Consider the following 59568-nt stretch of genomic DNA (forward strand, 5'->3'; position numbering starts at 1 on the left):
ACACGCATACGTCAACATCTCACCAAACAACCAATGCATCAAACAGAGCTAGCGCATTGTCAACAGAAAATAGTCTGAAGCCAGTCGGGGTGTCGCAAGCCACGAACATGAGTCATTTTAATACATCTTCGCTAAAGCCCACGGCTGCGCTGACCTCTAAGGCGGTCTCGAAAATTTCCACGAATACTGCCAATACTGCCATCACAAATGTCACTGTGACGTCGTCGTTGAACACTATGGAGAAATATCCCATAATAAACATAACAATTCTTTCAGCGAAGTCTGCTACCAATAATTTCACGAGTACTCCCAAGAGCACTTTTACGGAGATTTTCACAAACACTAACGAACCCACCACCCCAAAAACTGCCAGAACGAATACCTCGAACACTTAAACGCAAATACCAACATGCACTACCAGAACAGCTCTCACTAGTACTGTCATGATGAGTACAACCAAATGGTCCACAAACATATCTACGAATGCTGCCATGAAACCCTCAAAGAAGATTCCCAAGGCAGCTACCACGGAGATGACTGCCTCAATTGTATCCTCGATGAATTTCACAAATACGATTCCGAAAACTCCAGCAAAGACCTTAATGACTTCCACAATGACTTCAGTAGAAACCGCTAAGGAAACCTTATGGAAAACGTCCACGAGCCCTGGTAAGAATCCTTTCACAGTAACTGTAGTTAATCCTTTCATGAACACCTCCATAAAGGCTGCCGCTGAAGCTTCCACGGTGAATTCGTCCAAAGCGTTCATGAAGAGCTCGATGAATGCTACCACAAAGGCTACAGTGAAGTCTTCCATGAAGTATTCCACGAAGGCTTCTCCGAGGATGTCAACCAAAGTTGCCACAAATCCTAGATCACAGACTTCTACTACGACCACCATGTTTATTGAAAAAGAGACTGCAACAACGGATGCCACTAATATTTCAACAAAGAATCCTCTGAACACATCCAGAAAGATATCCAGAAAGTTTTCCACAGACGATTCTACAAACTCCACCACGAAGACAGCCACGAAGACCACGAAGACCACGAAGACCACCATTACGAATGTGCCGACACAGAGTGAGTTTTTTCATACGTAATTTTTAATAGATAATAGGCATAGATAATAGAGCCCCTTGTAGTCCTCACTTCTTGGTCCTTTGTCTCTTTAGCGGTTTTACACAATATGAACTACTTCCAACTCGCCCAATACAGCGTACTGTTAAAAATGCATCATAAGAGCGCTCCTATTATAAAAATATGACATCATCAGTGCTAGAGGATGTTCTAGGCCTCTTGGTAACCTATTGTCATAACCCAACAGAGACTGTTGTTGGCAATGCCTAGTAAGTACAACCCAATAGTGAAAGCAATCGGATTGTCTATGATTGCTGCATTATTCCAGCCATTCTCACATCATGTTACATCTCGTCATTATTATACTACATTACATTTTCTTGTTTACAGAGCCAGTTGAGCGTCACCTTGTTTCCACACTGAATATATTCTTATAATATATATAGCGGAAAAACGACTTCGTCTGATTTTTAATATCAGTGAAGTTCATGGTCGCAGTAGGATGCAAAAGTTGAAGACATCAGCGCAGAATCCAGTGGACTTGATAGTATCTGCAGGCACACCTGGATTAAACTATAGCTGTAGCGGACTCGTAATTTCGCAGTATTCTTGCCATTCTCTAGGATTTTAGTTTTCCTCTAACAGAAAAAAAAAAACAGGATCTGGATATCAGCTCAGAGAACCATCATGGTTTGTTGTAGCTTGGATTACTGTCATGTCTACACGTTATAACGAATTATAAGTCCTTGCGTGCACACCTTTTTGTATTTTTGGCTGTCAATAGTCACCAGAGTAAAACGAAAAAAAGTGCAAAAAGCAGCATGTAGGCCCCAGTTGTAAAAAACTGTCGCGTAGTTTTCTCGCTAACAACTGCACGGGAAATTCAAGAGTTTAAGTGCCCCTATAACTTTGTGAGGCTATTTTCTGCTTTGTGTTATGTACTACATGAAACCTCCAGCAACAACTAATTTTCGCTGTCACGCAGGTGGCCCCGAGCTTGGACAGACCCTACTTTGTACAGTGAACCACTTCGTCAAGCCCATTATGGTGCCTCCGGAGGATGGGCTGTGTGACTTTACACTCTACGACTCGTTCTTCAAAAATGGCACCTATAATCTTGGCGCCCCATACGAGGAGAGCTTCCGCTACTTCCTCGAGATTGCCGCTCAGCACGTTAAGACCCAGTACGGAGTGGCATTTGCCTACGCTTACTCAGAGTAAGGCATATTTCGTTCATCTTGCCGGAGCAATACGAGCTAAGCGCGGTTGCTATCGATTCTAAGATTTTGAGATTTAATTGCCACATTAGTAAAAGACGGAAATATTACGAATCCTAATGAGCCAAAATGGCCAGTTGTGCCATGCCATTTTATCGACTATCTACTGTAGGCAACAGCCTTGTAATAGTTTACAACGAATATCATCGATCGCCTTGATTAGGGAAACATTTAACAAATTGTCAATCCCAAAATTTGCTTACCTCCACGTGTAAGATACCTTCTATTGTGGTTCGCCTCCATGACCTATATCAACAACAACGCAGACGCAGCCAGTAATTGTAAGCAGTAATTACGCATCAGCGTTTCTCTTATCACCATCGTATTTTGCAGGTGAACTCAGTGTTTGAACAAGACCTGAGGAACAGAGATGCCTGTATCTTATTTCTTCGACAAAATACCAAATAAAAAATCCAGTGCCATAATAGAATACCTCAAAAGGTTTTCAGCGCTTAAAAGCTAGCATATAAAATTTGCACAGTTGCCTATGCCTGAAATTGATTCTCTGGAAGCACCTAGCATCAAATCATAGGTAGTGCGTATAATTTTATTAAGAGGGAAAAAATCTTTTCAAAATCTGACTGAATTCATTTCGATCACTTTCTGGCCGCAGGCTCAGAGATATCCCTATTATGTAGAGTCTTCTTATCTGAGACTGCTCTGAAAAAGCCTGGATAATAAAGTGTCAGTTCTCTTTAAAAAAAAAAAAAATAGATGGAATTTAAATAGTACAGTAGTGATGCCGGATTCAATATAGATAAATACGCTGAGGCCCAAACAAAATGCAGATGAAATGATGATATAAGGAAATAATTTATGAACGGAGTAGGTTTCGGTTAATCGACATCTGTGCGGATATTCTACAAAGGAAATCGTGTGAATTAACTAAGCGCTGGCGGTGGTGCTGCGGTATGGTGAAAAAGCCATAGCTACAGGTCGTTGATAGGCAGATTTAGTCTGCGCTAGGGGCTGATCCATAGTGACATAGTTTTCTTTTTCTTCTGATCGGCTTTCTTTAAATTTTCTCTAGGAAGTTTTCCATTTTATTTTATTTTTGATTAATTTTTTTCCTGCGATAACCTCAGGTTCGGTGCGGGCTTTCTCTCACATTTATTTCGATTTTTTTTTTCATTTTGAGAGTTTACAATAAAGGGGCTGCTCAAAACGAGATCAGAATGCTGCCCTGTCCAGCTCCAGACTCGAAGTCCAAAGAGCTCTTGTGACAGGCGCACGAATAGCAGCGACGGTAGCTGGAGTCTCGGGCTTGAAAGTCCTGACACCAGCATTTTCGCCCACCGTTCGCGTCGCTAATGGCAGCCCTGCTGCCGTGCTTGGCATGTGTACCGCTCGAGTAACCAGTGCTGGTCGTCACACACCAGTGTTATTCACTGTACTGCAAGAATGTCCTGGTGACCTGATGTTGGCGTTGACTTCTTGACCGCTTACTCAGCCCTTATTGACTGCCCAACCGGCAGTCTTCGCTTGCACTTTCCCCTCTGTTCTGAGGACATCAGCACCTCACCTCGCCTTCGCTAATCAAAATTTTCCTGCCTCTGTCTTGAATGTGTTGTTTACATTCCTATGTACCCTCTCCCGCCTATGTCTGATGGAGATTACCTGGTATGCCCCATTACAGACGGCGTCCGTCATCCTCCTTCACCTCAGCGTAGACGTATCTCAGAATCACACCACTGTCCAAGTCGTCAATTTTACTTTTGTTGAGCCAAGCTTTCCCCAACCAATTTTCACTGATAGTAGCTAGGTAAAGTGGCAGCTAAGAACTGTGTTATAATAAGAATGAGTGAAATATTAGATGCATAAATTAATAAATTGGTTATTAAGCGAGCAGACACTACGTTTACACGAAAGAGAAAACCTCAAGAAGAGCTGCTGGCGGCAGCCATTAACACCGTGGCGTCCTGCCCTTAAAGACTGAGCTAAATGTTCCGGAAAATACTTTCACAGATATTTTTCGCAACCTTTGAAACTGCCATCACCGTTATAAGTTTGGCTCCTAAGCATGCCAAATATTTTTTTTTTACTGTTAGGCGCTGTCAGCATAGTCACGCATGTTTATTAAGCATTGGATACTGCAGCGGTGTCTGGAATATTCGAATTTCTCAACGTTAGCTGTAGTGTCAATGCATTAGTTCGTATGTCATTCTTGCTACACACAGACCTATCTCCAGAATAAGCATGTGGAATAAAGCGTACATAGGGTGACATACAGCCTGCGGAACTGCTACTGTGAGAGATTTCGGGTGGATGGATGGAAACAACTTTATTTAAAAACAAAAAGTCTTCCAGGGTGGTCCTCTACTAGTCCAGGAGTCCACGGGCTTTTGCCTACCAGCTATTTCTGACCGGCGGGTTGAGCTGTCCGCAAAGCAGCCTCCCGGGAAGAAAAGGTGGGATGGGGATGGGGGGCACTGCCTGGGGGGAAGGACATTCCCACAGGTAGTGGAAAAGTGAGGATTTTGGCTCACCACAGGTGTCGCAGTGAGGGGGCAAGCCAGGGTGAAGGCATGAGAGACGGTAGGGGGAAATGAAACAATCCGTCTGCAATTGTCGCCATGTAGCACTGGATAATGGTGACAAGGTGCTGTAGGGTGGTGGCAGTGTCATGCGCTTGTGTTTGTACAATGTGGTGATTTGGTGGTACGTAGAAAGGACCGATGCGGCCTCCTGCGCGGAGTTGGGTGCCTGATCATCCGGGGCTCGGGTAGAGAGTTCTCGAGCCAGCGCATGAACGCGCTCATTACCGGGGATCGAGGCATGCCCTGGGATCCACGTTAGATTAACCGTTCGGTCGAGAGAGGTGGCGGTGGTAAGAATATGATGCGCGGCCGGTGTCGCCACGCCGTTTAGGTAGTGGCGGTATGCCGCCTGAGAATCTGTAGAAATTTCGGTAATGTCTTCGTCAATGGCTGAATGGGCAAGTGCGAGTGCGATGGCGGCTTCTTCCGCTTCTGCAGGCGAATTAGTTCGGATAAGGTGTATCCACACGACGGACCACGGACCTGTTTTGGTCCGCGGACCAAGCGTCACGTGACGTTCTACTTCCGGTTTATGAGGTCCGCGCCAGGTCCGCGGACCGGAGCGGGCGAAAATGGCTGGGCATTTTTCTTGGACCGCGGACCACGGACCTGGCGGCGTCTGTGAACGGAGGAGGTGCGTTTGCGCCCGATTAAAGCGCATGAGCTCGCCCACATCAACAAAGTGCACTTCGAGCATGTTTTTAAGAGCACCAAGTAACATAGGCAGTGTCTAGAGTGGCCTACGACGGTGTTTTTATGCAGCCTTCGAGTACCGCGTACCACGGTACGTTCAGCACTACGTACTGCTGCCTCGTCACGTCCCGGACAAGTGTTTTACAGCGGCGTGTTTAGTGAGGTGTCAAAAAACATCGGGCCCCATGATACATCATGAAAAAGAAGTTCCCAAGTGAACACGTGCGACGACAAATGCCGCGAGTTTGCCGGAGTAGTGCGCCGCTAGCGCGGTGGACGACGGCGCACTGGCCCTAGTCGTCACTAGGCCTAGATTGTTTCGCATCGAAGCCACCGCGAACAGTGCTTTCGATTTGATCAGCACTGCTGTAAATGGCCTGCCCAGTGTAAAAAATAAAAAAAAAAGGTCTACCTAGTGTCTTGTAAAAAAAAAAAAAAAAAGGATATGGCCATATATGAGCCAGGCCTTAGCAGCGGAGATAGCGTACAAGAAGGCCGGGTGAGCCAGCGCTGCACATGCGCGGCAGCTGTTATGCAGAAACTTGCTTGTTATCACTGTGATTCTCACGAAGTGGTCAGTTCGGATACGCCTTTATGTCAGGCTTGTTATTCTAAGAAAGACTATTTCACTACGAACGCTGGCGCAAGAGATATCCGCCGCTGCTGTAGCACGCCTCGACGCGGCGGTAGGACGATGCTTGAGCTTGACGCCCGAGTCGGAAGCAGCTCCACGCACGGTGTTATAAATAATTAGGATATTTGTAACCGCAGCTTCGTTATGCAACGGTTGCGCGCTGTGCAGTAGTGGTGAGCTTTAACTGTGGCTAAGTTCGGTCCTCAGTTAAGGTGTCCGCGTATAGCCGTCCTTATTGATCATCTTCATCTTTGCGTCTGGAATAAAACGGATTAAGTGGAAAGCTGTCAACTCAGGTACGTTCTTAGGGCTGCACACATGCGTTCATCCATGTTTATATGAAGCCCCTATAGATGAAGGCCGTACCTGAATATTTCCAAAATGCACGCCAAATTCGGCATTGTGAAATAATGTAAAAAAAAAAAAAAAACTGAGGCAGTGTCCAACGAGCGCATCGCGAAACGGCGAAGTAAATAGCGTATACCTTTGGCCGGCCTCGTGGTCCGGCTTGTCGGCTGCTATTTTGGCCCGCCGTGTGGATGCTGTCGCGGGCCGGACCTAGCCGGACCATGCGCAATCGACACCACGTGACCGGTCCGCGGCCCAGTCCGTGGTCCGTCGTGTGGATACACGTATAGTGGCGGCGGCCCCCCCTCTGCCATCTTCGTAGGCAGCAACTGCAGTGAAAAATCCTACTTTAGAATTCCCTGCCGCGTCGACATAGAGGATATCAGAGCGGTTGCGGTATCTTTTGGTGTAATAGCTGGCTCTAACTTTCCGCCTTCCCTGATAAAGGCAAGCGCCCATGTTGCGTGGTAGGGGCTTGTGGTATATGTGATCCTGCGTGCCCGGAGAGATCATGAAAGGTGTAGCACTTGCTGGGGTGGCGATGGGTGGATTGAGATGGAGTTGTCGCAGTAGGCATTCTCCTGTTTCCGTGCGACTCAGGCGGACTAATTGGTTGGCGCGTTGAGCTTCTATTAATTCGTTCACGGTATTGTGAGTACCAGTGGCCAGCAGACATTCTGTGCTAACCGTCCGTGGAAGACGTAGAGCGGAGGTTACGGCCATGCGTATTAGGATGTCCGCCTGCTCTGTTTGGCGCTGAGTGAGTATGTGATATGGGAGGAGGTATGTGATTAGGCTAATGATTAATGCATTGTTCATATTGAGAGCTTCGCGTTCCGACAGCCCATGGTTGCGCGCAGCCACACGCCTGATTAGTCCAGCAACCTGCTTGGTCTGTCTTTGCAAGAGTTGAAGGGTGGCGGTTGCATCAAGTGCGTTGTTAATGAGAAGGCCGAGAATCTTCATCTGAGACACAATGGGCACTGGGTTTCCGTACATGTGAAGTTCAATGGGGGGATCTCCGGTTATGGGTTTAAGCTGCATTAGTTCCGATTTAGTTGGGGAGCATCGGAGGCCTGTGTTTTCTAGATAGGTGGTGGTGATGTCTATGGCAGACTGCAAGATATCCTGGGCTGTTCCAAGGGATCCGCCTGTTGTCCAGAGGGTTATATCATCAGCATATAAGGCTTTGTGGAGCTCTGGGATAGCAGCAAGGGCCTTTGCTAATGGCGCTAGGGCCACGTTAAAAAGTAGCGGTGGTAGGACCGCCCCTTGAGGTGTTCCGCGATTAGGCAGGGGGAAAGGTTGGGAGGCAATATCCCCAAGGTAAAGGTGTGCCGTGCGTCCCTGAAGAATCTAAGCAGGGGACAAGGCTGCTACGTGCAATTTGGCGTTCCCTTTGTTGTCAGGCTCAGGATCGGGATCTATGACTGATACAAAAAAAAAGGGTGTGCTTCATTATACAGTAGTTTACTTCCGGCTGCTAGCTCCACAGGAGCCAAAAATTCCGATGTTCAAATCTACGCCATTTTTGTTATACTTTTCTTCTATGAAACCAAAAGGTAGCGCACAGTGTGACTCTCCTCGGCGGAATGAAAAACAACTTCTCATCTTCGAGTCGAATTATCTCAGCGATAAATACGTCTTCTGCTTCAGGAGAACTACAACAAAGTCTAAAAGTACCTTACTATTGGAATTTATCTAACATGAACATTTTGACAGATCTGTCGTCAGTGAACTTTCGGGCGAAGCGTAAGTGTCCGCCTAATCTTTTGTAACGTCGTTTGAGAAAGCTACACCTCAGAATGTCCTGCCTATGATTCAAAAGGTACACGAACTCAGTTCGTTTTAATGTATATTCAAAGTGCACGCACTACCTGACTCGTTCAAACTATGTTATAGTTGGAGGTCCTATTTATTCTAAAAGCATTAACAGTTCGTACTGCTTTCTTTGATCTTAGGAAGATCATTCTAGTTGCGGTCTGCCACCGTCAGATTGATGACGTTAGTTACTGTACACCAAGCGTTTACACTTCCTAGCGGTGCCGAAAGCAACGAATAAGAACTCGAAAAGCTGAACGGCTGCTGCGCCAACGTGCTTATTTCGCTTGCTGCTTGCGTTTCAGGAACAAAGATCCCATGGCAAATGCGCTCAAGAAGAACCCTTCCAAAGTAGAAACGGATGTGATAAATCTGTGGCAGCAGAACATCTCACATTTCGGATACGTCGACATCGGTCACGTCTACGTTAACATGAATAGCATGGAACACGTGCTGAACGTCTTGAAGGTAAAAGTCTTCGATATAAGCGTCAGGCGTAAATCAAAAAGAACTAAAACGTATTTTTTCGTGGTAACATTTTATCTTTTCCTGAATAGAATTTAATGCCTCATTTACATGTAAGTTTTCGTTAACATGTAAAATAATGTTTCGAAAACACTGCTAGGTTAAACAAAACAAGAAAATGGGTGGATTAATTTTTTGTTAGGTTTAAAAGGAGAGCGCACCTGGTAAGGAGAAGCGCCTGCAAGTTTTTTTTTTATTTGTAGCCAGGTTTAGCTCCCGCCAATAGGCATTTTTCTTGAAGCACAATCTTTCCTCTTGTACTGGCCAAGTGTAATTTTTAGAAAACAAATCTATTTACTCTGGGGATCGTGGACCCTTAAGTCAATGCAGCCGAATAAGTGGTTTCGGATGAACCAATGTTGATCATCATGGTGCAAATATCTGGCAACGCTTTATTTCACATAAGGGCTATGCCTATATATTGCATGGGTAGCGTTTTGCTATTAAGTTCTATTCTTCGAATTTTTCGCTGTTGGCAGCGCACACGACCAGAATAAATGTAACATGCGGATCGCGTGCCTACACACGCCTAGACAGATGATGAGAGGCTTTCACAGGAAGGCACAATAAGGGCTAATCGATTTCGTGCGTGAGCGCAGGACAAAATATGTACTTGAGATATCTATATCTAGAATATGATATCTAGCTGCCGAAGATACGCAGAATTAAAGTTGTATTTACTGTTACCGATAACAGCACAAAACCAGCATTTTGATCTCCTTTAGGGCTTAACAATGATGCAACGATACAATGGCTCTAAAGACTGCCCTGTGAGGCCTTTATTTGGCAGAGAGCAGTGCACAACTGACCATTCAAGTGGGCTGAAAAGCAACACAACCAATAAAACAGAAATAGCCAATGTGGAAATGACTATCCAGTTAGTAACTATGTTGTAATCCTGTACCGATGTTAGCTTACTGAGAAATAATTTGTAATGCAGCTCACTTTCATATTTGAAGCTGCTAATTTGAAAACATCAACTTTCGCAAAATTAGAATGTTTCTCTGGGAACCCGCAAATGGTAGAAAACCCAATTTCGGGCCTCTACCAAAAACGCACACGTGGAGCATACTGAACAAGAAATTTGGAAAATAATGAAAGGGAGTTTGAGAAAATCTTCATTGGCCATTTTTATTTACAGATTGCAAAGATGAAAAGAATATAAAACTAAAAATTCTATGCCAGATAATAGGTTCGTCAAGAAGGTTATGGAGAACTAACAAAAGTAATATTAGTATCATTTCTCTAACACTAGATTATCCTGAGATAATGGGGTATATAAATGGTATGGTGTATCAGGCTCGACGTCTTAAAGCGACATTAAATAATATGGAGCGCTAGCGGAGGGCTCCGAATGGATTCTGACGACATAGTAGTTTTATGTCTACTGACAGAATTCATAATACGGGTGCATTGCGTTTCGTCCACAGTCAAAATAGGCCGCTGCAGCGAGGTCACACTGTTGTAATCGGATTAAGCTACCAATAGAGACCATCGCAAGGCGTTCGTGGAGATCAGCAATAGGCACTATAGGATAAGGCCAACACCGTCCCCTGGAATGAAAAGCTAATTCTTTTCTGAGGTCTTTTCTGCATAACATTTTTTATGAACAGCAGTAATAGAAGCTTGAATTCTGCGCTTCTGATGAACACAGTTTAAAATTCTTGTAGCATCTTTTCATACTTCAGAAAGTGTGTCGAAAAAAAAAAAGCCCCACCAAATATTGCCAAGATGGAGGTTGACCGTTATTACGGGAAGATAGGCTTCGGTATACCGAAATGGTTGACTGGAGGGTCGGTGCTTCTGACCCTACGGGGCTGGGACTGATAGACCCCCGCGGTTTGCGATGGGGACTCGTCAGCCACCGGTGGTTGCACCTTTTGTAGGCGGTCATTGCACCCGCAACAACATGGTGGCGGACAACGGCTGTTGCGACGCGCGTCTTTTTCTCTTCCTCTTCTTTGTTCTCTGTCTCCTGCTCTGTCCGCACGAGGCAGCGGAGGTAGCTCAGCTACAGAGCCAGCAGCAGGCTCGTGCATTATATTTTTCTTCTTCCTACAATCGTAACAACAATAGAACCGAAAATTCACTTTTTGTGCTTGCAGCAAGCTTGTCGTTTGGCTTTCCTTCCCCATTACTTCTTAAAAATTCCCTGGTACAAGCTTTAATGTGAAAATCACCGGTTCATCCTTAAAACGTTGCCTGTAAACGGGCAACGACCCGAACTCCAAGCAAGAATTATCTGTTATTTGAGCACGGCGGATGCGTTTAGTGAGGCCTGTAGAAGCTGAAGAGGAAGTATTTAAGCTTGGGCCACTCTCTACTACTTAAAGTGCTCGTGATCAAGAGTTTTTGACCACTTTCTCAGTGAAATGGAATTTGTGTGGTTTGAATCTTCAGCAGGTGCTACGCATGCTGCAAGGCAAGCAGAGTACCCAACGCCCCTGCTACACACTACTGACCGTTCCCTTGTACCATCTTCAAGAAGACGAGTGGATGCGAGACCTACACGACGCCTTTAGAAGGTCAGCACATGCGCCGCGGTCGGTAGTCAAAATGGCTCAGACATACCCAAAGCGTACAACTTCCCTATTAGGCAAGAACGTGCCATCGAAGTCAAACTCAAGTGCGAAAATTGCGTCAAGTATAATAATACTGCCAAGTCAGTGACTCATTCAAAAACCCATTTACATTAGTACCATCTTGTGTCAACTATTCTCAGGTCCACAGCGTTTGAAAGAGGTAACTATTTTCATTCAAACTCTACCGCCGACTTCATAGGCAATCGTAACAAAGGTTGAATTTTAAAGGTTAGTGACAACGTGACGGTCGTACATTACAAAAAAAAAATAATTTCTTTATTCCGGTTGTGGATACTACCACACTTGATCGCTTCAAAGCCGACATCGGAATGTGATTCCATCGCAAAAAATGGTGGATTTGTTAAGTTTTCTATGCCGTTTCCATTGAGCTTTTGTCAAAGAAATCCACATTTTACGCTGTCAGTAATGCAGTGCAAGAAATCAATCTCAGTGTAAAAGTAATTTGCCCTCATTCATTCGTTCATGCGGAGAGAAATAAAGCATGTTTTCTGGGTTACATAACGTAAATAATGACGGAAGGGTTCAATTACTGCAGGACCAGGTACAGACCACATGGCCTCATTGCAGTCGTGCACTTAACGGAAAATGACTTCTTTTATGGGTACGCCTGCCGTATCATGCCGCCTATGTTTCTGCACTGCCCAGAGATACCAGCGGAAGAATCGAAGGCAAACCCTTACACCTACAGTATGGTAAGTACTAACTGACGCGCGTCGAAGGGGGCCCACAATCTGTTAGTCTGAACAATCTAAATGGCGCGGTGTAAGCTAGTGATATTATGCATGATTTCAAAGTTTTATATTTCTCTGGGGTTAATTTTGTAGTCCTAACTTTACCCAATGTTGGAAATATGCCTTTCCTATTTTTCTACAAATAACTGAGTCATATGTCAGCTGTGTCCACATGATCTCCGGAAACTTCCTAAACTCGTTCTGGCAACTAAATGTCGGCCAACCCAATTGCGCTTTTTTCTCTTGAAATAGATTTTGCTATAGCTTGCCTTCACACTGTATGCACTGCTGTGCCCACCATTTGTTCTGCAGTAAGAAGTCATTAGGTTGTCTTGTGTTCTTCACACACTGCTCTCGTCCTATGTCTCAATGTGACATGTATAATTTTCCGTCTATAGCTCGATGTGTTGCCATAAATTTAAGCTGTACACTTTTTGTTGTCCTAAATTTTTTTTTTCCATAGCTTACTATCGATATAAAACAACTCTTTTATAAATTAGGTTTGAAGAATGAAGGTATAATGCCATTCCCGATTTGATATAAACGCTCCATATGTTTCAACCGTATGTTGTTCATCTAATCTCTACGTTCCATGGCTGCCCTAAATAGATGTACTATATTTTTCTTTCTACCCCTCTGATACCTATCGTAAACTGCCACTCTCTTCTGACGCTGTTATGCGGTATATTTCTACATATTACTTTTATGCTCATTGTTTGACTTTGTTTGTCTATGTCACTGGTCGTGCTACACGTTTCCTACGCGTGGCTAACTGCCAAACCAATATTTCAATGCTTTGAGTCCAGACAATGCGCAACATTCCAGGAGATGTATGCTATGTTATGTTTCACTTTGTTTCCATTTCACTATGAGCTTTGCCCTTCACTCGATGACGTCTTTGGGGTCGCTATCGAGGATTCATCACAACTACACTACTAAACATTTAACGTCGACCCCTACAATCTAGATGTTACTGCAAATACTACGCCACGTTAAGACCTTGTTCCGTAACAATTATTCCTCCCCAGTACAAGGAGCACTCCGCCCTCCGACGGTTTGCAAGGAGTAAGAAACTAACCCCAGCTCTATTCGTGACTGTCCCTTTGTTCGGCAAGTGGTACACGTTCGATGACAAAGACTACAGCTTCGGGACGATATGCGGCGTTGATGAGCCGCCCTCCTTTTACGGAAGCATCGTTGAGGTGAGGCGCTAGTTTACTTGCCTTGGCCTTTGCGAATAGCTTTTTGCTGTGATGCCATATACTTAGTCAATATCAACCCATGGTTGTGTCAAGAGACGTTTTTAGCTGCTACTTTCGGAAAAGTGGCGAGCGTAGCCTGGAAAGAATGTCGAACCTTTCTCGAACAGTTACAAACATTCCGCCCGAATGATATTTCAATTGTTATGCATGTTTTGGTAGCTTATTCTTTTCTTGCTTTGTACTGTCAGTGTTTAATGTATTACCCACTCCCCTCTGCAATGCTTTGCTCTGGGGGTACAATAAAATAAATAAATAAATAAATAAATAAATAAATAAATAAATAAATAAATAAATAAATAAATAAATAAATAAATAAATAAATAAATAAATAAATAAATAAATAAATAAATAAATAAATAAATAAATAAATAAATAAATAAATAAATAAATAAATAAATAAATAAATAAATAAATAAATAAATAAATAAATAAATAAATATCCGTATACCATACCCCCGATATTAAAATAAGCACCAGCGCTAAAGACATCTATTTTCTTATTACTCAGATAATTGGGTGGTCTATTCTGTTTCTTGCAGTGCATGTTTAAATGTATAGAAATGAGAGCGATTAGTCCTAACCAGTGTACGGTGTCATATTTAATACCTTCTTTCCAGGTTTGAGAATGCATGGCGGTTAAATATTCAAAGCTGTTTAGGGGCTAAAACCTTGGTTAAATATTCAGAGCTCTCTAGGGGCTAAAACTTTTCAGTAATCATCACCGAGAGTTTTTCTCTTTCTTCTGAGGCCTCAATAGTTCTACGGCGTAATGCTGAGGAAAAGAGTTAAGGGAAAGAAAGCATCGAAAATCTCACCACGGACCAGAGTCGTGTTCAGTCTTTATCAGTCCTGTATTTCAAAATTGTTCCCGCTCAAAGTATTGGCTCATTTTGTAGATATTTTACCGCAAGGAAGTTTGACGTTTTCTGCATTTTTTGTGAAGCCGTAAGTCATCTGAACGTGCCCGCGTTTTTCCGGATTCGGCGAAAAAGGGCGGTTGGCTGCGACAGAACCTTTCTTCCAGGCAAGCAGAGCAGCCATTAGACAAGCTGCGCCCAGTCGCAAACAACGAGGCAACCAACATCCTGTTTAGGCCGGGGTAGGTCTCGCGTTTCGGCAGATGGCTCAGTGTGTCAAATTCGCTGCTTTGATCAATGCAACGTAATGTTACTCGCCGCCAACTGCAGCTTTGGTGCGACATTTCATCTAGCTTGGCACGATGAATTTAGCAATTTCCTAATTACGTCTACATAACCGATTGTTGCTATGTCGACTACCGACAACATCTCTGCTACACGGGGAGACACCTATATTTGCTATGGGTGACCATGCGTGTCATGACCATACCCAACTTTAGGGTGAAGATCTTCGTCGAAGCTTATAAACCTAATTAATACTAAATGAACGGCGTGCTGCTGTACCAAATACGTTTGTTTTAATGTAAACATCAGAACGCGAAAGGTTCAGAAGTTTTTAGAAGAAAAATACTTTTTTTTTTACGTGGGAGAGGCATTGTTTTATTAGCAAGCAGCCAGAAATAATGGCTATGTACTTAGGATCGTTTAGCAGCAGCTTATATTTTGGGTGTATTACAAGGAACGGCAAAGAAGCGGCAATCAGCAGACGTGCACGGAATCAGGTATCTAAGCTCAGACTAGAAGGATGGGGTACCATTGGTTTAATACTGCTCGTGAGCGCTCACTGTAGATGACTCTCGAGAATGGCAGGTTATCACCTCGATAATACTAGGCCTACTCTGATTCATTTACAGAAATCTATGAATTGTTTTGTCGTGATCGAACAATCGGGCGCGGAACCTCCCAAGTGACGTCTCAAGAGTAGAACCGCTTGCTGTGTGGAAATTTAGGTTGATTCCGTCGCCGCAGTATATACAGTGTGTGCTCAGTTTATTCTGACTGATGTGTTGTAGTAACTTGCTAAGACGCCAGGCAATAAATGCAGAAAAAAGGTGCGGTGGCTCAGTGGATAAGGCGCTAAAATTATGAAGCTTAAGACAAGGAAGCAGATGCCGGCTGCGGCGGCCGCTTTTTGCTGGGGGCGAAAAGCAAGGCACTCTTTGATGTCGTCGTCGTCATCATCATTATCATCATCATCATCAGCCTGACTATACCAACTGCAGAGCGAAGGCCTCTTTCATATTTCTCCAATTAACGCAGTTCTGTACTATAGCTGCATCCACTTGACCGCTGCAAGCTTCTTAACCTCATCCTCCCACCGAACTTTGTGCCGCCCTCTGCTACGCTTTCCTTCCCTTGGAATCCATTTGTTACCCTAAGCGACCATCGGTTATCCTCTCTTCGCACTACATGTCCTGCCCATGTCCATTTCTTCTTCTTAATTTCCACTAGAATGTCGGTAACTTGAGTTATTTCTCTGACCCACTCTGCACGCCTCCTATCTCTTAATGTTACCCCTACCATGTTTTGTTCCATAGCCCTCTGGGTCCTCATCAACTTAAGTAGAACTCTCTTGGTTAGCCTCCACGTTTCAGCCCCATAGGTGAGTACAGGTGAGATGCAACTGTTGTATACTTTCCTCTTGAGCGATACCGGTAAGCTGCTAGTCATAATCTGCTAGTGCTTGCCAAATGCGCTCCATGCCAATCCTAATCTTCTAGTTATTTCCTTTTCATGGTCCGGATCTGCGGTTACTACCTGTCCTAAGTAGACATATTCGCCTACTACTTCCAGTACTTGGCTACCTAATGTAAACTGCTGCTCCTTCCCGAGGCTGTTGAACATTACCTTAGTCTTCTGCATATTGATTTTCAAGCCTACTTTCTACTTTTCCTGTCTAGATCATCAATAATTATTTGGAGTTCATTCCCCGAGTTTCTTAGCAAGGCAATGTCATCAGCAAATCGTAGATTACTGAGGTATTCTCTTTCTACCCTTATCCCTAACTGCTCCCATTCCAAGTCTCTGAATACTTTCTCTAAGCAAGCTGTGAATAGTACTGGCGAGATCGTGTCTGCTTGCCTAACACCTTTCTTTATGAAAATTTTGTTACTTTCTTTATGCAGAACTATGGTTGCTGTGCAGTCACTATATATATCTTCCAGCACTTTCACGTACGGCTCGTCTACCCCCTGATTTCGCAATGCCTGCATCACCGCCGAGGTTTCAGCTGAGTCAAAGGCTTTTTCGTAATTAATAAATGCTATGTATAAGGGCTGGTTATATTCCGAGCATTTTTCTATCACCTGGTTGATGGTACGGATAACGCCATGTCACCTGCCAATTGGCACGCTCATGATTAAGACGGTTATGTATGCTTCCATGCTGCCAGGAGGAACGTGGATTAAGCCCCGCTTTACCCAAATTACGAAGCTGCCACATTGTTCTGCTTTTTCATGTCTCGTAAACTGTAACGCATACCAAAGGCCGTATTTAATAAGTTTCCATAGAGTACAAATTCACTTTTTTATGTCATTATGTGTGACGACGTCATGCCAATGCAGCAAGAAAGCAACACCCGCTATGACAACGTGGCGCAACCCCACATGTCTAAGACAGTCTTTGCCACTCCCTCCATCCTCCGCTTAATCACTGGCTGCATAGTCCATGAAGACGGGCAATTTCCCGTGAGCCAATTACTTCAAAGTCTCCCTTACATCACCGAACAATACGACTAATGCATCAGGACGAAATGTATCCGAAATTAAAGATAACTAATGAATCGTTATATAATAAGCTCCCTGATCTATCAAATATGTTCGCAGCGAATATGACAGTTGTGGAATTAGGAGCAGAAGCTATCGCAACCAAATACTTTTGATTCTGCTTCTATTACTACTCAATATATGCCGCATCGAGGATTGAATGGCGACGAAATATGTGAAATGCAGGAAGTGATAAGCACCATGATGAAGCCGTTTAAAGATTTTTTATTCCTCAGTTTATATCGTGATAAAGCTCGAGTCTTCAGCTCTGCCAAAAAAATCACATGAAGAAATGTATATGCGGTAGAGGTACATGAATAAGCTGTTTTTAGTTTTTTGTTGCGACAAGCCATTTTGTTTTAACGCATTTAATAATTTTGCTGAATATGATGGGGGGGGGGGGGGGGTATTCCTTAACATGGATCTGAACGCATGGCGAGTGTTTGCACATCTTGCACCTTGATGTTACCAGGCCTAGCATACAAACGAAGCAACACAAACTGCGATGAATGTCGCAGCTCCTTCAGCTCCTGTATTTCGTATGCATCCCATGTGAAAACAGCAGAAGAGGAATTACTATTCAGAAAATCACGGATGTTTTATCGAGACCTCTGACGCAAAAAAAAAAAAAAAAGCAGCAACCATATAGCGCGAACGGCTTTCAATTCTGATACATCAGTACATGTTTAAACCATCAATGTTAGCCACAAACAACGCGCTTCCTTAAGCTGTTACTTTTCAGCGTGTCTGTTCGAGTTCATTCTGTTCGTTCCATGATAGAACATGGCTCCTAATGGGAAACATTTAGACATGCAGTTGGTGCTCCCGTTCAGATGTACGCTGTACTTATGGGTGTTACATCACAGTTCTCTTGCGGGGAATGCATGTGACTGCTTTTGTATAACGCGCACTACCCAGTTTAAAAAAAAAAAAAAACCGCGACAATATATTCCTAAATATATATCTAATTATTGGATGCTACCTCTATCTATCGCTCGTTACACTTGTACGTATATTAGTTTAGGCAAACAAAAATAAAAACAATGCCCATCCCAGACCGCTTGGAGAAAAACGGGTATATTACACGTGTGCAGTAGCAATGAACATAGGGTTGCCTACGACATAGAGCTAGAAGGGCTTACTGTTGATCTACAGGCTTTATTGGCTACCAATATTTCATGTCAGCGAAAAATTGTTTTGTAGTTCCATTTTTCCACACGCCTCAGTTTGAAACTGTGCCTTTCTTTTTATGCTACCCTCTCTATTTCAAGAATGTGCAGCCAGCTGGAGTGGCGCAGAAATTTAACGCGGTTTCTTCCACGCAGGTTTGCACAAAACCAGAATACAACACAACATATGTGACTGGCAACCATACAGGCGTGTTATCGGGATGCACTGAATGCAAAACTGTGCTCACATATGACAATGAACAGTCTTACCGCTACAAGGTCAGTTTACCTTCGAGCTTTCAATGGAGGTTGATTTAGTTGCTGCGAAAGTAACGTAGGTGCGTAGCCGAAAATTTCTGGATGGATGTGATGTACTGTTCTGCTCCGAATTAGTTGTGAAAATAAATAGGGTCGAGAAGGAACCAGCATGTCGACATTTCTATGTATATTTGTGACAAAGATTTTAAACGTGCCATTATTTCACTGCAATGTTTTACAGTTGACTTGATTTATTGCGCTATAACTTTATTAGCAACGTTTCGTGGGCAGAAATGTGTACATCGCTGAAAATAACTCGGATTTAAAACGTAGGAGACTGATTAGTCAACAGTCACAAGAAAACCCAGAAACATTGAGGAGCGCAAATGATTCGTGATTCAAAATATGAATCTTTGCTCACCTCTTTTTTGGCTGTCTCGTTCAAAACGCTCATGTTAAGCCTGAATCACTTTCTTAATCTGGTATCCCAATTTTAAAGCCCTGCAGGATGTGGGCCAGGCGACGACTGACGGGCAGTTTTTTTAGCTGTGGCTATAGGCGGGAAAACCCGATGATGCCAACATTTAAACGTGTTTGATGATGCCACAATTTAAATGCAGCCAAAAACTACAGCCGAAAGTACAATTGAGTAATTACTCCCTTATTAGAAATCTACTCCACCTTGGAGATTCCTCTAAATATTCGACCAGCTGACCGTAAAGTGTCGAATTGCGCTTCCTCATAGTGAGTAGCACCAAGTTTATTTTTTTCATCCGTTTCAAGTGAAAATCGCTCTGCAATGTCAGCTATGTTCAAGCATCATACGTCATAATACTCTACAAAGATATTGCAAATATTAAACCTGATGGATTCAATAAGCTTTGCTCGTATTTTACGCCAGGCGTTGAGGACAGTCGTGTAGTTTTCGAAAGGGACAGTGCTAGCCTGAACCCTTTCGGACAAATTAAAGTGAGCATTGAAAGACAAATCTTGTTAACGTTGAAGTCTAAAAAATTTCACAGCTGCATTGTGTAAGAGAAAACAGGACGGCATGCTGATATGAGATAGCTGCAATACTGCAGTATTTACACCCTTTTGTTTCATTGTCGGTTTAATTTTGAGGTTCCTAGGCAACGACACCATAAAGATCTAGGAAATATGCACGATGCATTTATGGCAAATCATTATTTTGAAATGGCCAAGTCGAAATGCGTTTTGTTTAGTTTGCCGCTGTAGGTACTACTATCCTGATCACTTGACATTTAAATGCATTCTACTCTTTAATACAGCTTCCCAAAGGTTCACCTTGCAAGTAATATGTGGTCCGTAGGCTAACGATGAGCTCTCAGTGGAAGTGATTTTACATAATATATTATGACAAAGGCAGAAGCTTCGGTGGCCACGTTAGCACTCTATGCGTTGTTTTCTTGATGAAGTCACTATCCACAAACATTTTGGACATAGTTTCTTGTCATTTTTTTTTTTTTACTCTCCTGTGCTTAGATTCCCATGAGCAGGGTAGTCAGTAAGGCAAGATTTGTACTTAACCACCCTGTGTTTCCTTCCTTCACTCTTCTCTGCCTTTGGTCGCAGTTATGCACGCTGAAGAGAAATATGACTAGAGTGCGCTACGGGTTCCTTGCCATCGGCATCGATGTGGATGACACGGCCAACCAGTGTGGCCAAGGAAGCTACGCCCGCCTGCGAAGCCTGCGCTGGCTGGTCGACTACTTCAAGCGTAACTTCACCTCGAGCGCATCCTTCGACGCTTGCCAACGGGGACCATAGCTGCCCCTGCGCATCTGTATCGTGCGCTGAACGCAACGTCTATATTGTCAAAGCCTGACGTATAGGCTTTGGACGACATAGACGGATACTTATATTCGCTGATTGGACGCGTTTGTTTGTGTCTTTCCTTAAATCACCTTAGCAAATAGAACCTGCGTAGACAGCTGATACGCAGTTTTACTGATAATTGCGAAGCTACGCTTAGAGCTTCTAGCAGACCAAACAAATAGAATGACGCTTTCTTCACAATAAAAAATAACAACCAAACAATAATTCAGATTTATCCTTACATCCTGTTTTCATTTCAAAGCTGATAACCAAAGCCCGAACGTTGCTTACACATGGAAGGGAAGCCATTACCAGAATTTCTGAGGCTACAAATCTTGGACCTCAACATGGAGTGAAACGGTCGGGCAGCCTTCAAGGTAAAAGTCCGCCAGAAGCATACAACACGAAACACGCAATGATCAAATGTCTCTCTAGCTACCTCAGTGGCCTCAAAAAAAAAAAAAAAAGGAACATTATGCATTATTCATTCGCTGATCACCGGGAGGGAGCCTCGTATACGGTACTTATAGTGGGGCAGTGTTTACTGCTGCAGCTAAGACAGTTCCATATCTTGCTACGCGCGGTAACCCGCACGCAGGCCGTACTCCCTTCACATACTTTCATACAAGGTTTTTTTTTTTTTAGCTATGCGGTCATAACATAGCAAAGAATACGCTTGTAAATAAATATTGGTAGAGCCTTCCTTGAAAGGCTAGGGCACCCACTAACACACACCTCGTTATTATTCAAACCGACTTCCCTGTATTTTGAAATTCGGAAAAAAAAAACGGCATTAACACCCAGCAATATGCAGTCCAAACTACCTGCGTAAGGGCAAAGAGCCTAGTAGAGGCTCTCGAGTAACAGTTGAAGGGAAGTTCATGCGCCCTTTGCACGGAACTGGAATCTATGCGGACTACCGAGGCGTCATAGGCATAACGACTACGATCGAAAACTACAAAAAAAAAAATCATGTTTTATGTAAACGCATTCAAGCATGATAGTAGAGGCTGCACCAATCGCCATCTATTTATGTCAACTTGAGAGTGAAGGCATCAAAATCCGTAACAACCATCGTCACTAACTTGCGAGCGGCATATCAGGCATACACCCCTGGCCTGCTGCCGAAACATGAGCGGTACATCGTCCAACATTGTTCAATGGACACAATTCACCTTTCCTGAATCGTGTAGACATATGTGTCCTTCCTGCTAACGAGCGTGTGTGTGTGAAAAACTTTGTTAAGTATATTTAAGGGAGGGGGATGTGTAGGTGGGGTCCATAGTCCGGGATTCCAGCGGCTGCCGCTGCTACCCGCGCACGTGACACGAGGGCCCGTTGGGCCTCTAGTCCAGAGCTGGATAGGGCAGCCTCCCACCCCTCAATTGTTGGCACTGCATTCGGATCATCTGGAGGAATGTGTGGGCAGGTCCACACCATGTGGTGCAGGCCTGCCTTTTCCCCGCAATATTTGCATTTTGGGTCGCAGAACCCGGGGTGTATTGTGTTTAAACGGGCTGGTGTGTTATATGTACCTGTCTGTAGGCGTCGCCATCTAACTTCCTCCGCTTTGGAGAGCCCCTTGGCTGGGGGTGTGCACATACTCGCCCGAGTCTTTACCTGCCGGGCACAAAAGGTACAATGCCAAGTGAAGTACTCAAGGATTTTCACATGAAGAAAATGTCTAAACATCACCTAAGGAGCCTTGTATAATATCCACTCAACCTTCAACACTAAAAGCAGAATGTGAAGCTAATTTATTCTCGCTTCTTAGTGTGTGGAAGAGATCTTGGAAGGCTTCCTGGTGAATATAATATAAACTTCAAATATTTTTGAGAAACAGGATATATGATGTTTTACTATGATAACATTAAAGGACCTGTTCTACAGAAAATCCAGAATTATCGGTGTTGTGATTGTGGGAGTTGTCGCTGTGCTTGATCATTGTTGCGGACGTTATCAACGAAAAATAATGGCTATGGCTCTGGTAGCTTCGAAAATTGACCTGGTCGAGCACTGATTCACCGATGGTTTGTGTGATGTAATGAGACCACACGCTACCATAAAGCGGGGAGGAGGTGCGAACTCGACTCGTTCATTTATGGTGAGAGCAAGTTAGATAGCATCCTTTCACTGCTCTTGGATGCCCACTCAAGCGCGCTAATTGTAAGCCGAACAGTTGCAAGCCAAAGCACCGGTACCTGGATAACGTGGTCATAAACACTGCATCCTTATAAAAATAGGCTGAGATATTAGAGGTAGAAATTAAGTCAGTGGAGGTAAAGTAGAGAGAATACGTGTAGTCGAATGAGGACTTGCAAAAGCAGCCACAGAATGGAGCCTTTAACGCTATCACATCCTACTCTTTATACCGGAGCTTCTGTTTAAGACATGAAATTTAGCGCGAATAAAGACAGACACAAACAGAAACGACGAACTTCATTTATCTTTATTACCTGACCATATATAAACACAGCATGTGGACTTTTTACTGCTGTCAGGAAGCTTGAGCTTGGAAGTAAAAAAAAAAAAAAGATTTTGTGGAATGAAGGCATGAATGTGAAGGAAACATGTAAAGTTTCTCCTGTTACGTGTACAGCTCCCTGTTATTCTGCTGTCTTCATCGCCCATTGCGGGAGCGTCACCGCCGGCTATACAAAACTTTCAGGAGTGGCTTGATTTGTTCAGCGCCCATGAGAGAAAACAAGTAGGGAAAAGCAAAGAATAGCATATAATATTTTTGTTGCTTTTATTTTACCGTATTTTAGCAATTATTTTGTTTAGTATACAACTTGACACACATTGGAAGACGAACCATTCACTCGCCATAGGTCACAGCAGCACCAGCTATGCTCGGCTGCCTTACTTGCGTGCCTTCTTTCAGAAATATTTATTCAAATAATCTTCTGTATCAGTGCAAACAAAACAATTGCATTCTCCTCTGATCTTTTTAGTCTCTTATTTTGTTTCAGCTCACAAAGTTGGGGAACTGTTAGCTGTCTTAATTCAAGCTTGCCTACACAGTCCCTGTAAAAAGCTGCATTCGAGGAACTTCCCTCAAGAAACAGAACACTTTCACAAGACAAGCCTTCGGTAATGGCCGCACGGGTCGTGGGTGATTGGTCATTTATAGGTTGCAGCGGCTGCTACCTCTGCTGTCGCTAGTAATGTCGTGCGTCTCTGTAAACAACTCTCTAGTTGTGCGAAGTTACAGCGGGGCGTGCTGTGGGTGGTGCTGCGAATGGCTGTGGCAACCTTCGCCTGCTTAATTACATGCGTCGATGCCCCCAGTGTGTCCTGTCGGTGACAGCGCTGTTTGCCGATGCGAAAGAATGAAAACTGAGTATTAGTTCTAGTCCAACTGCTCCAACAGTTAGTTGGCTGCACATGCGTGAACTATCAACGGCTCACAAAAACACAGGCCAGGACCACATGAGAGGAGGGAACAGCAGAGCTTTTAATGCGGCTTAATTGCACTATCCGCTGTCCGCGCTGACATGTCTGCTTCTTAGACCCACGCCTGCATTTTAATGCGGTATTAAGGGCACAGTTATATTTGTTCTCTGCATGCTAGTGCACCTCAAGGCAAAAGAAAAAAGGAATTCCTTGTAAGCGCCTGTCTACGATCGCGAAATAGAACCTTCAACGCTCGCTTCCACGAGCTTAGAAGACATCAACCCGGCTTAAACGCGTCATAATTTGATATAACCTAATGCGCTCAACTGATTGATTGCTATTTAAGACGCGTTCGAATGAAGAGGAAAAACCATAGAAGAAAAATACTGGGACAGTCTCGACAAAGACATTTTCTAACAGGAAGTCGTTTATAAATGGAAATCTTTCTCATAACGTTAGATTGAGGGTCGGAGTTTTTCTTAACAATGTTGCTATCCACAAAAAAGCTATCCATTGGTTCTCAATGGGCAATTTAACTACTCCATGGGACTGAAGAAAAAAAAAGAAAGAAATTGCTATGCATCTAAAGGTTGGAGTATTCACCTGAATATTTTCAAACAGTGTCTGCAAACCAAAACCCATGGTAAACCAAACTGGGCTTCCTACTTGGTTGGCATTGTGTTGAATATCCTATACACAATACTCAGCACAATACACAATTGCGCTGAATATTCTATATACGCGTGGCGTGGGGCATGGCAGGCGCAGCCGAAGAAGAGGAAGATAAAACTGTTCTCTTCCGCCTACCCCTTCGAGCAAGCTTCGGTTCCCCCTAGAAAACGGTGCGTGCTGCTTGTTACCTGCCAATAAGTACGCTCCAATTTATTTCCCTTTCGCTGCAGCTACCTGTGGTCCTGCCGAGTTCTCTAAGACGCCATCGCAACCTCACGAAATGGAACCCGAAAGTTTCGCCACGAACCCAACTGCCGGAATGGGAACAGTCTGGTGGCTTCCCCCGGAGTCGGCGACGCCCGCCTTTGCAGACACAGAACAGAGTGAGTAAGCAAACTCGAAATATTGCACCACACTATAAAGGTCAGGCCAGCTATGCACTGCGCATTTAATGACAGAAAAATAGCCCCTGTTTGAGGAGTAGAAACCATACAAATTTTTATATCTTTTCTTTTTTCGTTGGAACAGTGGTCAAGAAGAGATTGGGCACGAATCGCCAGCTTAAACTAGCTAAATGCACTATAACAAAACTTTTCTCCCACAATTTCGGTTTCCGTTTGAACAGCTATGTGACGGCTGGGATGTCATAGGCACGCTTTGATTATGTAAGTGATGAATAAAACATATATTCGTTATATATTCATTTTTTGTGATTTTATTGTTTGGGCTGGTTTGCGTAAGCATTTCTGAGAATTGAAATATAAAAAAAATGCAGTGGCCAACTGCACTTTTTGTACGTCTGCCGCGAGCTCAAAGCGTTGGTGACGTCAAGGCTATCTTTAGGTGGTTGAAAAAGAAAGAACACGAGAGAAAAATTTAATATTAAATAATTTACTCCTTTTTCGCGTAGTCTACGTGGCTAGTCATGTTCAGTAACGTGCGACGCATCATTACACAGAGAGAAACACCAGGCAAATATAGTGTGCTTCTTTAATCCCACATGTAATAATCCGTCATAATCAGTCATAATCAATTCCGATGTGTAATCTTAGTTTCCCTCACACCTGCGCTCTTTACATATAGCAGGTAGACAACTTGGCGTTCGCTTATCGGTCACCATCGTCATGCATGGGCCTCTACTGTTTTTTTTTTTTCACACTTTTAGTTACTTGTCGGTCACTACCTCGCACTGATGAATCGATGCAACCTAGCGTTTTAATAAGCAAGGTCTAATTAAGGTTGCAGTCAGAAACCCTGTCTGATGCCTGCAGGATAGTGTTTACAACGCCACTCCTTCGCTCCCGCACGCAAGGTCAGCGTCTGTAGTCAGACGCGCTCCCAGTAATCCAATGGTGCCACCTCTTCACACATACAGGACGTGCGAGAAAGCCCTTGATTCAAAACGTTTTTCAAACTAACCGGCTGAGAAACTGTTAGTGCCTCGCTGTGCAACATTTCTCGAAGGTATCAAGGCGAAAAATTCACAATATTAGACCACATCTCTCATTCATTAATTTGGGCAGCACCAATTCATTATGAGAAAAATTACGTCTGAGCGCCGTCCAGGTAAATATAACTTTAGACAGAAAGTACAGCCGGTCCTAAGTTAGATAGGATTGCTCAAGTCTCTGAATGTCCTTTTTATGTATGCACATTATGTGTGCTATGTTATGTAGCACAAAGTTATGGCGCTATGTTACGGTGCATAAGTTGTAAGTTGTAAGTGTTCTCAAGAGTTAACAAATAGCTTTAAATGGTTTCATTGACGAATGATCGTGGTAACGACTAGATCCATTAAATTGAAATGCTAAAAATATTATTTAGTCTCTGTAACTCAGCAAATTTTAGTTCAAGAGTGCTGAGGTGAAGAAACTAAAGACCTCACCGCTCCGTAATTAAGGGTCCCGCCGTTGTGGTGCGGCGGTTGGAGCGCTCAACTACTGTGCCCAACGATGCAGGATCCAATTTCGTTTCCGGCGGCTGCTTTTCGATGGAGACGAAAATCAAGCGCCCGCGTGCTGTACAAATCAGCGTATGTCAAAGAACCCCAGGTGGTCGAAATTTTCTGAGCCCTCCACTACGGCGTCTCTCATAGCCTGAGTCGTTTTGGAACGTTAAACACCCATACACCAAACCAACCAAACAGTTCAGAAATTCCCAAACGTTTTCTGCTTCAAGCAATTCATTTCAGTTACCCTTCTCCATCTGATAATTACTATTTTTAATTGATAACGGTTACGGATCAACTCCACACAGGTGATGCCCAAGGATGCGGAATCAAATCCCGGTCGCGGCGGCCGCTTTTAGATATAGGCGAAAAGCAAGGCGCCCGTGTGATAGGCGACGTCAGTGCGAGTTAAAGAACCTTAGGTGGTCGAAATTTCCGGAGCCCTCCACTACAGCGTCTCTCATAGCGTGCGTCGCTTTGGGACGTTAAACTTTATACATCGGGCATCTGTAGGTGACAGGAGCGAGATCTATGTATGAGCCATGGCTCCGAGATAGGGCATTAAGACACGGTTTTCGAAACCTGCCTGATCGTAGTAACAGTGCTCAATTACTGGACGATATGTATATGAACATTACGAATAGTACCGCATCCAGGATCTTTATCTTTCATACCGCAGTTATAGATCGCAGTATTAAGCTGTGAACTGTGGGAGCAGATCCTGTTTTGAGTTTGAAAGCCCTCATGTGATCATCAGAGCCGCGAAATAACTTTTCTTAAGCTTGTCTCTCGATTGGTCCATCATATCATGACGTCGCAGTCCACGCGTCCTGGCGCATTTAGGTGAGACATAGTTTTGACACGGCATCATTTCTCTAATCAGGTTAAACTGCAGCTAACTTCACAAGTCTAACCCAACATTAAAAGTTGTGCCTCCCATATGTCGAACGCGAAAAAAGAAACGAAGTCTTCAAAGGCGACCAGCTTCACAACCAGGAATTTGCCATCGGAAGCGATGTACGGAACTTCGTAGCTATCAGCTGCTTGCACAGAGCATTACACCCTTGCGCTCTGCATTGCACGTTGTCATCTACATCAACGTCTATCTGCGCTCATTCCCTATTCGATTTCGAATGTCCTCCTCGGTGTAACTACGCAAGAACACTGCCATTGTTTTCAAAATAGTTGCTAAAGAACTATGGCATGCGTGATAAAAACGCATGCGAATTACTCAAAACCTGTAAAACATCTTGCAAATATTGTCAATATCCGATTGGGACGTTCTGGACATGCATTCATAGCTCTCTCAGCGAGTCTTCGATTCAGCAGCCGTACATTTAGAATTTTGCTGCTTAACGATATGTTTCCTTTTTTTGTTGTGTATTGGGGTACGTCAACGAAGATGCATTAAAAAAAAAAACAAATGACCAAAGACTAATCTATACGATATTGAGACGCAGCGTTGCTATACAGAACGATATGTCAATGATTTCGCCTGCAGTGCACTTCAAATTCACGGTCTGCACAACTAATCGTCGCCAGCTGTCATTCAAAATTGACATTTGTTCTTTTTCTCCCTATATTAGACGTTGTGACCTGTCTGGAAAGGGAAAAATACTTCAATTTACTCTAATTTGCTACCACAAACGTTGCACCACAGGACCTGCGCCGATTGCGCTAGTCATGTAACGAAAGGCGCCCTGCTCCAGCGTTTGCAACAAACTACGGAAAGTCGGGATGCCGTTCCAGGTTGCAACTAATGACCAAGGTTCGGCTGGCACCATTGGTAATTGTTGTCTTGAGATGACAAAGAAGTAACCTTCACTTGTATAATGCAAAAATGTTCGGATCGGTAGTATGCGAACAGAATGCAGAAATCGTGCGCCTGTCCCTTCTCTCAGTAGATATGCTGTTCGTTCAGTATACTGTATAGATATTTTCCACAGAAGCATATAAATGTGCTTTCCACATGCAGTGTGCGAGCGGGCTCAAATACGCACACAATACCTGCCATCGTGTAAATATTTTGTGCCCAAACACACTCCTCTTTATGTTGGCTAAATTAGAATACAGTCCTTACACAGCGTGAATTTAGATAAGCTACAGCCGCCCGCACACTTACCACGAACTATCGATAGCGAGGGTTGTACTGACGAGAGCACCATGAAGCGCTAGACACCGGATGCAATTCCATGCATGCTTTCTATGTTTCCAGTGGCTGCCGTTAGTTGCGGCCTAGTTCGACTTGACTTGTTTTTCACTATGCGTGGTAACCACATAGGCAACGCACTAATTAAGCGGGGATTTTGCGCGTTTTGCTCGCTGTCGACGCCTTTCCGCGCCCTGGCAACAGGTTCCAGGTTTTTCTCGCGGCTAGACGGCTCCTTTACGAGCACGATGTCTACGCGGTGGTCTACGCAAGTCACTTGAGAGTAGCGCTTGTCTCGTTCATCCACTGACTTTTGCCTTATATGCTGCACTACAAGCATTGTAGAAAAGCGATAGGGCACATATCAATCAAACCGTAGTCACACGGAAATGCCCACCAGCTTTTGACAACCGATGCAAGCATATATACCGAGAGCATGGTCCATAGCATCTGGCGGTCAACGCTTCGCGGCGTTCGCGTCAGACCAAGCCACGCTGCCGATCGTTCGTATTAACTCTGCGGGCGGCTGTAAATAACGGAGTAAGAACGCGAATATGTCGGCACAGACCTGCCTGGTGGGGAGGAAAAGTAGAGAGATAAGATTGCAATACTCCGACTAAAATCTCATTCGAGCAGTAGGAGCTACAAATATAACTCGAGTTTTTGTTTCAGCTTTTATGATTGCGGAATGTGCTATAAGCATATAATTACGGTATTAAAGGGTGCGAATTAAATTATTTCAAAGCTTTTTTGCTCTATTTATTAGTCATCTTGGCGTATTTCAACTAACCATGGAGAAGGAAAATTGATTTTTAAAGCTATAGATGCAATCAGCCATTCTTCTTTTGCATGATCCCATTTTATAGTGCAATCATTATTACACTAGCAGTTCCACGTATTACTGACTATATCTTGCACTTCTTTTAAAGGCTATACGTACACGGATACAATTTTGGCTGGTAAGTCGACCCTTTTCTTTGTCCAAAAAATAAAGGCAAAATATGCGTGAAGGAACCGCTTATGTCCTTCTATCTCGGATTTTACTTTTTTCATAAGAACTCTGCTCGTTAGGAATAGTTCTCTTATAAAAGCGTCTTCGCATTTTCGATTGGTACAATAAAAATTAAACGTATCCCAATCACAAAGAATTTGCCTTGCTTACACTCATATAGGCATCGAAATTATGTCAGAAAAAGTTTGATCACATCGGTAATGAAAAATATAGGTCGGAGTCGACACGGCTGTTAAACATACCAGTGGATTTTTTTAATTCAAAGCGTACCTTACAGTTTTGCTTGCACGCGATATCGTCTGCTGATCAGTAGTGGTCGCAAATATACCGGGTATAATAGCAGCAATAAATGGAAGGATGCCCATAGTGCTACTCAAAGCGGATGTTCCTCAAGAAAATCTTTGCCTAATTCTTTTGTCAGTGCGTGCCCAACAACGCAGTCGACAAGACATCGTGATGCCCACGCTTTCTGGTGGAACAAAATTTGTTAACTGCTGTAACAACTTTTTTTTTTTGCTTTTTTTACAACAGATCAAAAGAACAAGTAAGTATTCTCTGAATTATCTTATTTCACGAAGAATAGGTCAACATACTTGAAAACCTGCGCAAATAGAGATGCAATGCGTATAAGATTTTAGATGTTGATGTGCGTGCGTACAGAGTGGTCGTCCACTGTTAGGGTGAAAACGCAAGAACGTAGACGCTCTCTTCGGAGCGCTTTTGCGTCCGAACCGACTGCGCATCCAAAGAAAATGATAGCCCATAAGAAGCACCACCTCCCAGTCTCTCTTTTCTTGCGACACTCTGTTTCAACACACTGCCGTGTCAGACGCTACAGAGCTTCGAATATAGCGACGACCTCCTCAAGTGTTAGCCCAAAGAGTGGACGACCGTGTACATATATGTATAAAAATGTAAATATTTTAAAGTGTCGCTTTTAATAGATTGCCAGATGATTTTGCAGCAGCAGCGTCAAAGTGATGTTGTCAGCAGATAGTTAATCCCGTGCCTCGAAGTGTTGCCTGCCACTGCTTTCGTGCCGGAGAGGGCGGCAATTTAGGCACGACGCAAATAACAAAATTAACACCTAATTATGTCACGTGTTGACAAGGCGACATAATTAAAGTGTTGATGCATCTACTTGGAGCTTTTCATCCTTACATAGTTGTGTTATCGTATCCCCGCATGTCTCTCTGCATACAGCCAGACATCTTTCCCCCTAAACTGTCAGAAGCGAAGACACGGAATCCATGAAGATCAATCGAACGTATCGATAGCTGTCACCCTCTACGTGGCTGCGTCACTTCCGTCTAGGCGATGACTGAATTTTGTCATCGACGCCACATTTTTCACGACGACCCTTCTGATGTTAACGCAATAAAACGCGGCACAAAACAAAATTAGGGAACACCTAAGCCCACCTAAAGGCTATGAAGTGATAGCGGCCAGTAGTCTTATCGGATTGAACACATATTAATTTGTTTAGAATAAGGACATATAACAATATGTGAAAGGCAACACAACATAGACATGAGCCAAATCTATTTCCAAGCCTTGCAGGTGTGTCTGGCATCGCTTAATCGGTAGCGTGGTTGTTTGGCAGCGTAAGGGTTTTGTGTTCGAATATAGCATAAAACATAGCTGTTCGGTAGGCGAAATTAAGTTATTCATAAAGTTAACTCTTTGGAGACATCGGACGACCTTTAATTCGCGTTATACAGGCTGTCTTTTAATCCCTTTCATTCCATTCTTGACGTCACTTGTAACGCGAGGCTCATGGCGTGATTGCAATTTCTTCGCGAGGCCATATGTCTATAACTTCATAACAGTGCAAATAAATCACGATATCCGTGCTCACTTTCCTGGGGACTGTTCGCTCATGCCACCGATGACGCTGGGCCTTCTGCAATGTGGGCATCTTACGTTATCCCATATACATCCGATCAGTTCCTCTGATGCGCTGAGTGGTGTAGACGCAGTTTCTAAACTCGCTTGTCGTGCAGACTGCCAACGAAGGCGAATCTATAATGCCTGCGATTTCCTACGTGAGAATCGTTGCTTGCATTTTGATAACTCTGCCTCTGACTCGAAATAAAAGCGCGCACGACGCGCCCATTCAACCGAGATCCCCTATTTCAGCCAGGCATCAGCTTACCTAGATATAACATGCTACCACTGCTGGTGCACACTAAAAAGAGCTCCCGACCCGCCTAAAGATGCCCCCAATCGACGTGAATACAACTCTTATTTGACGCGAAATCAAAGCAAGTAGATTTCGACTATGCGACCGAACCCAACACCCTCTATTTCCGGTAATGTCTTAATATCGCTATGCAACTCAGGCCCTGCAAACCTAAGAAACCATGTTTGTCTAAAGCCCATGTCTGTTCTGCTATGTGATATTTGCAAATTAAACTTTCTGCGTGCATAACCTCGGAGATAAAAGTTTGCGCATGTAGCTTAGCCATTTCTCTTCAGCCTGTGGCACTGAACGTTAAATTGTTTTAAAAGGAATGGTCGCCTTATTCGCGTTGCCGCTATTAATCATCACGTGAATCTTGCATCATCTGGAAGTAGAAACTTTATTCTGCGCATTTACAATTTGTTCATTTCAGTTACTGCCGTAAATATATTGATAGAAACGTGTGTAGCATGTAGGCGCATTTACCTCTCTGCTTGGTTATAATTAAGGGCATTAAAGGCTATTTACCTCCTTCCTCATTTTTACTTCCATCTCAGAACTAAACCTTAAGGTTTGAAATGAATGAATTACAAATCCAGAAATTGTAGTTTGAACGAAAATTCGGCCACGAAGATGCGTCACAATAAGCACGGGGAAGCAGTTGAGGCAGAATCATAAATGTTTGAAAGCGAAAAGCTGTTTGTAATCTGTTTCAGGAACATATCCTTCATGTCCTACTTGTTGCTACGTACTATCAGGGCGTCTATTTCCTCTTTGTTACTTTGCATTGAGAACTTTCTCGCAGAGTGTTTATTGTATGCTCCGTTTCTTCACGGACTCCTAAATCAAAAATACCTTCTTTCTCACGCAGGTCTTTTCAAATGGAATATTTGACACTAGTGTGCATTACTTTGATACTGGTAATCCTAATGGCCTTCTGCGTTGCCTTCATAATGTGTAAGTAGCCACTCGTTTAGCCGCAGCTTTCACCTTTTCTAGCTATCATGAAGAGCTCGGGTAAAGCACGTTTTTTGTTTCCGAGTGTGTACTAGGAAATATCATGTCGCAGAAGGCTGCTGACTAGCATGTCTATTGAACAACCTTAGATACCTGTACACAAACGCCTCTATGTGTTTGAAATTTTCTGTTATCAAGTTCATTGTGCTAAAGGTGAATTATGTCATGGAAAATCACCATAGTTCGCATTGGCGATATATTTTGCTGTGTTATAATTAAATTTTAAGTTCTTAAACCCCGAGTGACCCTTGAATCTAAAGAGCTCAGCTAACCAGGAGGCATGAGCGTAAGGGGATCAACAGTATATTTGGAGTAGCAAGGAAGTAACAGATAAAAAAATGAAGCTGCGACGGGCTCAGTATTCGACTCAAAACTAGACATATATATGTGCTTCCTGCAGAAAGCCTTCTTGTATCAACATGACGCCCTTAAAATTCAGATCCACGCTTTGTCTTGCGATACCTCCAACTCGATTTCTTTTCTCAGCAATAAAATCTAATCGGTCAACCCGTTTCATTTTTACAGACTATCAAGAAGAATCGATTGGTAAGTCACGTGCGCGCGTGCGCACTTTTCACTCAGCTTATTACTAGGCTTCCTGGAATGTTTTGTTAGGTATGTAAAGTTCAGAGATAAGTACGAGAACGCTTCGCACTCAACGGCTGCGGCGTCTTCACCTGCAAACCACGGAGGACCCCTGCTGGACGGAACTAAAGAAGGGATAACAAAGCGTGTGCACACAGGCTTATTACCTTCGCGTATAATACACAGTGTGGGCCGGCTAGCTTCAGCACTTCAATGAGGTAATCCTTGCAAGGAAAATGTACAAATTAAATGCTTTTATCTTAGTGGCTGGAGTATGGGTGCGGTGTTTGCACTTACCGAGAAAGGCGGCAAGGGGTTTTCCCGCGTGCTGCGCATTCGTCGTGTAAAGCTACTCCTTACCATCTGACGCGGGAGGCGACGAGCGTGTACGGTGTTTGCGTGTATGGTGTTTTTTGTGATTTTGTACAGACACTCATGCTGAATTTAACTTATTTTAAATGTGGATAGGATTTGAGCGTCTTACAAGCTAGTAATTTTACTGCGTGTGCAAGCAACTGTGAGTATGCTGGATGAAGAACTGGTGCCCTTCTTAGTTCTTTTTTTAAAGCCACAGCAACCACTTAAACGGGGTGCTAACTTATTATTCAATAGCTGTATTATCCAACTTAGAACAAAATGCAGTTCGGCAAATGATATCGAAAGTTGGTCTCGGCAAATTCTTTTTCATGCATAAATTACCGTAATTAGTTGTTATGAAAGCATGATTGCTAATTAAAATAAGATAGCAATCTTAGTTGCCCACAACCTATGTCAAATATGAAGCACTTGCGCAGAAAGAGCCGTAGCGTCACGCAGTTGAGTACTTCACGTAGTACACCTCAGCCCGAGGGGAACAGAGAAGAAAAGAGCGGCCCGAATAGCCTCCCTAATTTACCTTCTGTGAGTTTCAAAGCACATTTCTCGTAGAGTTAAGGAAGAGGCTGAGAACGTGTAATGTACTGGTCCACCCTGCAATATGTATCAAATTATTGTAAAGGGCACTAAAAAGTCGCAGCGTTCATTGTTTCATCCTGATATTAAGGTGAGATTTAAAGAAAAGGCTGCTTGACACACTTATAGTGCATCGCAAAAATTCTATGATAAAACAAAAACGAACTTCTTATGCGAAGAAAACGTCAGTGCTACCTGAGCGCTCTGTCTTTTTATCACATCCGAACGGTATTCAAAATTTCTGTGCATAACGTTCAAACAAAAACCTTCAGAAAGTGTGCTTTGATGCATTGTTCTTTGCGAAATAAGCTGAAACATTCTGCGGTGTCATTTGTCTTGTTTCAGGTGGTGATGACAGCTCTGAATCAAATGTTATTACTGACCTATCCGTCCCCTCAGGGACCGCAGCGTCCACGTTAACTCCAATCCTTGTTTCTTTGGACAAAGAGACTTCGACGCCTTCAGTAGTTGCTTCTATGGAGGAAAGCACCTTGACACCATGGATACCAACCACCGATTCTACTCAGCCCAGTAAGTGAAGTCATAGTGCAGAAAAGAAGACATAGAAGTAGATATGAAACTTAAGATACTTATCGCTGATATCCGCGCCTTAATAGTGCAAGGCTTGGTAGGATAAACAGTAAAATTGTAAACGCTTGGGGCCATAAAAATGCAGGGCAAGGAAATGGCGGAGATATACAGACGCCAATGCTAACCCACAAAAATGAAGTAATTCAACCCAAAAAGCAACAACTTAAAACCTCAGGGAAGCAGTTTTCGTGTAACACGCATAAAAATAAATGAAACGCATAATTTAAAGGATTGTCTTCGTCAAGGTCAAGTTCATTCTCTATCTCTCTTGAGTGCTTCGCCGAGCGCAATTCTCTGAGTTTGGAGCTTCCCTTGTCAATGATGACAAGGTAAGAGAACGTATTTTTTATACATATACCTTTGCCGTTTCTTAGTCCGTTCTTTTCGACTCTTTCATTGTTTCCTGCTCTAAGTTGCGTAAACTCTCCTACTCCTTCTGCGACATCGTTTACTGACAGTGGTATCAAGGACGATGTCTTAAAAGTACCTTTCATAAATAAAATGTAAATACGATTGCGGATTCCAAACCGCAGGTAACGTCAAAACAATGTTCTCTGTTTTTCTTGCAATTTTAATCAGTTTTATACTTTCACCATTTCGCTTGTCTTCACCTTCCATTGAACATAGAGCCCCTCTATGGCTAAGCTAAGTAAGTATATTGAAGCTGATATTCGAACTAACAAGTAGCAAAAAACTACACTACAGTCCTGCAACAGCTTCTAAGTACTTTTAAGCAGCTGAGCTGGGCGACCTTCGCGAGTGACTAGTCGAATTAGGTGTCGAGGTAACAGCTCAGTTGGACAAAGTAACAAGCATTTGAGGTGCAAAAACACCAATCCTAAGGACTATATGCTTCTCATGACAAAATAGAAGCATATATGTTTTGCTGCGAATGTACGTGTATGAATAGTATTTCGAGAAATGCGATTTTTGCTAGCTCGTATTCTTGAAATTGCAAAAGCACTATGCCTTATAAATTAGGCTGAGGTACGCATCCAATGTTGTATTTAACGTGCGAAGGCTTTGCGTTGATTGTGAAAAACTGTGTAGAGTGCTGGTACAGATCTGTTTCAAAAGTTTGGAGTTCTGTATTGGGCACCACCATAGCCCCTGAATTATGGGGGTGCTGGTAATATATACCGAATTCGGGTAGAGACATTTAAAACAACTGCCTGGAGGCGTTCGCTTTCGGGCCACCTGATAAGCTTGAAAAAGTAACACAACACATTAAGGGGCAAAAACTACAAACCGTCTTCCGCTTCAAAGGATTAGGACGAACTTAGTGAAGTATTCCTGTAGCCCGTACTCATAAGGCGCCACAGCCTGAAACACTGTCAACCGAACATGCGAAAAGGGGCTTACACACATTACTTTTCTCTCCCTCTCGTTTGATTTGCACCCTAAAATGATTCGATTCAGACATTTTAAGACTATACCCCAAAATTTATTGACCTATCCTTACTCAGGTTATTTTGACGACAGCCCCCCCCCCCCCCCCCCCCCCCCCCCACACCCTCTCAAACCGAAAGCTTTTGTATACAGAACTAGGTATGTTCCAAGGATATTTTCTTCTAGTGTCTCCGGTTCACGCTTTTACGGCCTGTCTGCAGGCTCGACGATGACAACGATGACAACGATGACAACGATGACAACGATGACAACGAGGACGAGGACAACGAGGACAACAAAGCCTAGGACGATAATCTGCACAGTGAGCGAGACTTTGCGTACCGAGGATTCCATCACGGAAGGAATATGCGACTACGCTGTGTACTCTGACCTGGCAGTGGTACGTGGCGATCTGAAACCAGTGCACGGCAAGCACGCTTGGGAAGTTTTCAAAAGGGTGAGCCTCTGCTTTCTTTCGGCGCCAAGAAGCGCTACCCGTTAGGCAGCATGCATTCTAACAGAAGCTGAAACCGAAACGTGCGGCGACTGAAGGCACAAAATGTTCCTCGGATCGCTCGGTAGCGCTACCCCCGGAGCTAGCACGTCCTATTATTTCAATTGCATGTTGGCGGGTGGGACCTGAGGTAGAGGGCGTGTTTTCAAATGATGAAAGGATTTCCAAAAATACTGAATAGAGAAAATAAAGGGCTAGATTTCGATACAAATTGGAGGAATAGCGAGAAAAAAGGAATATTTCACAAACATTAATTGATAATGATTAAGCATATTTAAAAGGATGGACTAAATATAACCAGATTTTAAAAGAAGCTACGGATACAGTTAAAAATAAGCTTCATCATGCAGAGCTAACCAGTTACCTTTGCTGATACGTACCGCCCAAAACAAAGAAGGAGGCACAGACACAATAATTTGTGTTTGCTGTCCTAGACTATGTTCCGCATCGCAAGGTATGAAAACCTAACTCCGCAACACGTTTGGCTTGTAAGCCATCGACAATATACCTTCAGAAACTAGCTGATGCAGTCTTTCATTTCACCCATCGCACCTCCGATGCCACGACCACCTTCCATAATTCCAGACTGTATGAACTAATTCGATAGTATTTGCTATAATAGCACCACATTCGTCGAAACATCAAAGCCGCACTGTTCCACGCTGCTTGTAGAAAGCGAAGATTTCGCAGAAAAGAAAATTACAGTGGTGCACCTTAAATCGGCTTACGTGCAGAAACTGAATACATTGAGAGTTCCGCGCCTATTTTCGCTATAGGTTCTGCATTTCGTTGCTTAGTACCATAACTAATTGGCGCTTCTAACGGTCATATTGGTACAAACATACATTTTGTGCTAGACAATTGAGCTCGCCATACTCAGATTAAGTCAGACACCAGTTTTGGTATAATGCAGATCAAGTGGAATATCGGGAGTTCAGGGTGCTAAATGTTCTAGGTACTCTGCCTGAATTTAAATGTCACGTTTGAATTTGAACGGTCATCGCAAATGAGGCCAGATGTTAGATTCGGTCAAATTTAGCGGAGTTGAATTTTGGGGATGGCCCACCTGAATTTCATGTCACCACTTAGTTCCACACTAGAATGATATTAGACACGAACGGCGGCGAAAATCGGACGAACTCAAACTTCGGGGGTTCAGAAGGCCAAATTGTCGGGGTGACCCTCCGAAATTTTGCAAATCGCAACTCAGATTTCCACACTAAAATTTGGTCAAATTCTGCCGACGTCAAATGATGCGAATGCAGTGGCCAAATTTTGGGGAAGTCACATTCAAATTTAGACGTCACCACCGAGTTGGTCATACTGGAATAAGATCGGATGCCAAATTTGATGGTATTAAAACAATTCCCTTGCTATTGATTATTGACAGTTCGCGAGGACAGGATCTGTTCACACTGGCGACACACCCTGTGGACGCGCTCTGCTCACCTCACTCCTGAGCCAAGAATGGCTTTTACCTTAATAAACGGGGTTTCTCGTTTTTTGGCGGAGAATGTCAGGCCCGCTAAGGGCACAGCATTCTTCTGTGGTTCCGGCTTAAAAACGTATTATCCGACCTTCTGCAACTGTCAGCAGACAGCTTATCCTTGCATGCAACCGGATTCTTTGGTTATTTTTCTCACCGCAGGCAGTGGCCAGTTCCCAGAAAACGATAGGCGGCGTGAGCTTCTCCTCCCATCTCGCCACCGTACGCCAAGGGACGCTGCACAAGCTTCTCAGTGTGGATGCGGCCAAGTTGCAGGAGCTCATCGTCACTCGGAAGATGCTTGCTCTGGGCACGCTGGGGCTGAGTCGCGACTCAGCAGCCATCGTGCATTTACTTACGAAGTTCTTCGAGGTGATGCTTCTCATGATACTCCTTTTTTTTTTTTTAACTCAAGTAATTTGTTCTTTCGTTCACATGCTCATACAGAAATCACTTCCTGCGTTCTTACTTAATATTCTGGAAATTTGCCCCGCCGGGGTGGTGCAGTGATAAGGGCAGTCAACTACTGTTCCCAGGGATGCTGAATCGAATCACAGCCTCGGCGGCCGCTTTTCGATAGAGGCGAAAAGCAAGGCGCCCGTATGCTCTACGATGTCATTGCACGTTAAAGAACCCCAAATGTTCGAAACTTTCAGAGTCCTCCACTACGGCGTTTATCATAGATTGAGTCGCTTTGAGAAATTTACACCCCGCAAAAGAAACCAACCATTATTAAAGCACACGCTTGCTTGTCATCAGTAATTAGATATTTTTTAAAATTTCAAAAGGGGGAATTGTTTTTTTTTTTTTTACTTAAGAGACAGCACAAAAGGTGCCGAAGTGTTTTGTCCAATCAGGCGCAGTGACTCTCATGGGTAAGGTAGAGAAACCTGGCTCCCGGCATTAAGAAATCACTTTTCTGAATTATTTCAGACAAGTATTCTGTGCGGAATAGAATTCTGGCCGAATAGCCCCGCCAAGCTTGTTCTTCAGCAATCGTTTTGTTCTTTTCGTCGTTTCATTTAAAAATGTGTAGAGCAGAATTAGGTCCGAGTATGGAATTTATTTAACCCTAGCGCTCTTCTCTTTTAATTTCACCCGTGCGGTAGTGCCATGCACCTTGACAAATTGTTACTTTCTTACAGTATTTTTAACAACCTGCTGGTAGCCGTCATCGTTATATTGTTTTCATATCAGACACACTTACCAAGGCATGCACTATAGGCTGCTACTTGAGAAACTCAAGACATACATCATATTCAAGCCGCACCCGCTCACTTTCCATCAATGACGAGTCCGGCAGGCCAGTGGAGAATACAATTGTGACTGCTTGTCTCACATGTGATTCAACGTTTCAGCAACGCGTATGCTATTTTTACGTTTTCATCTGAAGTCACGACCATGATTCTCGTATCACAGGATGAAATGGATCCCAAACGTACTGCGGTTTCCGAGACTACTTAGATCCATTGTTACTTTACATCCGGCTGCAGCATTAGCAGCGCAGCAGTACCAGAGTCAGAGTACTGCAAGTTATATATCCTGCTTTTCTGAACGCAGTATCTGCGAGCCACCCTAAACGACAGGCCAGGCTCGATCACTTTCCTCGGTGCGTGGATCATCACCACATCCGACGCTCAGGCTTTCGTGAGAGGCCTAAGCCAGCTCATGTAAGTTTCGTGATCTTTTATCGACATTTGCACACTTTCTGCGGGCCATGAAACACATGTAGAGCTTACTGTTCTGGCTGGCATCGTCCTACCAATGCGTAGCTTCCTGAATATATTTGAATTTTAAAATATTCCTACCCTCGAATTCAGGAGTGAGAAATAAGTGACTGGGTCATTGTGTTTACTAACACACGACAGTACTTCCCGTATAAGAAAAATATGTGTTTTGTACATGCTATGAATCAACTGTTAAGGTCTGGAGTCATCACAGGTTCTAAATTTGTCCACTACCATAGCGGCATTTATCATAATTGAACTGGAACGTTTATCCGTGTGGGTGTATTTACTTTTTTATTCACTTGGTTCTGCTTATGTCTACGTAGGAGTGCATCCAGTATGGTCAATAACTATTCGAGTAATAGTCTGTGCTTCTTGGGTATCTCTTCCGATTCTGTCTCGCACCTGCATAGGTTCGTTCTCGTTTAATATACACCACCTGATATCTAATAATACAGGTTCTGTCCTAAAAATAATGAGACGAGTTGTGGTGTTGGGCGCGTAAGAGCGAACTGGAATATCGGTTTCAGGGGATGGTTCGTGGACCCTTCGATTCCCAATATGATGAGTTTAGCTGACTTCGAATTGGTGAAGTGCGTGGACAGGCTTGATTCTGCACCCATGTTTTTGAGCGGCGACGATGAAACTGGAGCGAACGCGGAAACAGTGGTAGGCGATGGAGTTTTGTAATAATCTGGTGAACTCGCCTGATGGAGCCACTCGTCATGATCAAGACAATGATGCGGTGTGCTGTCTCTGACTGAAAATGGCACAGAGCATTTACTCCCATCTCCGGCCCACCAACAGTTCGGGCCCCTGTTGACATCGGCCACTGACGCCGATGATGATTGTGATTTTAGTGTAGTGAAAAGTGACCTATTTTTACGTGTACTCATGATTGTAGAATCTATAATTTTTTTTTGCAGTTATAAGGATATTTAACGCCGATTAGATTTCTGCAAAACACGCACACAACCATTATCGGCGTCCTTAGCTGTTGTCAAGGGGAGTCCGGACCGTTGCTGGGCTGGACGTCTTACGGCTGTCTAAATATTTTGTCCCATTTGAACTGTTGCTTAGCCCATTGCATTAGTACCTCGATCATGAAGAGTGCTTAAGTAAGCGACTTTCCAAGTAAACTTCAATGCTTTTCACTGTTGCGACGTTCGCTTCAGTTTCCTCGGCGCAGCTAATAAACAGGGTTAAGCCCGTCCAATGGTTTCGCCTCTTCGGAGCCAAGTGATCTTACCACGTTGTCTAGCTGCAGGGAGAATCACCATATGCACATCGAGATACGAGTAGTCTCTTTACTTTCAGAGCGGACCCTGTAAGCTCTGATGCTAGGCGACCGATGAGAGTTTTGACGGGCTGTCTCAAAACTGTACATATCGCCGTGCTTCGCCTAGTAGATGAAATATATATCCTTTTAGAATTTCGCATCGACTGCAACCTGAGTTGTTTTGACCACAGGTAGGGTTGAGGCTAGCGAATAAGGAACAGAAGAGGTCGCGATGTGCTCGTCAGGAGTTTGTACGTGGGAATGCTCAGGCTAGTACACAGCACAAAGCGCGTGTTGAAGTTATGACCAACGTTCTGCACATGACAAAAGAATGACAAGGTGGCAATGTTTAGCCTCGTAAAAGCCGCTCCAGGCAAGGGCAGTTAAGAAGAATCTGTGAACTCAATTCGAGTTGCTGGAACCTTCCCCACGTACGGCTTTCAGGAACTCCCACCTTCTGCGCATAGCACTCGACACCTTCCAGAAGCTGAAATATGATTTGCTCGTTAGCTTGTTGCTTTCGATATGTATACACACAGCACAAAACTTGGGCCCAATATTCGTACTGCTGGCCTTGTCCACCCTACATCGGGCCAGTGCATCGCAACAAAATCTATTATACGAGCGAAAGCTCGTGCCGCGAGGGTAGTGGCCCAGGGTAGTGGTGGCCATCCTGGCTATGACATCCTACTGAAAGCCGCCATCTTAGATTTGAGAAACAAACTATGACGCCATCTCGTCCCCTCACGTTATAATCACGTGATGCCTCTTCAATCCGCCATATTTGACCGTGACATCATTATTGGCACCCTAATTTGGCCGCAATGTTTGATTGGAGATTCCGAAACAATGCCGCCATCTGTGATTATAACGTCATAATCATGTGGTTTCACTTCTATCCACCATATTGTATTGTAATATCAACCTTGGCAGCCAAATTTGGCTGCCATATTAGATTATAGCGCAATAGTCATGTGGCCACCTAAGAAGGCCGCCATATTGGAATAGTTATTTACGCCATCAATTACCATTATTGGCCGACATTTTGGCTTTATTTAGTGACGGCACCAATCAATCACCATTTGGGTTGCTATTGATTGAATATGGGGGCTGACATCTCAGATTTATTGTGACGCCATCAATTGGCGGCCATCTAAGATATATTAGTGATGTCAACAATCAATCGATCAATCAGCAATTTGGCTGATATATCGATTTATTATGGGCGCAGCTATCTTGAATTCTTCGGAATTAGAACATTAGGACTCGGACTATACCTAGTGCCGTTGCCCAGTGTAGGGCGAAAGCCTCCTTTATATTCCCCCAGCTAATATGCTACAGGGCCATGCACTTGACGCATGTATACTTCTTAACATATTTCAATTTTTTTACCGACAATTCCTACGGTTTTCTTTTTGGAATGCAGTTTTTTACAATTTGCAACCATTGGGTTTCCTGTTTTCGCATTACCATTTATTAACGCGAAAGATTACTTCGCTATGTTCACAGATATCTGTCCGCAGACCCTGTCCGCAGACCGCGTTGGCAAAATCGTGTCCGCAGCAGTTAATGTTGCTGCAGAAAAAAATAATTACACCAATAAGTTTATTAGGTAATTTATTACAGGCAAAAATGTAAAAGTTGTCCGCAGCAGTTGTGAGTAATTGAGAAGTGGTAGAGGTTGATGAGTGATGCCAATCAATAGACGATGACATAATGTTGCGCCCGAAATAATAATGAGGCCGAAACCTTAATGAGGTAAATAAATAGAGGCAAGAAATGAAACAATAAAGGCCAAAATGGTCTCATTAAAGAATCACTTGGCGCCACATTTGAGTGTATCAAATACTAAAGTATTTAATTAAGGCAGTCAATTAGGGTGACGTCAAGGATGTGACGTCACGCAACCGAAAGTAGAGCCCAAAAAGGGACATAGGAAGCGATTGGCGCGCAATTGAAACTACCAGAGACTAAAATGAATAAACAAGAAGTGAATTAATGTGACGTAGATAATGTAACGTCACGCAACCGGAAGTAGAGCCGGAAAAAGGGCATAGGAAGGGATTGGTAAGCAATTTGAAAGTACCAAAGACTAAAATGAATAAACAAGAATTGTGAATTAATGTGACTCGGAAGATGTAATGTCACGCAACCGGAAGTAGAGCCGAGAAAGGGAATAGGAAGGGATTGGCGCGTAATTTGAAAGTACCAAAGACTAAAATGGGTGAACAAGAAATGAATTAAGTAACTAGAAGCAACTGGAAGCCACCAGAAGCAACCAGCAGCAGCATCCGTGCTTTCGCATTACTCCAAAGCTGATTCTGCCATGCTCTTTAAATTTTGTTTGTTCATTTCGCCTAGAATCAACTCGTGTTTGAGTACCGTAACCAACTATGCACGCTTCCTACCTCCTAACGTTACTCCTACTATTTACCGTTCTATATCTCACTGCGTTCTCCTAATGTTTAGAACCTACGCTTTACGATTTACGCTTTCTATGAAAACCTTACCTTCTGCTGGGGGAATACTTTTATTAGTCGTTGTGTTTCTTCCTCAGGGACATCGACTTTGTAATAATACAGACTCACATAACAAGAACAGATCATAATGGGTCCTGTCGCGCCAGCTTGATAAGCCAAAGGAACGAAGACGGAGAAGTTCCGAATTTCGTAAGTACCGTATTAACTCACATATTTCACGCTAATTCCTAGAAGTCGAACATCTCCCGAATATCGAGGAGAGAAAAAAAAGGAAGTACAATAGAGTCGCACAGGTCAAACAGCGCTACAACCGAGCCGCTTGCATGTAATCATTGTGGCGGGTTCATCGCCTCATATTCCGAAGCTGCAGCGACGCCGTTAGAATCCACCCACCACGGAAGGCGTATTTGAGCACCGAGCGCAAATTAGACACTTCTCCGGAAGAATGTGCAACCGACCACAGGAGGTGTGAGCTCCATTATTTTGATCTTGTACCGTAAAATGAGGTTACTTTGTGACTGCAGGGGTTACTTTGTGACACGCGCTCGGTTTTCTGTATTTTACATCTCGCGCCACAACCAGGCGCCGCCGAAAAGCTACGAGCCACTTAACAAGCTCGCCTGATATGCCGTGCCACCTACCGGCAGCCGGCCGAAGTTCCCGCGCTCCGGAGCCATCCAGACGTCGACAGGTTGAATCGTGTTTTAGCGCCCATCTGGTGAAGCACCGTAAACTTTGTGTGCTCGACCCGTCCGCACGAGAAAACCAGCGAAAACAGCTATGTACTTCTGATTGCTAATATCTAGGCTAAAATAAACTGTCATATAAATTTAATCAAGTCATGTTTGTATAAGGTTGTAGAAAGGAAACTGAAATGTTGATACTTCGCGGGGTAACTTTGTGACACGCCAAAAAAGAAGCCAGCAGGACGGGAAAACCTACAACAGGAAAGAAGGGCAGCTCTTCCTCTGGCATCAGAGCTAGACGACCTAGGAAGAGGTCTTCTCTTGAGGACGATCGCGCAGAAGAAAGTAGTGACAGCGAATCGTCTTCAGATGGTCAGCATGGAGACAACAAAAAGTGGTCGGAAGGAGATACAAGTGATTCCGAGGTACTCTCCGCAAGTCTTGACAACCTATCGGAAACGGACACTCCTACCACTTCCGTGGTTCCAAATACTAGCAACGCCCCGAGGATCCGCGGTACTGTTTCCGGAGAAAGCACCTTCAAAGGGGATGACTTTGTCGTAATAAACTTGGAAGGACAACTTTTCCCGGGAAGAGTGACGGAATTCAAACCTGAGGGGTACATCGTCAGCACTATGGAGAGGACCAAAAAGAATTGGAGATGGCCGGACCGCGAAGACGCTATTTTGTACTCAAAAGAAATTTTGTGCACAATTGAATCCCCTAGGCCAGTAGGCAAGCGAGGCATCTTTGAAGTAAAAGATCTTGATTGAGGAGGTACATGTATTAATCGTTTGTAATACAATTCTAACGCTGCCGGAGCAGAAACCAATTGTAGACAATGCAAATAAACATTTGATGGGGTAACTTTATGTCAGCCCTTTTTTTTTTCAATCATATTCAGCGAAAAACAACGTTGTCACAATGTTGCCCCACACGGCGGGGCAACTTTGTGACAGCTCCTAACCAGAATATTGCCGTGTGTATTAAAGATGCGGATTTGTAGAACATACCGTCGTGTGAGGGAAGGCTTTAGCAGCGTTATGCCACTATTCATTCGTCTTTATGTTAATTGCTCAGCGAGAGAATGAAAACGTATGAAATCTGTCACAAAGCAACCCCTTTTTACGGTATCTTTGGCACCGCATCCTACGGCATCACCGCTGCTGATGCTGTACGATGTGGTTGTAGTAATTAACGGGTACGCGAAAGCCTTGGCTTTCTTAATGAAGGAGGAGTGGTGCCTCCACTACCTTGTGCACTACCTCGCGCATTTCGCGGTGACATAAGACATGGCGGGCACGCACTCAGTTTTTCGACACCTCCGCGCTCTGAGGAACATTTGCGAGCCTCTTGAAGATCAGGCGAAATTGCCCCTCGTCGATCAATTATTGCGTTCGAACGACATAGATGAGCTTTAAAAAAAAACAAAAAAAACGGCGTTTTCATAATTTGTGAAAAAACCTAATCAAGAACATAAATGTAGGGAATATCACAGTCTGCTTTTTTCACAAATCCTGAGACGACGCAAGAGTTTTTATGTTTGCGGATCCCCGAAGACCTGCGCTTCTGAATCAACAAATAACAGTGTTCGTATAGCTTTTAATGCGATAGCGTTAAATGCACGAGCATGGCGCTGCCAGATGTTAGCTGGCAGCTGACATGGACGCTTATGGGACGCTTATGGGACGTAGTTAAATTTTGTAGGAGGTGCAAACTCGCACTTCTCCTTTGTGATATAAGAGTACGCCCACCAGGAGCACAGCATTAACGATACCTCTACGCCATGGAGGCAACATATAAAGCGGGACTTTATATGTTGGGTAGTAGACTACGTGTACGCTATCGCTTCTAAGCCTTCAAGGCGAAGCTTAAGTGTCCCAAGTTTTGATGCTGCTAGTTTTAGTCAGTGGCAGAAATATATGTTCTGTTAAGGTGTCGACCAAACATCCTACAGCTGGAAAGGGCTCTACAATAGTGTCTGCTCAGAACAAAGCGTAGGCTGGGTTGAATTTTGTGTAGGAGAACAAAAAAGCTGTCTAGTTTCATGGAAATTTAGAATAAGTGTGAGATCGTTGCAGCTGTTTGAGTCAGCGTAAATTTTAGCATTTAAAATATCCCAGCCCGTGTTAAAAAGGCAGTCTACTGTGTTACAGCGACAGATGATCCCAACATCCACCTTATACCACCAAATATTGATGCGGTCTTTCGTTTTAAAACTCATTGTGAAACAGTAATCCCACACTGCCCACTTATATATGTTACGGGACCTGTTTAATGGAACCCAAGGCCCGTAGTACGCAAAATTTAATAAACGACTGACATATATTATACTAGAGTAGAAAACTGGGCAAGATTTATTTTGTTGTGGCCCCATAGGGATGTGGACAGATACGATGAAAGACAGACCAAGCACTTGGTCTGCCTTTCTCCGTATCTGTCCTCGTCCCCGTGGTGCCACAACAAGATAAACATATTATAAATATAATCAGTCCTTGGACAGCATAACCCCTTTAAAAGCTCGTTATTGTGTCGAGTTACGTGAACGCCTTTCTTACAGCTCTGCTATAAAAACTTAAGCTAGCTCCGTCTATCCTCTGACTTTCTTTGACAGAACTTTTCCTGGTATGTAAATGCCACACTTGGCCTTTCCCTGCAACTATTCTCAGAAAGAGCGAGCAAATCCGGATTCGAGCCTGTTAATATCCAAACTACAGTCAGATGCTACTTACGTTGCACCGCAGGCTACTTACATTTCAAACCAGCTGCGTAATAATGAATATCGAAGTCAGGTTTTCGCACTGTCCACATCATCAGTGTGTCCACACTGATGATTGGAGAGCTTAGTGTAAGCGCCTGTTTTGGCAGTTTAATGGATATGCGTGGTAGTAGGCCGGTAGCGTGTGGACAACCGGGCTATACCGGGTAAGTTCTTTTCTCCTAACAAGTTCTGAAAAGGGCAGAGTGTTAAGAAAAAAAAAAATTTACGCTTCCTTACGCTAAATTTGACATTTCATTGAGTAAGCGGAAGACGCATTCAATTATTCCCCCATTTAAATCATCATCATCATCATCATCATCATCATCATCATCATCGTCGTCGTCGTCGTCATCATCATCAGCCTGACTATACCCACTGCAGGGCGAAGGCCTCTCCCATATTTCTCCACTTAACCCGGTTCTGTGCTAGTTGCATCCACTTGACCCCTGCGAACTTCTTAATCTCATCCGCCCACCTAACTTTCTGCCGCCCCCTGCTACGCTTTCCTTCCCTTGGAATCCAGTTTGTTACCCTAAGCGACCATCGGTTATCCTCTCTTCGCACTACATGTCTTGCCCATGTCCATTTCTTCTTCTTAATTTCCACTAGAATATCGGTAACTTGAGTTATTTCACTGACCCACTGTGCACGCTTTCTATCTCTTAATGTTAGCACTACCATTTTTCGTTTCATAGCCCTCTGGGTTGTCCTCAACTTAAGTAGAACTCTCTTGGTTAGCCTCCACGTTTCAGCCCCATAGGTGAGTACAGGCAAGATGCAACTGTTGTATACTTTCCTTTTTAGCGATACCGGTAAGCTGCTAGTCATAATCTGCGAGTGCTTGCCAAATGCGCTCCATCCCAATCTTATTCTTTAAATACGGCGCTCTAGAGGGTAACGCATGTGCATTGATCATGCAGTCGGCAGCAAGGGAGGTGGTTACGGGACTGCGACAGCTCGGCAACAGCAGGCTTCGAGTGCTGTTCTCGTCAACCATGGCGGTAATGGTGTACGCCGGCGCAAAGGGAGGACCCAGCATCGATTTCTTCCCGAATGGCCGGGCGTGCGAGCGGTCCTTCGTGACTGACATTGACGCCGTGTGTCGGGAGACGCTGGGGGCTCAGCGCATCTTCTACGACTCTAATGACATGTCCTATTACGTCTCGATCTGCAAGGATCAGATCGGGTACATGTACGTCTACGAGAGAGATAATTCCCTCAGAGCTAAGGTGAGGCATGCGGCAGCATGTGACCACGCCGACTTGACATCAAAACGCTGTTTTTACAATATGCTTTTACAAGATTCTGTAAAACCATAACTGAAGGGGGGAACCTGTATTGTAATCATGAAAGCCAGCACCGATACCTCCAAGAGGAAATATACGCGTGAAGGCTACGGCATGAACTCAAGTTCGTTATTTAAACATATCAGACATATATACTGCCGCCAAATCATATGTAAATGATAACAAAGTTAAACTTATTGGTACCTGTTATCCTGGCTTGTGCGAGACGCATCAGCTCCTGGTTTCTGGCAGCACGTAAACCTGAGGTTCGGCGATGTGACCGGGGGATGTATTCTTATCAGTACTGTTGAATTCGCTTAGTATTCGCTTTAAATGTTTTTACGATCCAACAGGGCAATGCAAATGGAAATGTAATGACTCTTTACACAACCTCTTGAAAGGTAGCAAAATTTTATAAAATACGCCACTCGATCCATTATCTGGCCTTTTGGGATCCCGATATTTTAGAAACTGATAACGTTGTTAATATGATTGACTAGTAACCTGACCGCCAACAGTATAAAGCAAAATCAATCTTGATATCTCAAGAGGCTTTCTTTTTACAAATTACACACGGCTCTTCTGCAGCCCCGCTTTGACAGGACGTTCAAACTAAGATTTTCCACACAAAAATTAGAGTACGCAGTTTAGAAACATCGTTTGTGTAAACGGGTGACCGACCAAACTAGATGGACACAAACTGCGAGCGACACCATAATCGTAATATCATGAATAGAATAAAATGTATATATTTATTGCCTCCAGTTTAAATATATGTTTGTACTTGTAGACAGGTACTTTAGAATGCTATTCTATTTCATTACAATTTTATTAACTCTGTTCTGTCCTAAGATACGTCTATAGTTTCTGCCTAACACGTGCAATTGCGCATCTTAAATCGCGACAGTTGGGAAAAAGTTCCTCCGTAGGACCACGCAGTTGTCCGGCGTAGGCTTTACCTGACGAAAATGTGACAACTCCTCATCTTTGGTGAGCAGGATGGTCGGTTGGTTATTTTAAGATGTTTAATGTCTGATAGCGACTAAGGATACAAAAGGTTGACTCAGGTAGGATGGTATCGAAGCGCTTCAACGCACGCGAGGTCCAAAACAGCGCCAATTATGAACAGTCATTCTACCACCAATCTCTTGAACTTCTTTTGCGCTTCCCCGCCCGTGCAGTGATTGTTCAGTTTCACTAATCAAGCGCGACACATTATCAGTGTAAACTGACTTTCCACATTTCTGTCAACTCTAGAGCTATATGCAACAACTCCAACACAAAAGAGAGGTGCTTCATGCCAAATTTCCGGTGTCACGTGCATGGGTAGACAGTGCGTAGCTTAAAGTTTACGCACGCGCATACTTGAGGGCATACGTCTAGGCATTGGTGAAATGTATAATATATAATAATCATCGAATGCTTCTGGCTGCAAATTTACAACATAAATATACGTGTTAGTTGTGCGATTAAAACGCTGAATAAGTAATCTACAATAAATACCATGTTTATGATCATGTTGCTATCAGAGTTTGTGTCCGCCTGTCACATAATGCACATTTACACAGGTTTGAGTACGGCTCTTCGTGCGTTAAAAAGAAAATCACGGAAGTCTAATTTTGAACGCCATTTACATCGGCCGGTCTTTCCTTCTAGTTATCATGCATGAGGGGCCACACTCGAGCAGATTTTGCTTGAACGCATGCAAGGGGCGTTGGTGTTAGCAGGCGATAGTATTGCTGTGTAAAAAGGTTTTCGCCGCTCAAGTAAAGGAAGTTGGCATTTACATCATCCTCAGTCGGTATGTTGCTTAGGCTGTCGTAGCCGCTACAAAGTGAAGGTGTAAAAATGACGACCTCTAACGCCTCAGTGATTTCAGCAACTCGCGCATGGCAGCAATGGGAGATTTTCCGAAAGGGTTTATTTTTGTCCTACCTAATTCTGAATTTTATCAGGTTCGTACTCTCTCAACCTATCACTGGAGCGTTACAGCTAAGAGCTCGTTATAGGGTGTAACTACCCTTTACATGGATACTGGGGGCTCAAAAAGACATCCCCTGTTTGCAGGCGAAGGCTTATGGGAGCCTGACTGGCGGATGGGCCTTCTTCGACGTGCACCGCGACACCTACTCGCCGTGCAGCAGAGGCAAAGCTTATGACCGAGTCAAGCTTGGAGTCGCCTACATGCGGGAACCATGGCGGGCTCGGGCCTAAGACGCCTCTCGCGTTGCTACCAGAGTTGGCCCTATTTGCGATTTACACATTAAAGCTCACTGGGAAGCACCTGGCTGAATGATTCAAGTTGTGCAAGTGCGATAATCCACATATATAATGTAGTTTTGTACCTTTGTCCTCTACTGCATATGGTGATGATTTTTATCTAGCTTTTCTAAACTGGTCGCATTCAGAAAGCAGGCAAGTTTTCTCAGAATATCTGCTCATATATTTGTAGCCTCTCGTTTTGTATTAGTGCTAATTAGTACATCAGCTTATTTTGGTGGCCCGAAAATGCATTGAGACGCAGTGAACTTCTCAATCAAGTGCGAACTGCCTCAGTTCGAGCGTAAGCATAAATGTTACGAGTCCTGCGTCCAAAAAGACACTTCGCGGCGAACTGGACGCATAAGTAAACCTAGAAATGGTAATCAAGAATACAGAAAGGCGCATGCACAAAGCAAATCATTTTCCAGGCTAAGTCTGGCGCACTAATCATGTCTCTACTGCACAGCGCAGCCAGAGCAGGACACGCACCAACAGTTTTTCCTAACCGAGAACAGGTTGATTTCGGTATGCAAGGTAATCGCAGCCTGGACTTCTGCCGCGCGGCTTACGTCCTTTCGACGACGCTTTCATCCCCTGACCATGTCGACAGCCGTGTCATTCACTACCGCGTCGCTGTTTCACAATGGATTAGAATACGTGAAGGCGTGCAGAGTCGATTCGTTGGCTTGCGAGCCAGTTCCCCTGCTGCAGCATGCTGACAAAACTCCAGTTTTATATCTTAGGCCGTGGCAATCATTGAAGTGGGGGTAACGATGGCTGTCGGATTAGAAGCTGTGAGCGACGGTGCAACCATGCGGTGCATATTCCTCGTCTCATTAAAATATTGCAGCCCTACTCAAATTCAGTTCAGTTCAGTTTAGTCATTCAGCGCGCTTTACACTTCGTGCTCCCGTGAACCATATTACACCAAGCTGTCCCGTCGTCCACTACCTTTCGAATATCATAGATTAAGCTGCAGTGTCCCTCGGATACCATCTAGTCGTCTCGTTCGCTGCCTATCCCTTCTCATGTGTCCCTCAATTTTTCCCAGCACCAAGGTTTTTTCCAATGAATCCTTTCTTCTTATGAGATGACCATAGTAGTTGAGCTTTACCTTTGAAATATCTTCCAGTGAGCAGTAAGGGTTTATGGTCATCACCGTCGACTGTGTTGATATTCGGTCACTCCGAGAAACTCGCAAAGATTGTCCGAAAAAAAAAATTCAAAAGCGCTAAGGCTTCGGCGGTCAGCCTTCTGCAATTAGCGAGGAACGAAATTGTCGAACTACTCATTTCTCAAAATTGTGGCTTGCTTCACATATATTCCTTTTTGTTCCTGAATAGAACCAGTAAAGGGCAAACATTATTTGCGTCATTCAACAGTTCCGAGCGAAGGTGCGGCCTTAACCGATGCAATGCTTAAACTTTTGGGTCTGTGCATTAACGGGAGTGCGTCCGAATTTGCATTTGTTATCATCCGGTAGTGGTCATTTCAAACTGTCTAGAGGCAAAGTGAGCATATTATGCCTGCTCAGATGTAGGAAAGAAAAATTCTTGATGCACTTAGGACCGCTTAAAGGCGGTAAGGCGAGATAGCCTTTGAGGCTAGTTCTACTTTAGTGTAGTTCTGCTTGTAGGAGACTGGCTTCTTCCGTGCAGGATTTGAGGTGAATGGTTCCAATCAGTGGCGATGGCGCTCATTACGCCGCTTGGTCTTCATAGCAAGCGGCAGATTGCGTACGCTACGCTCCCCCCTGGAGACGTTGTTGAAGCCGTGTTCTCGCTCCCTATGTTGTCATGGAGATAGCAGGTACGCTAGACAAGGAGAACTAAGGTATGATTCCCCCATGCCCAGCGAGGCATAGCGTGCTCGGCTGGTCATGTGTTAGATAAGAGTTCTCTATGGTGAGTTTTAGAACACAGCAATGCATTTAATGGTTGCGTTTTGAGCTATTATCCGTCACGGTTCTGTCCACCAAGGCAGAAGGACATCCCAAGGGTGCACGGTGCCACGATTCTGGTCTGTGTCAGCGTATCAAGGATCCGAGCCCACAAGATGAGGTGAACGAAAGGTGAATTTATACAATATTTACACTCATGGTACACGGCATAACAATACCGACACGGGGGTCGAAAATTAATGGCTACAGAGACAGCCAGGAAGACTCCTTCACGTAAGCTCCAGGCGAGTAGCAGTGCACTCGGCGACGCCCACGAAGGTCTCTGTCGACCACCAGCCGAGCGCCTTTTTATAGGCCAGATATCCGGAGGCATTTGAACTGTCCAATCCTGATGCGGCAGTTGGCGGCGAGCCAAGAGGCCCACTAGCGAGCGTGCTGGCCTCCCGCCGCGTATCTTCCGCGTTTCGAAGAGGGAGAGGAGAGCGCGCCTCTACGGCGTTGGCGGGGCGTGAATCCATATTCTCAAGGGTAGGTTCCCCTTAGCAACGTCACCTGGCGACAAATACCAGAAATAGTGCTATGACAAAAGAGTGCACAAATAACGCCTGCCCGCTGTGGCGTAACAGGCGTAACGGATAAACACTGCGTTTTCGAACGTTCGAGTCTACTTGCGACATTTCTAGGACTCTCTTTATTTTTACGATTGAGAAAAAAAAAAAATAACAATATTTTAATGGGGTGTGTTCCATTTTAGGCTCAATCATGTGATGTCCTTGACTAAGTAGCCGTAAAAACCGCCCTATGCGAGGCGGGATGCAACATTATATACTGTGGTATGGCCATACTCATGTTATTTGATTCCATAATTATTTCGGTAATTATTTCCCGCTTTCAGTCGGTATATGTTACCTAAGGTTGGATTTAGAAACCACTTCTGCGCCTTATTCGCCATTTAACAAGCTTTCATACAACCAGTTTCGGGACTCTGCCGTTGAGAGATCGGAATTATGCGTCGGCGGCATCGAGCACTCTGGAGAATGTTGAATCGCGTCCGTTTGGTGAGGCTTCTTCTCAGTGCACTATTGCCATCCGGTGCAGCATTTTGATTTGTAAAGGGGTATCGCGTTCGCCGGCATGCGCTCGGCTTGTCGTCGAGCGCTTTAGGAGCCGCGGCTAGAACCCCGATCATAACAACGGTTACTATCAGAGGTTTTTGTGATTTCTCGTGTGTTTTTCTACTATTTCAAAATAACCAGCGGAGTAGTAGTACTATCAACCATAGTTTTAATTAACTACCTCGAATAACGACATCACGAAGGTATGTACAAGATTGTTGTAGTGGGCAAACTTTTAGCCCGGCGCCAAGGATTGTCAATACTATTGCCGATGAGCCAGAAAGGCTTTCGTCATAATAGCGTTCATCTTAATAGGTGGTCACTTGGTGATTTCCAGTCCAGGCAGGTCTTTTTGACAGTGTTCACCAGCACGAGCCCCTTCCACAGAGGCATATGCGGGCCATCATGCTGTACGGCGAGTGTAACGTTGAACGTGATCGAACAGGGATGACGGAAGGTGTCTGACGACCTTCTTACACTGCCCATTACGCCACAGCTGCTAGTTAAGGAGCCCTCGTTAAAATCCCTCAGGTGGCATTCTTCTTCCTTTGACTTCTAGTAGGTGATTTCCAAGTCATAAAAGTTTTAAGAGATAACGTCTACAGCTCCTTCTATCAAAAACGCGTTGCCGTCGCCGTACCTTGGTTTTGAGAAATACATGTCGGAAAAAAACGTACGTGTGATTTGGTATGAATATTTGACGGAACCGTTCACTGCACATCGTCAAGGGTGATCTCATACTAGGCTCTGCTAATCAAGTTGGAGGCTAGTAGGAGTTGGAACCAACGACATATGTACCGCCAATTGTGTGCCGGTATTGATAGTCACTATTGGGGAATGCCACTGATGTTGCGTCTTCCTTTCCCCCCAAACATTAGTTGTGGTTCAGCACTGGTTAACCCTAGTTGAATTGCAAAAGCAACGTCGGGAGCTTTTGAGTGCTACATTAATCCTCTATCACGCCCTATCAGTGTAAGGTGCTACATTATAGGGGACACTTATACTCATCCTTTAAGGGTATGACGCGAGAGCCTAAGCTATCAGCCCAAGTATAAAGTCACGCTTCGACCAAGTCGTATGGACGTGCCTGCGTGTCGTAGGGATAACGAGAATGCAAACGGTTCTGGTAGGCTGATTCTCTGCGGAGCTCTGCGGAGGCCTATTTTTTGGTAGTGGCGCGCCTTGTTTCGGTAATATGGCGTCGCTCGAGTCAGAAACGTGACCCGTGTTGCTTCTGTGCTGCCCATCTAATGTGCATGGTTACCCCACGCAGGCGGAGCAGTCTTTTTAAACGTTCTTAAAGCGCTCCGCGTCGATTGCGTGGGCAGGACATGTCTGAACTTGCTCAGCGAGAGGACTGCAAAGGAAACCTATGGGACCGTTGGAAGGCTTTCCCAGCAGGCAACGAAGACGCAGAAGATGGCGGTCAATAAAACCTTATTAAGGCGAAAGCCTCTCTTGTCGGATCACTAAAGTTACTGTCCGCGGAATGCGTGACCAAAACACAGATCCAGAGCCAATCGAATACAATCCACATAATAAGGCAAAAAGACAAAATACCAAATCTAGTCATGATTAGTTGGCTATAATGCCTTAATAAGGAGTGTATCAAACGAGAAACATCCATAGTCAATCCAACAGTAGTCACATGAAAAAGCCACATTGGCTGAATTGGCTAAAATATCTAAACATGGGGCAAACAATAGGCAAAAGCCGTAAACCTATCCAGAAAAGTCGTAAATCAATTCAGAAGTTAATAATTCAGTCCAGTAGCCGCATAACAGGCCAACTTCGGCTGAATTATCTGAACATTGGGTTATCAATACCCAAAAGCCTCACAAAAATAAAAAATAATTAGAAAATAAAAATAAACGATTAGTAATGCAAAAAATAAAAAAAAAATCAAATAAAAATATAGGCAAGTCCACCGAAGTAACACAGTGAGTGAAATTAAATCAGAAGTAAATGAGTCTGAGTCAGTCTGAAGCCGCTTCGAGCGTTGTCAACACAAAAGGAGCAACAAACTAGAGCAAAGCAAATGCGCCGTAGTATGCCAGATATATCCCTGATTACTATAAAAAAAAATTATTAAAAAATATTATTTGGGACAAATGCGCGTGCTACCTTCAGTGAGTCTTCAAATAATAAAATATATACCCATCCTATTTTGTAAATGACACAATTTCAATATTTACTACAGCAGGGCAGCAATTCGTTTTTTTTTTTTTTGGGGGGGGGGGGGGGGGAGGGGGGTTTAAACTGCGTAATGGAAGTGGAAGTAAGCTGTGTCCTTCGCCTAATTCGACGACGTATGTCTTTTAATATGGTGAGGAGCAATCTGCTCAAAACTGAATAAAAAATGACGCTAGCAGTCAATGTTCTTGGTAGGAAAAAGAAATCATTTCGTGCAAATAGAAGGCTTGATGAGGATATCAAATTGTCAAAACACCTTGGCCTGAGACACCAAGTCGCATCGTAAGTTCAATATTTTAATGTTTCAGCCTCATTCATCCTTGACTCTTGTTCACCTATATTTACAACTGGAGACGTTTTTTCTTGCCGATGTTTCGCTGCCGAGAAATGGCCTACAGAACGCCGCTATAAGGCAAGTTTCACATGCATGCGAGTTTCGCCTGCGACACTGCGAATTCCGTCGGTCTGCGACTGAAAAGGGCCGTCGGTGAAGACTCAGACTGCTTGCGACAGGTTTCCAGCCTGTTGGAATTCGATCGCAGCCTCGGTGTGATCGACTGACAATGGGGAGCATCCTGACGACGTGTCGCTTGCCGTCACGTGCTACAGTTTCAAGCAGCGCAGCAACGTAGTTGTTGAATAACGCAAACTGATTCATTCCAATAGCAGCATATCAAATATCTTGTCGTGACTAAAAAAGCGCATAAAACTATTAACATCGACACACGTTTTGCTCTGTTAATGTCGCATTTAACAAATGGTTGGCTATGCATGCATCAACCAACCCTGTGTCAAGCCTACCGAATTCGCTGTGAACGTGTTGCATGTGAAAGCGCTCACCGAAAATCGCACTGCGGCGCTCCCGAGTAGACCGATTATTTTCGGTCCAGGCGCAGCCTGTGAAACGAGCCTAAGTTACAAAGGGCGACTGTGTGATGGAAAAGGAATTCTGTCACGGAGAAATAGGCGTGCGACGTTGAGTAAGATCAACTTCGACGCCAGTGACAAGAATGACCCAAAGCTTTTTTGGTTACAGCATGCTATTCTTTAAATATTGTCGTGATTCAGCAATTTTTTCTCATGTATTAGGAATATGCATTCTTCATCACCAAATGAGGTTACGCGATTCCCCCCCCCCCCCCCCCCCCTCTCAGTTATCTTTAAACAACGCCTAATATCAATGCAGGCGCGTGACCTCTGCCATTGAAGAAGAAGAAGGAGGAGGCTTTGGTCGTGCTTGTTCACTTCCATTCCTGTTGGCTCTCAAGACATCGCTCCTTTGTCCAGTAAGTTACGTGGCGGTACTCTAAGATAACCTCAAGGATTGTACAATTGAGAATCCGCAGTACCTGGAGCGCTTGGTCTACAGCGTGCATTACGATTTTTTTTGCTTCCGGCCTTTCATTCTGCGGCTGGACTGCGCTTCTGCGTTTTCTGCGTCCGTACTCCGCTTACCACTGGATAATGGAAGGCGGCGGAGGACCCTCGCCGCCGATTCCCACTGCGCCTGAGAAGAAGAGGCGAAGCAAGAAGTCAAAGCAGCAGCCGCAGCAGCAGCAGCGAGAACCAGTCGCAAGACCTGCTGATGTTCTTGGCGCGTCAAACAAAGTGGCGAGTCTCGACAGGGACCCTGGTGCAAAATCGGAGAGGGCGTCGTCGATATTACCGGTTAAACCGGCCCGCGGAAAGAGCGGCACGAAGAGACGCCGAGAATCGATCAAAGGCGCTCAGCTCAGATCCGTAAAACCGACGCCGGACCTTGGATCTTTCGTCAGCTATGCAGCAGACAGCTGTCCAAGGGCCGTGAAATCGCGTTCCGCATCGACTCCGACACCGACGCCTTCCGCTTGTGCATTGCAGAGTTCGCTGGCAGTTTCGAAAGCGGACAGTCCTTCCTCGAAGGATAAGGAAATAAACCGGCTCGATGCCCCCTCATTCTCAGGTATGTCTTCAGTGTCCACAATTGTTCACCAGTGTACTGCAGTTGCTTGTCATGACACGCACCTCACATGCGTTCAATAACCAAAATGAAGTGAAAGTAAGAAGAGTTAAAATACGTATCAGATATAGCCCACGTTCCAGCAAACCTTTGGCGACTGAAGCAGAAAACATTGGAATGAAGTTCAGCCGATGGCACACCGAACGCGACGCTTCACTGACACGTTCAGAATACCGCATCTTGTACACTTACCTGCCTCAGGAAATGTGAGTTAGGTACATTTATCATACTTTACCGGTCGTAAACAAGGTCTATAATAATGCGCGATAAGTCCTTGCCTAACACCTTAAAGAAAGGTGTTAGGCAAGGAGACACAATGTCCCCACTACTATTGACAGCTTGCTTAGAGGAAGTATTCAGAGACTTGGAATGGGAGCAGTTAGGGATAAGGGTAGATGGAGAATACCTTAGTAATCTGCGATTTGCTGATGACATTGCCTTGCTAAGCAATTCGGGGGATGAACTGCAAATAATGATTGGTGACCTAGACAGGAAAAGTAGAAAGGTAGGCTTGAAAATCAATATGCAGAAGACTAAGGTTATGTTCAACAGCCTCGGGAAGGAACAGCAGTTTACGTTAGGTAGCCAAGCACTGGTAGTATGCGAATATGTCTACTTAGAACAGGTAGTAACCGCAGATCCGGACCATGAAAAGGAAATAACAATAAGAATAAGAGAGGGATGGAGCGCATTTCGCAAGCACTCACAGATTATCACTAGCAGCTTACTGGTATCACTAAAGAGGGAAGTATATAACAGTTGCATTTTACATGTGCTCACCTATGGGGCTGAAACGTGGAGGCTAACCAAGAGAGTTCTACTTAAGTTGAGGACAACCCAGAGGGCTATGGAACAAAAAATGGTAGGGGTAGCATTAAGAGATAGGAAGCGTACAGAGTGGGTCTGAGAAATAACTCAAGTTACCGACATTCTAGTGGAAATTAAGAAGAAGAAATGGGCATGGGCAGGATATGTAGTGCGAAGAGAGGATAACCGGTGGTCGCTTAGGGTAACAAACTGGATTCCAAGCGAAGGAAAGGGTAGCAGGGGGCTGCAGACAGTTAAGTGGGCGGATGAGGTTAAGAAGTTCGCAGGGGTGAAGTGGATGCAGCTAACAGAGAACCGGGTTAAGTGCAGAAATATAGGAGAGGCCTTCGCCCTGCAGTGGGTATAGACAGGCTGCTGCTGCTGATGATGATAATAATGCGCGAAAAGCTTTATTCGCGGAAATCGGAGTCGAGGGGAAATAACAAAAGGAGACATAAGAAAATTCGGCGCAAATAAAGTAGCCCAAAGGCGAAATGATGAGAAGACAATAAAGGGCCCTGTTTGACAATTATTCTTTATTGAGCAAAGCGTTCACAGTATACCTATTCAAAAGTAGTGGCAGAGACAATTAGTTGCAGACAACGTCACATGGTGTAAAGGGCCTCATGAGCGTTAAAAGGCCATAACAGGTGATAAGGCTAATTAATAATGGACTGTACGCAGCATACTGTACGCATTGAACTGTACGCAGTATATAAGAACAA

The 59568-nt window shown here is 44.1% G+C and overlaps 2 protein-coding genes across 2 annotated transcripts; both read left to right on the plus strand.

Moving 5' to 3' along the window:
• The first annotated feature begins 1342 nt into the window (after window positions 1-1342).
• On the plus strand, window positions 1343-20408 carry LOC146185567 (uncharacterized). Its single transcript, XM_084607856.1, has 8 exons — window positions 1343-1349; window positions 2066-2297; window positions 8696-8858; window positions 11319-11440; window positions 12054-12210; window positions 13278-13451; window positions 18519-18641; window positions 20214-20408. Exons 1-8 carry the CDS (start codon window positions 1343-1345, stop codon window positions 20406-20408), a joined length of 1173 nt encoding a protein of 390 aa, XP_084463982.1.
• A 4435-nt stretch (window positions 20409-24843) lies between these two features.
• Window positions 24844-50781, plus strand: LOC146185568 (uncharacterized). The gene is made up of 6 exons (XM_084607857.1): window positions 24844-24907; window positions 34714-34899; window positions 36570-36805; window positions 38511-38720; window positions 48202-48510; window positions 50635-50781. The coding sequence occupies exons 1-6, from the start codon at window positions 24844-24846 to the stop codon at window positions 50779-50781; spliced, it is 1152 nt and encodes a 383-aa protein (XP_084463983.1).
• Window positions 50782-59568: the final 8787 nt, after the last annotated feature.

This window comes from Amblyomma maculatum, chromosome 6, assembly GCF_055883805.1.
Source record: "Amblyomma maculatum isolate TAMU_Amacu chromosome 6, ASM5588380v1, whole genome shotgun sequence".
Classification (NCBI taxonomy): domain Eukaryota; kingdom Metazoa; phylum Arthropoda; class Arachnida; order Ixodida; family Ixodidae; genus Amblyomma; species Amblyomma maculatum.

Excerpts from the sequence above, each read along its gene's own strand:
- LOC146185567 (XM_084607856.1), top strand. Across the intron at positions 11,441-12,053 it reads CTACACGACGCCTTTAGAAG|GACCAGGTACAGACCACATG; the intron begins GTCAGCACATGC and ends CAATTACTGCAG. Across the intron at positions 12,211-13,277 it reads ACCCTTACACCTACAGTATG|TACAAGGAGCACTCCGCCCT; the intron begins GTAAGTACTAAC and ends ATTCCTCCCCAG.
- LOC146185568 (XM_084607857.1), top strand. The coding sequence starts at position 24,844 with ATGGGAACAGTCTGGTGGCTTCCCCCGGAGTCGGCGACGCCCGCCTTT. Across the intron at positions 24,908-34,713 it reads CTTTGCAGACACAGAACAGA|GTGGTGATGACAGCTCTGAA; the intron begins GTGAGTAAGCAA and ends GTCTTGTTTCAG. Across the intron at positions 48,511-50,634 it reads ATAATTCCCTCAGAGCTAAG|GCGAAGGCTTATGGGAGCCT; the intron begins GTGAGGCATGCG and ends CCCTGTTTGCAG.